The sequence below is a fragment of the Oncorhynchus mykiss genome, chromosome 27, assembly GCF_013265735.2.
Source record: "Oncorhynchus mykiss isolate Arlee chromosome 27, USDA_OmykA_1.1, whole genome shotgun sequence".
Taxonomy (NCBI): Eukaryota; Metazoa; Chordata; class Actinopteri; order Salmoniformes; family Salmonidae; genus Oncorhynchus; species Oncorhynchus mykiss.
The window spans coordinates 5,652,371-5,724,459 of NC_048591.1; the positions used below are offsets into that span (position 1 = coordinate 5,652,371).

At 43.0% G+C, this 72,089-nt stretch overlaps 2 protein-coding genes across 2 annotated transcripts in view; both read right to left on the reverse strand.

The window, feature by feature from the left end:
• Positions 1–27,355: 27,355 nt before the first annotated feature.
• Positions 27,356–57,719, reverse strand: LOC110507389 (ATP-binding cassette sub-family G member 4). The gene is made up of 17 exons (XM_021587361.2): positions 57,564–57,719; positions 57,329–57,401; positions 57,122–57,161; positions 52,082–52,364; positions 37,454–37,571; positions 36,648–36,780; positions 36,243–36,293; positions 34,377–34,522; positions 33,523–33,646; positions 32,756–32,870; positions 32,394–32,539; positions 32,176–32,274; positions 31,754–31,922; positions 31,184–31,284; positions 30,850–31,008; positions 30,479–30,597; positions 27,356–28,569 (listed from the first exon to the last, which is right to left on the reverse strand). The coding sequence occupies exons 4-17, from the start codon at positions 52,320–52,322 to the stop codon at positions 28,344–28,346; spliced, it is 1,947 nt and encodes a 648-aa protein (XP_021443036.1). The 5' UTR covers positions 52,323–52,364; positions 57,122–57,161; positions 57,329–57,401; positions 57,564–57,719; the 3' UTR covers positions 27,356–28,343.
• A 10,300-nt stretch (positions 57,720–68,019) lies between these two features.
• Positions 68,020–72,089, reverse strand: part of LOC110507390 (porphobilinogen deaminase) — a 13,976-nt gene continuing 9,906 nt past the window's right edge. The window contains exons 12-14 of the mRNA XM_021587362.2: positions 70,496–70,549; positions 70,302–70,388; positions 68,020–70,166 (exon numbers count right to left, since the gene is read on the reverse strand). Of these exons, the coding sequence (XP_021443037.2) occupies positions 69,993–70,166; positions 70,302–70,388; positions 70,496–70,549 (315 nt within the window). The 3' untranslated portion in view covers positions 68,020–69,992. The remainder of the gene's footprint in view (positions 70,167–70,301; positions 70,389–70,495; positions 70,550–72,089) is intronic.

Here is a 72,089-nt window from a genome sequence, read left to right on the forward strand (position 1 = left end):
CCTCCTCCCTCATATGGTACCCTTCCTGCAGGCTCATGCTGACATGACTCTCCAGCATGACAATGCCACCAGCCATACTGCTCGTTCTGTGCGTGATTTCCTGCAAGACAGGAATGTCAGTGTTCTGCCATGGCCAGCGAAGAGCCCGGATCTCATTTCCAATGAGCCCGTCAGGGACCTGTTGGATCGGAGGGTGAGGAATAGGGCCATTCCCCCCAGAAATGTCAGGGAACTTGCAGGTGCCTTGGTGGAAGAGTGGGGTAACATCTCACAGCAAGAACTGGCAAATCTGGCGCAGTCCATGAGGAGGAAATGCACTGCATAACTTAATGCAGCTGGTGGCCACACCAGATTCTGACTGTTACTTTTGATTTTGACTCCCCCCTTTGTTCAGGAACACATTATTCCATTTCTGTTAGTCATATGTCTGTGGAACTTGTTCAGTTTATGTCTCAGTTGTTGAATCGTGTTATGTTCATACAAATATTTGCACATGTTAAGTTTGCTGAAAATAAACGGAGTTGACAGTGAGAGGTCGTTTCTTTTTTTCTGAGTTTAGTTCGAACTGTAAATTTACTCGTGGCAGTACAGTAAATGTATTCTTGGCAGTACTCACAGTTCAAGTGTGGTTCATCTCATCAGAGTTAACAGTAATCTTTCTTTGATGAACGCGTGTGGGGCCTAGCCTAGCCTTCTTTCCCTCTTGTCGAGCCTTCTGTATAAGCGGCCACAGTTTCTCCCTGGCATTCTGATCCTGCGGTATCAGAGCCTTTTGATGCGGAGCTTCTTCTCGTCCAGAAACGTGTTCCCCTTGGCCATTTTCTAGATGTCCCTGTAGTGGTGCATAGTGCAGGATGACATTGCAAGGGGGTCCATCATATGTTTGTTTCCTAAGTTGATGTACCATGTCAATCACGTCTCTTAGCTTGTCTTTGATGCACAGAGTCACCTTTCCCATGATATTGATGACTGCTTCCCTAATGTACTCTACCTCTCTTACACCTTGTATTTTCAGATTCCACCTGTGAGAGTATCGTTGGAGTTCAGCTACATTCTCAAACAGCTCATTATTTTGGGATTGCAGTTTCTTCAGCTCGTTTTCCTTGTTCTCGCTCACAACTGTGTGAAGCTGACGGACAGTCTCTGACAAATGATCAATCTTCTTTGATGTTTCTTCGGTCGCCCGCTCTATGATGGACACTTTGGAGAACGTGGCGTCTTGTTTATTAGTCAGGGTCTGGATTGCAGAGAGAAGTTCAAACATGGAAATGTCCTCTCTCACTTTTTTCTCCGGTGGACATTTTATTGGGATCTGAGGTAGAGGTTGCAAGGATCTCGTCCTGGTCTGTCTTGTTCTTTCTCTTGCTTGAGTTTGCTGCATCTTGTGTATCCATGCGGCTCTGGCTCTTGACGTAGCTAGCTAGCATGCCTGCCGTCTTCTGTGAGGCTCGGATATTCTATCTTCTGTTGTCTTTCTGTTGTTCTTCCCTTTCAACTTGACAAAAACAAACTCTAAACTTGCCATATGTAGCTAAAACAAGTTATAGTTAGTTTCTTGCTGTAATATTAGACTGTTAACCACCTAACCTTCAAAGTTTCTTGGACAAGCAAGAAAACACACCCTCTCACACCGACGCCATCTTGGCCCCCAACAGGCTACATTGTTGCTCAATGAAAGAGATGTCCAGTGGCGAAATACACATATTCCATATAAAACACAAGGATAAAAAGAGCTCAGTCTACTGGTGACAGTGACAGAAAGTCCTGACTACGGTGTCTTTGGAGATACTTTTTTGTACGCATGCACGACAATTAAGAAAAATGTAACGAAATGAAGCATAGCCGTTGCCAAGTTTAAGGCATATCTACTTTTTGAACTTCTTAGGGATCAGCCCTATTTTTTAAATTTTTGCTTAAAATGACATACCCAAATCTAACTGCTTGAAGCAAGGATATGCATATTCTTGGTACCATTTGAAAGGAAACACTTTGAAGTTTGTGGAAATGTGAAATTAATGTAGGACAATATAGCACAATAGATCTGGTCGAAGAAAACATTTTATTGTATTTTTTAAATGAACCTTCATTTAACTAGGCAAGTAAGTACAAATTCTTATTTACAATGACGCCTATAACTGTGAGCCTCCCTATGGGACTCCCAATCACAGCCGGATGTGTTGCAGCCTGGATTCGAACCAGGTACTGCAGTGTGTTAGACGACTGTGCCAGTCGGGTGCCCAATATTGTATGTTGACTTTGACATGTTGTGGCTTTCAGATTTACAATATAAAAGAATATGAATATAAAGACTCGTATTTCACTTACCTAAGGTAACGTTAGCAGGTAACGTTAGCGTCCTCTGCTTTAGTTGCTGTCTATTAAATTTTTCTGCAAGAATATCGTCCAAAATCTGTATACTTGGACTTTGATTTAGCTTTTCCAGTATTAGTAGCCATATTGTAAGTTCAACATTTGCAAAACACTCAGTTTTCATAACTTCATAACTTATCTAGGGTAGGGGGCAGCATTTGGAATTTTGGATGAAAAGCATGCCCAAATTAAACTGCTTTCTACTCAGGGACAGAAGAAGAATTATATGACATGCATATAATTAGTAGTTTGGATAGAAAACACTCTAAAGTTTCCAAAACTGTTAAAATAATGTATGTGAGTATATCAGAACTGATTTGGCAGGCGAAAACCTGAGAAAAATCCATTCAAGGAGAAGGATTTTTTTGTGTGTGTAGTTTTCTATTCAATGCCATTACAGTATCCATTGACTTAGGACTCAAATTGCAGTTCCTATGCCTTCCACTAGATGTCAACAGTCTTTAGAAATTGTTTCAGGCTTGTATTCTGAAAAATGAGTGAGTAAGAACAGTCTGAATGAGTGGACCCTGCCATGTCACAGAGCTTTTTCATGCGCGCGTGACCAGAGAGAGTGCCTTTCTTGTTTACCTTTTATTTTGACAACGTTATTGTCCAGTTGAAATATTATCGATTATTTCGGCTAAAAACAACCTGAGGATTGAATATAAATATCGTTTGACATGTTTCTATGAACTTTACGGATACAATTAGGATTTTTTGTCTGCGTTTGAGCCTGTGGATTACTGAAGAAAAGGTGCGAACAAAACTAAGGTTTTCAGATATAAAGAGAGACTTTATCGAACAAAAGGAACATTTATTGAATAAATGAATGTCTTCTGTGTGCAAACATATGAAGATCATCAAAGGTAAGGGATTAATTTTATCTCTATTTCTGACTTGTGTAACTCTTCTACTTGGCCGGTTACTGTTTGTAATGATTTGTCTGCTGGCTATGTTCTCAAATAATTGTAAGGTATGCTTTCGCCGTAAAGTATTTTTTTTAAATCTGACACCGTGGTTGGATTCACAAGAAGTTAATCTTTAAACCAATGTAAAATAGTTGTATCTTTTCTGAATTTTTATAATGAGTATTTCTGTATTTGAATTTGGCGCTCTGCAATCTCACTGGATGTTGGCCAGGTGGGACGCTAGTCCCACATACCATAGAGAGGATAACTCACAGATATGCGTAACGTGCTTTGCCATATTCTTGCATGAATATCCAAAAAGAAGTAGCCTCCTGGCGCACAAGGTTAGCTGGACGATTGTGTGACGGATACGAGGTTTCCCCCACACTCCAAAGCCCAGCTCATTGGCTATCTCGCTAGCTTGGTTTGAACACGATTGGCGCTCATTTGACAAAGTTACAGTCAATCAAGTGAACACTGCCCGTGTCATCGGCGTGCCATGATGATGTCGCTCCCTTACTAAAATTGCTGTCCTATAGGATAACCTACATGCCAAACAACATAGTGAAGTCTGGTTACATTCTAGGGTGTCTGATGAATAAATACTAATGTAATTTGAATGGTTGAAACAACGTTTACCGTTAGATTTGACAGATATCTTTCTTTGCAAGTTGAACGAGTGGAAATACAAAATCGAAGGGATTTTATCTAACAAAACTACATATTATCTCTGGGACTGTTAGGATGGCAAATCAGAGCAAGATTTCAGAATGTAAGTACACGTTTCACCTTTAGATGGGAATGTATCAAACCTGTCGCGGTGAAAAAAAGTGTTTTGTTGTTTTGTGCTCTCCTCAAACAATAGCATGGCATTTTTCTCAGTAATAGTTACTGTAAATTGGACAATGCAGTTCGATTAACAATAATTTAAGCTTTCAGCCGATATAAGACACTTATATGTACCAACATTTTGTTGTTTCGCTACATGATTTACAACTGTCCCGTTGACGGGACACCGATCCTGAAGAAGTTTTTAAACGGTTACCAAAACATTCATGACTGAGTTGACAACGTTTAATATTTTAGTAGCCATTAGATAGCATTAGCAACTCTGAATATGTTACCTCTCTTTTCAGAAGTCAGGCATCACAACATACCCACATTACCAACCTTGCAGATGCCAAATGACTGAGATACTTTGTTGACTCGTCTATCCGGAATGATTTGAACGTTCAAAAACGCTTGTGCGCAAGAAGAAATTATGACCACAATCATTTTCATGTGGCGCAATGTAGGCCAGCCCACCGCCTCAGCTGAGCTGACTGTGGTTCTGGTTCTGTCAGTAAGTGTATGCCTGATGCCCATTACCCTTGTATGAGAAAGCATGACGTTGGTGAAACTTACTATATCTCCAATCTTAATTGCCGATAGCGATGCATTTCCGTAAGTGGATGAATTGGTCCAATATAATAATAATAGATTACAATTCTAGAGCACAGTCTCAAACTGCTTCAAAGTCTAAAAACAAACAAGGAATACATAATCCTGAGTAGCCTAACTATAGTTAGTTCAACTAATAGAGGCCAAGTTTTTGCGTGCATTCATCCTCCAAAGATGAAAGGGACAGGTTCATGGCTTGATCTGAGGAAGGTGGTCAGGGAGATGGTTGATGAAGAGTCTGGTGACGATCATGTAGAGGGCTACTCTGGTAAACAGCCTGAGTCGTGTAGCTACTGGACTTCTCCTCCTTCACAATGTATGACACCCACTTTGGTGATGCTTCAAAAGCTCTGGGTGCCAGAAAACTCACCACACACGGGGCTCAGAGTAGTAGCCAGTTGTCCTCACTACTAGGCTTGCATTTTTACTGCCTCTCACAGTTTTAGGTGACTCTTCAATTTATGTTTTCAAAAGACCAGGAACCACCAGCCAGATGAAACAAAAAAGCTGGTACAGTGTCCAATCGCATCATTCCAACAAAAACAATTTGCCAGATAGTTAACCAGTCCAAAAAGATTTGCCAGGCCATCTGCAAATCGGGACAAAACCACCAGAAATATGCAGTATGGCAAAGCCTGAACACTCGGGAAAAAAGTGAACAATGACCAGTGGCAATTTTAGCATGTAAATCTTGGTAGGGCTAACTCCACCAACATTTTTGTTGATGCCAGCAAAGCCAGTACACAACACAACACTAAACAATACATAAATTGCACTATAACAGTGACAAACAGTGCTCACAAACTGTTAATGATTACATAAAGCTGTCCCAGCAGCAGAGCTTTCCTTCATCACCACAGAGTGAATCCTTACCACTGCTACACCTGGCTATCAGCAGAGCCTTGTCTGGCAGTGATAACAGTTCATTCAGCCTCATCTACTGCCTTTTTAAAAAACATGGCTGATATGGCTGACTTGCTTAAACAAATGTGACTTCTACTGACAATTGAGATGTACAAGCTATGGAATAAGGGAAGGACTAGCGGATAAGAGGCAATCCGTAATTTTGATTGAGACATTAATGAGCGAGCTAGGGTGGATGAAGTCAATATAACTATTTGTTCAGCACTTTTGAAATGCACAGCAACAGAATTCAGAACATGGGCCGTTCTTACAGTATTCTCCTTGTACACCAAGTCAGATCTGTAGGATAAATAAAGGGGGCATATATGCAGACAATGAAAGCTCTTACAATATTCGAAGATTACATTTCTCTAAAGCAGGACATAGGCCACATGTGCACCACCAAGTCAGAATAGTAGGCTAAATTATGAGGAGGAAAGGGACCAAATTTTTAAGGTGAGGCACATGGGCTGCTAACAGCTTACTATACAACATACACTTAGTATTACTTTCTTAACTACTCTCTCCCTGGCATTTTACATAATTTATGCAGCAGCATACAATACATTTTTGGACTCACCTTGTTGTGCTGGGGCCACTTGAACAGGAAGGTGCCGCTGCGATCTTTGTCATGAAATTTTGTCATCAAAGTCTGGCATTCTCTGGATTTATGGTGCTTTCAAGACAACTGGGAACAGAGAAAAACAAGGTCGAATCATGGCATCAGTGACCTTCAGATCGGAGCTCTAGAAAGAGGCCAGAGTTCCCGACTTGGAATTCCGAGTTGGATGACCATTCAAAACTTATTTTCCCAGTCGGAGCTCGTTTTTTTCAGAGTTCCCTGTTGCCTTGAACTCACTGAAGTCTGAGATTTCCCAGTTTCCAGTTTCCAGTTGTTTTGAACGCAGCAGAAGTCATGCTGAACTGATAGCATGGCCATGTATTCAACCTTTTCTGGCCCATGGTGTGTTGCGAGTGAATGTTTATCCTTTTAATATTGGAAAATAGACCCTGAAACCCAGACTTGGACCACACACCCTCTCTGCTGACTAGCAGGCTAATGGTTGCTTTGCAAAGTTTGCAGTTAACCACTGATTCCTTCTGAACCACTCATTGTTACATTTGCGATTTCCAACATGCTGTGTAATGTTTATGTCCAATGGCCGTTGAGCACCAATACGTTTTATCTATAATTTCTCTTCATATGACAAGGATTGAAAAGGATTTCCCAGTAGATTGACAACTTGATTCATGATGATGACTGCTCGTCTGACTTGCTAGCTAAGATTTTGAAAGTATGATGTTGACATGATCAGTTCAATCAAAACTACGGTAGATATAACGTGATTTGACGTCATTTTATCTGTGGCCAATGACCTTGAGCCTTCTTGGATGGGCACCTCAAATGTAAATCTATGGCAGTTGACCAACTGACAAGGCATCCTCTTCTCAAAAGCAGTCAACCTGGCTTCAGTTGGGTCATTATAATTCAAAGCAAAGCATTCAGAAATAAATCACACGCTTGCCTTCGGTGAGTTTAGGCAAAGCAGCCACTAGAGAATTTGGTCAATATAATGGATCATCTGTGCGTTAGGTTAGGGGTTTAAAAACAGACTGCTGCAACCTGATTGGCTGAATGCAATACGCAACATCCGGGACTAGCATTTAGCCCTTCTAGTATGGTGGTGGAAATTGGTATTTCATAAAGAAAGAATGCTATATTTCCATCGTTTTGCCTTGTATCCATTATATCGAGTTAAGGTAGAAATCGAAGCCTTTGCAGCCAGAATGGAGAACGTTTTGATTACAAACCAGTTGCCAGTGGACAGGAGTGTATTACCGGCTGGACATATTAAATGAAAACTCCATCCATCCTTTGGGACAATGTCAATAATTAAACAAATACCAAAAGATCGTTTTTGGGTGGAATTTTCCTTCAAGCCCAGACATTCGGAGATCCATAGCACACACTAGTGGCTGCCCAGGCTAAGTACAGACTATAGTTTTTTTTTAATTAAGCTCCACTGCTTTCGAGTAGCTAGCAGTCGATACTCAATTTAAAAAAATTATTAAACCTTTACCGTGTACCTGTGTTTGTCCTCTGTTGTGGCTAACCTTTCTTTGTTTGCTGAAATCCATACTTTTTATGACCAAATGTCATACTTTTTAATATAAACATTAATCAAATACAACCACTGACTGTTTCCTCATTACTAACCTAATATAGACTCAGCAAAAAAAGAAACGTCCTCTCACTATCAACTCCGTTTATTTTCAGCAAACTTAACATGTGTAAATATTTGTATAAACATAACAAAATTCATCAACTGAGACATAAACTTAACAAGTTCCACAGACCTGTGACTAACAAAAATTAAATAATGTGTCCCTGAACAAAGGGGGGAGTCAAAATCAAAGGTAACAGTCCGTATCTGGTGTGGCCACCAGCTGCATTAAGTACTGCAGTGCATCTCCACCTCATGGATTGCACCAGATTTGCCAGTTTTTGCTGTGAGATGTTACCCCACTCTTCCACCAAGGCACCTGCAAGTTCCCAGACATTTCTGGGGGGAATGGCCCTAGCCTTCACCCTCCGATCCAACAGGTCCCAGACGGGCTCATTGGGATTGAGATCCGGGCTCTTCGCTGGCCATGACAGAACACTGACATTCCTGACTTATAGGAAATCACGCACAGAATGAGCAGTATAACTGGTAGCATTGTCATGCTGGGGGGTCATGTCAGCATGAGCCTGCAGGAAGGGTACCATATGAGGGAGGAGGATGTCTTCCCTGTAACGCACAGCGTTGAGATTGCCTGCAATGACAACAAGCTCAGTCTGATGATGCTGTGACACACCGCCCCAGACCATGACGGACCCTCCACCTCTAAATCGTTCCCGCTCCAGAGTACAGGCCTCGGTGTAACGCTTATTCCTTTTACGATAAACATGAATCCGACCATCACCCCTGGTGAGACAAAACCGCAACTCGTCAGTGAAGAGCACTTTTTGCCAGTCAATTCTGGTCCAGCGACGGTGGGTTTGTGCCCATAGGCAACGTTGTTGCCGGCGATGTCTGGTGAGGACCTGCCTTACAACAGGCCTACAAGCCCTCAGTCCAGCCTCTCTCAGCCTATTGCGGACAGTCTGAGCACTGTTGGAGGGATTGTGCGTTCCTGGTGTAACTCGGGCAGTTGTTGTTGCCATCCTGTACCTGTCCCGCAGGTGTAATGTTCGGATGTACCGATCATGTGCAGGTGTTGTTACACGTGGATTGCCACTGCGAGGACAATCAGCTGTCCGTCCTGTCTCCCTGTCTCCCTGCAATTTATTGCCCTGGTCACATCTGCAGTCCTCCAGTGCCTCCTTGCAGCATGCCTAAGGCACGTTCATACAGATGAGCAGGGACCCTGGGCATCTTTCTTTTGGTGTTTTTCAGAGTCAGTAGAAAGGCCTCTTTAGTGTCCTAAGGTTTCATAACTGTGACCTTAATTGCCTACCGTCTGTAAACTGTTAGTGTTTTAACGACCGTTCCACAGGTGCATGGTCATTAATTGTTTATGGTTCATTGAACAAGCATGGGAAACAGTGTTTAAACCCTTTACAATGAAGATCTGTGAATTATTTGGATTTTTACTAATTATCTTTGAAAGACAGGGTCCTGAAAAAGGGATGTTTCTTTTTTTGCTGAGTTTAGCAGGCGTAAAAAGACGTCTGAGGAGGGAGCACGGGATGTCGCGGAGCTGAGCAGATGTTAACAAACCGAGCTCTTCAAAGTTATCCTGTTGTTACCTAAATAACAACGTTGAAACAATATTCTAACATCGGCTGATAAACTGTTAAGTACTTAGCTTCCCAAAGAGCCATGGACCTCCAGCCGAGAGGCAAGAAGGATGACCAGAACTTTGTTGAATCCCAAGATAATGATACACCACAGCTAGCAAGATTAGCATTAGCCCTTAAATCTCAGACAGTTCCAGACTGTTGCTTTCAGCATTCTCTTTTGAGTCTTCCAGCATGCTTGCTACTCTCCTCTGGGAAATTCAAGATAGTAACAAAGGTCTTACACTGGAAATTGACAAGAAATTGTCTGAACTCCATTCTTCCATTGACGACCTAAAATCCTCCCTGAGTGATCTCCTTTTGAGAACGACTGAGGCTGAGTTGCGCATTAGCACAGTTGAAGATACCATCACTCGACATGACCAGGTTATGAAACAGCTGCAGAATGACAATGCCTATCTCAAAAACAAGGTAGATCAGATGGAGAACCAGAGCAGACGTAGCAAGGTGGACTGAAGGTGGACAGCGAGGGCCGTGTCCCGGTCCGTTTCTTCACTCAATGGATCCCTGAGGTCCTAGGCATAACCAACTTCACCAAGCCGCTGGAAATCGAACACACCCACAGAACCTCAACAACGAAACAGTTGCCAGATGAGCCCCCACGGGCCGTGCTGATCAGGTTCTTCCATTTCCAGGACAGGGAGAAGATACTGCAAATCACAAGAGGCAAAGGGGACATCACCATCAATGGAAAGGGGGTCAGCCTTTTCCTGAATCTGAGCGTGGATCTCGCCAGACATCGCAAGCAGTTCAAACCAGTCGTCAAAGCACTGAAGGAGAAGAACATCACCGGCTACTTCATTCACCCTGAGCGGATGAAAGTTCAGTACAAAGGCCAAATCCATCTCTTCGACACACCGGGAAAAGTGTTCACTTGTCTAAATGAACTGAACCGTGTTTGATTCACAAAGGTCTATCCATGAGATATGACTTGTTTTTTTCTTTGTGCTGTCCTGGGACTGTTATGCTGATGTCTACTTGGAATTTTGATCAGTTTACCCCGCGATTCGGTTGCTACAGTTGATTTGGACATTTTCAACTAGCAGTTTTTTTTACATTTACAGGAGAGTATATCTTGGTTTGGTCAATATCCACTGGGCGAATAAAATTAGTAGGCTTATATCCATTGCTTTTTCCCCATTTATGTTTCTTCTCCTCTCCTGAAAAGAGACTCAAGCAGCCCACATCCCTGGGTCGCTCCTCTTTTCAGTTTGCTGCAGCTAGTGACTGGAACGAGCTGCAACAAACACTAACTGGACAGTTTTATCTCAATCTCTTCATTCAAAGACTCAATCATGGACACTCTTACTGACAGTTGTGGCTGCTTTGTGTGATGTATTGTTGTCTCTACCTTCTTGCCCTTTGTGCTGTTGTCTGTGCCCAATAATGTTTGTACCATATTGTGCTGCTACCAAGTTGTGTTGCTACCATGCTGTGTTGTCATGTGTTGATGCCTTGCTATGTTGTTGTCTTAGGTGTCTCTTTATGTAGTGTTGCATTGTCTCTCTTGTTGTGATGTGTGTTTTGTCCTATATTTATATTGTATTTATTTTTAATCCCAGGCCCCGTGTCCGCAGGAGGCCTTTTGCCTTCTGTTTGGCTGTCATTGTAAATAAGAATTTGTTCTTAACTGACTTGCCTAGTTAAATACATGTTAAATAAAAAGCCCTTCTTGTTGCCAGTAATTATTCAGCAATAAGTGTCTATTCACAATGTTTTCAACATAGAGAGCAAGTAGGCTTTAGCTTACGCAAAGGTTTAGCTAGTAAGAGCAAGACTGAAATCGAGCAACACTCTACAAGTGTGTTCATTGTTGGGATTGTGGTTTTAGTCCGACAATCAGGGTGGGTGGGTTTTTTCTTCTTCTTTGTTTTCTATGTTTAATGTTGTTTCCTTCCTAAAGAGACACATAGGTCACTTCAGTGTTCAAACTAAAGTTGAAACATTTCCTGACTATTTACATATGAGGGATTACCATTCGGTTACATATTTGAAACCCAACCCATGCTTAATCCACTAAAATATGTCACATTCAACCTAAAATAACTTAAGAACAGCCCGATTAAGTGGAAAATAGTCTATACATACCTTAAGAAATTAAAGGCTGACATTGTGTTTTTACAAGAAACATCTTACAGCCAGTGAACACAAATTAAAGAGGGAATGGGAAGGACAAGTTTTTGCGTCCTCTTTTAACTCCAAAGCAAGAGGAACTGCAATTTTGATAAGTAGACACATCCCTTTCTGTGTCAGCAACACCATCTCTGATCCCTCAGGTAGGTTTGTTTTGGTGCAGGGGCATATGTTTTCAGAGTCAACAACACCATCTCTGATCCCTCAGGTAGGTTTGTTTTGGTGCAGGGGCATATGTTTTCAGAGTCAACAACACCATCTCTGATCCCTCGGGCAGGTTTGTTTTGGTGCAGGGGCATATGTTTTCAGAGTCAACAACACCATCTCTGATCCCTCAGGTAGGTTTGTTTTGGTGCAGGGGCATATGTTTTCAGAGTCAACAACACCATCTCTGATCCCTCGGGCAGGTTTGTTTTGGTGCAGGGGCATATGTTTTCAGAGTCAACAACACCATCTCTGATCCCTCAGGCAGGTTTGTTTTGGTGCAGGGGCATATGTTTTCAGAGTCAACAACACCATCTCTGATCCCTCGGGCAGGTTTGTTTTGGTGCAGGGGCATATGTTTTCAGAGTCAACAACACCATCTCTGATCCCTCGGGCAGGTTTGTTTTGGTGCAGGGGCATATGTTTTCAGAGTCAACAACACCATCTCTGATCCCTCGGGCAGGTTTGTTTTGGTGCAGGGGCATATGTTTTCAGAGTCAACAACACCATCTCTGATCCCTCGGGCAGGTTTGTTTTGGTGCAGGGGCATATGTTTTCAGAGTCAACAACACCATCTCTGATCCCTCGGGCAGGTTTGTTTTGGTGCAGGGGCATATGTTTTCAGAGTCAACAACACCATCTCTGATCCCTCAGGTAGGTTTGTTTTGGTGCAGGGGAATATGTTTTCAGAGTCAACAACACCATCTCTGATCCCTCGGGCAGGTTTGTTTTGGTGCAGGGGCATATGTTTTCAGAGTCAACAACACCATCTCTGATCCCTCGGGCAGGTTTGTTTTGGTGCAGGGGCATATGTTTTCAGAGTCAACAACACCATCTCTGATCCCTCAGGTAGGTTTGTTTTGGTGCAGGGGCATATGTTTTCAGAGTCAACAACACCATCTCTGATCCCTCGGGCAGGTTTGTTTTGGTGCAGGGGCATATGTTTTCAGAGTCAACAACACCATCTCTGATCCCTCGGGCAGGTTTGTTTTGGTGCAGGGGCATATGTTTTCAGAGTCAACAACACCATCTCTGATCCCTCGGGCAGGTTTGTTTTGGTGCAGGGGCATATGTTTTCAGAGTCAACAACACCATCTCTGATCCCTCGGGCAGGTTTGTTTTGGTGCAGGGGCATATGTTTTCAGAGTCAACAACACCATCTCTGATCCCTCAGGCAGGTTTGTTTTGGTGCAGGGGCATATGTTTTCAGAGTCAACAACACCATCTCTGATCCCTCTGGCAGGTTTGTTTTGGTGCAGGGGCATATGTTTTCAGAGTCAACAACACCATCTCTGATCCCTCAGGCAGGTTTGTTTTGGTGCAGGGGCATATGTTTTCAGAGTCAACAACACCATCTCTGATCCCTCAGGCAGGTTTGTTTTGGTGCAGGGGCATATGTTTTCAGAGTCAACAACACCATCTCTGATCCCTCAGGTAGGTTTGTTTTGGTGCAGGGGCATATGTTTTCAGAGTCAACAACACCATCTCTGATCCCTCAGGCAGGTTTGTTTTGGTGCAGGGGCATATGTTTTCAGAGTCAACAACACCATCTCTGATCCCTCAGGCAGGTTTGTTTTGGTGCAGGGGCATATGTTTTCAGAGTCTTGGACCCTATTGAATACTGTATTTATGCTTCTAACTACGATGACCATATGTTTACTCAGAATGTCTTCCTTCAGGTTGCTCAAGCACCACCAGGATCTCTAACTGGCTGGAGGAGATTTACATTTTTGTTTAGATACAGTTCTTAATAAACCTCTGATAAACCCTCACTTCTTACCAAAGCCACCAAGCTCACCATGTCATTCATGAAGGATCTCAATTTACTAGACATCTGGATGGGACTACTCATTTTATTCACACCCACAGAACACACACATGCATATATCACTTTTTGCTAGCAACCAAACTGTTTCATAGAGTGTTAGACACCGATTATCTCCCCAGATACCATTCTCCTCTGGTATTATCAATCTCCATTCCTACCAAGGTAAATGTAGATGGAGACTAAATTCTACACTCCTGAAGCAACCTGATTTTTATGCATTCATCAAAGAGCAGATCAATATTTTTTACTTTGACAAACAAATCCTCCACTCCAGCAACAGCTGGTGCACGAAATCTAACGAAGTCTCTAGATTTTGCTCGCCTGAAGTAGAGTATATTGTGATAAATTGCAGGATACTACTTGCCTAGAGAGTTCTCAGCTATACTTTTCGTGGCTGTTTATTTACCACCACAAATAGATTATGGCACTAAGACTGCACTCAGTAAGCTGTATAAGGAAATAAGCAAATAGGAAACCACTCACCCAGAGGTGGCGCTCCTAGTGGCCGGAGACTTTAATGCAGGGAAATTTAAATCAGTTCTACCAAATCTCTATCAACATGTAAAATGTGCAACCAGAGGGAAAAAAATTCTAGATCACCTGTACTCCACACACAGAGACGCGTACAAAGCTCTCCCTCGCCCTCCATTTGGTAAATCCGACCACAACTCTATCCTCCTGATTCCTGCTTAAAAGCTCAAATGAAATCAGGAAGCACCAGTGACTCGGTCTATAACAAAGTGGTCAGATGAAGCAGATGCTAAACTACAGGACTGTTTTGCTATCACAGACTGGAACATGTCCCGGGATTCTTACGATGACATTGAGGAATACACCACATCAGTCACTGGCTTTATCAATTAGTGCATTGAGGACGTCGTCCCCACAGTGACTATACATACATACCCCAACCAGAAGCCATGGATTACAGGCAACATTCGCCCTGAGCTAAAGGGTAGAGCTGTTGCTTTCAAGGTGCGGGACTCAAACCCGGAAGCTTACAAGAAATGCATGAGAGCATCAGCTGTTCCGGACGACTGTATGATCACGCTCTCCGTAGCCGACGTGAGTAAAACCTTTAAACAGGTCAACATACACAAGGCTGCGGGGCCAGACGGATAACCAGGACGTGTGCTCCGGGCATGTGCTGACCAACTGCCAGGTGTCTTCACTGACATTTTCAACATGTCCCTGATTGAGTCTGTAATACCAACATGTTTCAAGCAGACCACCATAGTTCCTGTGCCCAAAAACACAAAGGCAACCTGCCTAAATGACTACAGACCCTTAGCACTCATGTCCATAGCTATGATGTGCTTTGAAAGGCTGGTCATGGCTCACATCAACAGCATTATCCCAGACACCCTAGACCCACTCCAATTTGCATACCGCCCAAACAGATCCACAGATGATACAATCTCTATTGCACTCCACACTGCCCTTTCCCACCTGGACAAAAGGAACACCTATGTGAGAATGCTATTCATTGACTACAGCTCAGCGTTCAACACCATAGTGCCCACAAAGCTCATCACTAAGGTAAGGATCCTGGGACTAACCACCTTCCTCTGCAACTGGATCCTGGACTTGCTGACGGGCCGCCCCCAGGTGGTGAGGGTAGGTAGCAACACATCTGCCACGCTGATCCTCAACACTGGAGCTCCCCAGGGGTGCGTGCTCAGTCCCCTCCTGTACTCCCTGTTCACCCACGACTGCATCGCCAGGCACTACTCCAACACCATCATTAAGTTTGCAGACAACACAACAGTGGTAGGCCTGATCACCGACAACGACGTGACAGCCTGTAGGGAGGAGGTCAGAGACCTGGCCGGGTGGTGCCAGAACAACAACCTATCCCTCAATGTTACCAAGACTAAGGAGATGATTGTGGACTACAGGAAAAGGAGCACCGAGCACACCCCCATTCTCATCGACGGGGCTGTAGTGGAGCAGGTTGAGAGCTTCAAGTTCCTTGGTGTCCACATCAACAACAAACTAGAATGGTCCGAACACACCAAGACAGTCATGAAGAGGGCACGACAAAGCCTATTCCTCCTCAGGAAACTAAAAAGATTTTGCATGGGTCCTGAGATCCTCAAAAGGTTCTACAGCTGCAACATTGAGAGCATCCTGACCGGTTGCATCACTGCCTGGTATGGCAATTGCTCGGCCTCTGACCGCAAGGCACTTCAGAGGGTAGTGCGTATGGCCCAGTACATCACTGGGGCAAAGCTGCCTGCCATCCAGGACCTCTACACCAGGCGGTGTCAGAGGAAGGCCCTAAAAATTGTCAATGACCCCAGCCACCCCAGTCATAGACTGTTCTCTCTACTACCGCATGGCAAGCGGTACCGGAGTGCCAAATCTAGGACAAAAATGCTTCTCAACAGTTTTTACCCCCAAGCCATAAGGCTCCTGAACAAGTAACCAAATGGTTACCCGGACTATTTGCATTGTGTGCCACCCCAACCCCTCTTTTACTCTGCTGCTATTCTCTGTTTATCATATGTACATAGTCACGTTAACTATACATTCATGTACATACTACATCAATTGGCCCGACCAACCAATGATCCCGCACTTTGGCTAACCGGGCTATCTGCACTGTGTCCCACCACCCGCCAACCCCTCTTTTTACACTACTGCTACTCTCTGTTCATCATATATGCATAGTCACTTTAACCATACCGACATGTACATACTACCTCAATAAGCCTGATTAACCGGTGTCTGTATATAGCCTTGCTACTGTTATTTTCAAATGTCTTTTTACAGGACCCCAGGACTCCCCCCCACCCCCCCTGAATCTGAAATCTCTGAGCTTGAGAAAACCTACCAAAGAGGCCCAACTAAAGACCTATACAGGATTTTGGTGAATAAAAAACGGAAATATAATACTCTGAACACGTATCAAGCTGAGAGGGCCATGACTAAATCAAAACAGCGTTGCTACGAGCTTGTAGAGAAAGCACACAAAGTATTGGCATGGCAACTGAAAGCAGAGGACAAAGGACAATTAACGCTACAGAAACTCTTACTAATGCGAACTCTTTTGACCCCACTGAAATTAATGACACTTTTAAGAAATATTACGAGGCCTTATACTTCTCAATCAAGCGATGATCTATCAGAGATCGACTCTTTTATCTCCTCCCTCAACGTCCCATGCCTTTCAGGGGAAGACAGGGAGCGCCTCAGTGAACAGTTCTCAATCTCTGAATTGTTGGAGTCCATTAAATCCTTACCATCTAATAAATCTCCTGGGGAGGATGGCTGCCCTCCAGATTTCTGAAAATAATCTAAGGAGCTGTTCGTCAACCTACCTTATGGAGGTACTTAAAAAAGCCCTGGGAGGACAACTGCTTTCCAGAGTCTTTCTCACAAACTGTGAATACAGTAATTCACAGGAAAGGGAAAAATGTTAAAGTGCGCCTCCTATAGACCAATCTCTCTCCTTATTACAGATTGTAAACTGGTCACCGAGATGCTATCTAAGAGACTGGAGTCATGTCCCCCTGTTGGTCTAACCAGATCAGACTGGCTTCATAATTAATAGACTGTCCTCCAAGAATCTCCGAAGGATATTTGATATAATTCACCTTGCTAACAAAAACAAAAAACCTAGTGTCGCAGTCTCCCTCGACGCCAAAAAGTCCTTTGATATAGTCTAATGACCATATCTCTTTCGCGTCTTGGAAAATGTTGGTTTAGGCACTGTGTTTGTACATTTGATAAAAATCACTCTACAAATCTCCTATAGCTAGGATTGCTACCAATGGGATTACTTCCTCCTCTTTTCCATCTCTATAGGGGAACAGAAAAGGTTTCCCAATTAGCCCCCACCTCTTCGTCCTCGCCATCGAACCGTTGGCTGAGACCATTAGAACGTGCCCTGACATACATGGCTTTGAGGTGGGCCCCCATACCCATAAATTATCACTTTTTGCGGACAACCTTATCTTATTTCTAATGAACCCAGAACATTCCCTCTCTCACTTACAGAACCTATTAGAGTAGTATAGTTATTTCTCTGAATATATTGTTAAAGTCGGAAGATCACATACACCTTAGCCAAATACATTTAAGCTCAGTTTTAAACTTAGTTTTTCACAATTCCTGACATTTAATCTAGGTAAAAATAATCTGTTTTAAATCAGTTAGGATCATCCCTTTGTGTTTAATGTCAGAATAATAGTAGAGTGAATGATTTATTTCAGCTTCTATTTCTTTCATCACATTCCCAGTGGGTCAGAAGTTTACATACACTCAATTAGTATTTGGTAGCATTGCCTTTAAATTGTTTCACTTGGGTCAAACATTTCGGGTAGCCTTCCACAAGCTTCCCACAATAGGTTGGGTGAATTTTGGCCCTGTCCTCCTGGCAGAGCTGGTGTAACTGAGTCAGGTTTGTAGGCCTCCTTGCTCGCACACGCTTTTTTAGTTCTGCCCACACATTTTTTATAGGAGTGAGGTCAGAGCTTTGTGAAGGCCACTCCAATACCTTGATTTTGATGTCCTTAAGCCAATTTGCCACAACTTTGGAAGTATGCTTGGGGTCATTGTCCATTTGGAAGACCCATTTGCGACCAAGCTGTAACTTCCTGACTGATGTCTTGAGATGTTGCTTCAATATATCCACATAATTTTCCTGCCTCATGATGCCAACTATTTTGTGAAGTGCACCAGTCCCTCCTGCAGCAAAGCACCCCACAACATGATGCTGTCACTGCCGTGCTTCACGGTTGGGATGGTGTTCTTTGGCTTGCAAGCCTCCCCCTTTTCCTCTAAACATAACGATGGTCATTATGGTTAAAAAGCTCAATTTTTGTTTCATCAGCCCAGAGGACATTTCTCAGGAAAGTAGAATCTTTGTCCCCATGTGCAAACCGTAGTCAGTCTTTTTTATGGCAGTTATGGAGCAGTGACTTCTTCTTTTCTGAGTGGCCTTTCAGGTTATGTTGATATAGGACTCATTTTACTGTGGATATAGATACTTTTGTACCTGTTTCCTCCAGCATCTTCACAAGGTCCTTTGCTGTTGCTCTGGAATTGATTTGCACTTTTCGCACCAAAGTACGTTCATGTCTAGGAGACAGAACGTGTCTCCTTCCTGAGCGGTATGACGGCTGCGTGGTCCCATGGTGTTTATACTTGCGTACTATTGTTTGTACAGTTGAACATGGTACCTTCAGGCATTTGGAAGAAAAAGAAACACACACCTATTTAGGCGAGGTGCTGGCTAGCGGAGTAGAAAACTTGAAAATAAAAGAGAGCAGCACACTCTAGGAGCTCAGATGCAAAAATGTAATTACCAACGTCTTGACAGCCAAGCTGTCTTCATCGTGGTAGAATCACAAACACTGCAGAATAACTCATTTATAGTGTCAAAAGACACAGGTGTCTGTAATCATGGCCAAGAGTGGCCTAACATCATTGGTTAATTCTCAAATATTAAAATGGCATTCAAAGAACAGCATACAAACAACAAATGGATAGCATACGATCATAGATTCATTTTAGACTACACAAGCTTACAAACAATTACAATGGCAAAGTAACAATAATCACAAGAATGGCTTCAGATCTAAGTCTACGTTGAGACCGATGGGAGCAAGGGTCTTTAAGTTAAAGATCCAGGCAGCCTCTCATTTTAACAATAAATTATCAAGGTCACCCCCTCTCTTAGGGAGGGTGACATGTTCGATGCCAATATAGCAGAGACAAAATCGAGTGGCCTGCCTCCAAAAAGTGGGCCGCAACTGGGTAAGTCAAGTTTTTGCACCTAATAGTACTACGATGCTCTGAGACACGTACTTTTAATTCGCGCTTTGTTTTACCCACATCATTTTTACCACAAGGACAAGTTATAAGATAAATAACTGCCTTAGTGGAGAACATAATAACACCTTTGATTGGGATCGATTTCCCTGTTTGTGGGTGTTTGAAGGAAGTGCCATTGCATTGAGCACAGCCATTACACTTGTAATTTCAATCCAGTAGGGGCGCAAATAGACGTGCGAGAATATGACCACATTACCGAGACTATCATCGGATTTTAGAATGTGCCAATGTTTGTGAACGATGACCTTAATTTGTTCAGAACGCTTTGAATAGCGGGTAGTTAGAACACAAGAATGCGTCTTTTTTTGCGAGACTGACCTTGAAAAAGGTCATGTCTCGTTTTGTTTTGAATTTTCTCAATGGCAATATTAATCTGATCATTTTTGTAGCCCCTCTCCTTGAACTTTCTTTGCGTCTCAGCCATATTTCTGTCAAAATCGGACTGTTTTTTGCTAATTCTTTTGATTCGACAGAATTGGCTGTAGGACAAACTATTTTTCAAGGAAAGTGGGTGACAACTATCAGCCCTCAACAAACTGTTACGATCAGTAGGTTTCCTGTAAAGATCAGTGTATAGAAGATTATCTTCACACAAGATCAGAAGATCAAGAAAGAGTGTGCGGCTGTCTTTTATTTTCAAACCTTCAGGCGTTTGGAAATTGCTCCCAGGGATGAACCAGACTTGTGGAGGTCTACAATTGTTTTTATGAGGTCTTGGCTGATTTCTTTTGATTTTCCCATGATGTCAATTACAGAGGCACTGAGTTTGAAGGTAGGCCTTGAAATACATCCACAGGTACACCTCCAATTGATTCAAATGATGTCACTTAGCCTATCAGAAGCTTCTAAAGCCTTGACATTTCTGGAATTTTCCAAGCTGTTTAAAGGCACAGTCAATTTAGTGTATGTAAACTTCTGTCCCACTGGAATTGTGATACAGTGAATTATAAGTGAAATAATCTGTCTGTAAACAATTGTTGGAAAAATTACTTGTGTCATGCACAAAGTAGATGTCCTAACCGACTTGCCAAAACTCTAGTTTGTTAACAAGAAATTTGTGGAGTGGTTGAAAACCAAGTTTTAATGACTCCGACATAAATGTATGTAAACTTCCGACTTCAACTGTAAGGTCAATTTTGATAAAAGCAAAATATTACCGTTCTGTCTTTGACCATCATACCATCAAGCATAAGTTTCCTTTTAGATGGTTTCCTGTGGGCTTCACATATTTGGGAATAATGGTAGATGATAACCTGAACAACCTCTATTAACTCAATCTGGCCAGCTTGTTGAAAAAGGTGGAAGGTAACCTGTGTAAATGGATGGACGTGCCTCTCACTCTACTGGGTAAAATTTATGTAATTCAAATGAATGTCCTGCCCAGATTTCTATGTTTGTTTTAATCTCTCCCCATCTCCGTGCCCACAGCATTCTTTTCCTCTCTCGTCAAGCTGACCAGATGGTTTACCTGGCACGGCAAAGTCCCTAGGGTTAGCCCGGACAAACTGACCCTTGATTATGGTCAAGCATATTGGACTGTTAGCTGAATAGCTCCATCAGCCAATTTCTTGGGCCACTATACCTATTTTGCCAATTGGACTTGGACCCCTCTGCTACTCGGAACCCTGCTAATCCATCACGACTGGTCTATCGACGTCAACGCACGCGGAGGCTAAAACAGACTTTCCTCGGTTTGCTAGCCCCGGCCTGCTAGCTGTCTGAATCGCCGTGTCTCCAGCCAGCCCAACCACTCACTGGACCCCTATGATCACTCGGCTATGCATGCCTTTCCCTAATATCAATATGCCTTGTCCATTACTGTCCTGGTTAGTGATTATTGTCTTATTTCACTGTAGAGCCTCTAGCCCTACTCAATACGCCATAACCAACCATTTAGTTCCACCCACATATGCGGTGACATCACCTGGTTTAAACGTTTCTAGAGACAATATCTCTCTCATCATTACTCAATGCCTAGGTTTACCTCCAATGTACTCACATTCTACCATACCTTTGTCTGTACACTATGCCTTGAATCTATTCTATCGCACCCAGAAACCTGCTCCTTTTACTCTCTGTTTTGAACTTACTAGACGACCAGTTCTGTTAGCCTTTAGCCATACCCTTATCCTACTCTTCCTCTGTTCCTATGGTGATGTAGAGGTTAATCCAGGCCCTGCAGTGCCTAGCTCCACTCCTACTCCCCAGGTGCTCTCATTTGTTGACTTCGGTAACGGTAAAAGCCTTGGTTTCATGCATGTTAACATTAAAAGCCTCCTTCCTAAGTTTGTTTTATTCACTGCTTTAGCACACTCTGCCAACCCGGGTGTCCTAGCTGTGTCTGAATCCTGACTTAGGAAGACCTAAACCAAAAACCATGAAATTTCCATCCCTAACTATAACATTTTCCGACAAGATAGAACTGCCAAAGGGGGCGGTGTTGCAATCTACTGCAGAGATAACCTGCAGAGTTCTGTCTTACTATCCAGGTCTGTACCCAAACAATTCGAGCTTCTACTTTTAAAAATCCACCTTTCCAGAAACAAGTGTCTCACCGTTGCCGCTTGTTATAGACCCCCCTCGGCCAGTTGTGCCCTGGACACCATATGTGAATTGATCGCCCCCCATCTATCTTCAGAGTTTGTACTGTTAGGTGACCTAAACTGGGATATGTTTAACACCCCGGCCGTCCTACAATCTAAGCTAGATGCCCTCAATCTCACACAAATCATCAAGGAACCTACCAGGTACAACCCCAAATCCGTAACCATGGGCACCCTCTTAGATATCATCCGGACCAACCTGCCCTCTAAATACACCTCTGCTGTTTTCAACCAGAATCTCAGCGATCACTGCCTCATTGCCTGTGTGTGTACTGGGTCCGCGGTCAAACGACCACCCCTCATCACTGTCAAACACTCCCTAAAATACTTCAGCGAGCAGGCCTTTCTAATCGACCTGGCCCGGGTATCCATAAAGGATATTTACCACATCCCGTCAGTAGAGGATGCCTGGTTATTCTTTAAAAGTGCCTTCCTCACCATCTTAAATAGGCATGCCCCATTCATAAAATGTAGAACCAGGAACAGTTATAGCCCTTGGTTCTCTCCAGACCTGACTGACCTTGACCAGCACAAAAACATCCTGTGGCGTTCTGCATTAGCATCGAATAGCCCCCGTGATATGCAACTTCTCAGGGAATTTAGGAACCAATATACACAGGCAGTTAGGAAAGCAAAGGCTAGCTTTTTCAAGCAGAAATGTTCATCCTGTAGCACAAACTCAAAAAAGTTCTGGGAAACTGTATAGTTTCTGTATAGTCCAAGGAAGAGCACCTCCTCCCAGCTGCCCACTGCACTGAGGTTAGGAAACACTGTCACCACCAATAAATCCACTATAATTGAGAATTTCAATAAGCATTTTTCTACGGTTGGCCATGATTTCCACCTGGCTACCCCTACTCCTATCAACAGCCCTGCACCCCCCAAGCCTCCCCATTTTTCCTTCACCCAAATCCAGATAGCTGATGTTCTGAAAGAGCTGCAAAATCTGGACCGCTATATATCAGCCGGGCTAGACAGTCTGGACCCTTTCTTTCTAAAATTATCTGCTGAATTTGTTGCAACTCCTATTACTAGCCTGTTCAACGTCTCTTTCGTGTCGTCTGAGATTCCCAAAGATTGGAAAGCTGCCACGGTCATCCCCCTCTTCAAAGGGGGAGACACTCTAGACCCAAACTAATATAGACCTATATCTATCCTACCCTGCCTTTCTAAGGTCTTCGAAAGCCAAGTTAACAAACAGATTACAAACCATTTCGAATCCCACCGTACCTTCTCCGCTATGCAATCTGGTTTCAGAGCTGGTCATGGGTGCACCTCAGCCACGCTCAAGGTCCTAAACGATATCATAACCTCCATCGATAAGAGACATTACTGTTCAGCTGTATTCATTGACCTGCACAAGGCTTTTGACTCTGTCAATCACCACTGTTGAGTCGGCAGAAATCTCAAATTATTGCCTCGCCTGGTTCGCCAACTACTTCTCTGATAGAGTTCAGTGTGTCAAATCGGAGGGCCTGTTGTCCGGACCTCTGACCGTCTCTATGGGGGTGCCACAGGGTTCAATTCTCGGGCCGACTCTCTTCTCTGTATACATCAATGATGTCGCTCTTGCTGCTGGTGATTCTCTGATCCACATCTACGCAGATGACACCATTCTGTATACCTCTGGCCCTTCTTTGGACACTGTGTTAACTAACCTCCAGACGAGCTTCAATGTCATACAACTCTCCTTCGGTGGCCTCCAATTGCTCTTAAATGCAAGTAAAACTAAATGCATGCTATTCAACCGATCGCTGCCTGCACCTGCCCGCCCATCCAGCATCACTACTCTGGACGGTTCTGACTTATGAATATGTGCACAACTACAAATACCTAGGTGTCTGGTTAGACTGTAAACTCTCCTTCCAGACTCAAATTAAGCATCTAAAATCGGCTTCCTATTTCGCAACAAAGCATCCTTCACTCATGCTGCCAAACATACCGACCATCCTACCGATCCTCGACTTCGGCGATGTCATTTACAAAATAGCCTCCAACACTCTACTCAAGAAACAGTGCCATATGTTTTGTCACCAAAGCCCCATATACTATCCACCACTGCGACCTGTACGCTCTCGTTGGCTGGCCCTCGCTTCACACTCGCCACCAAACCCACTGGCTCCAGGTCATCTACAAGTCCTTGCTAGGTAAAGCTCTGCCTTATCGCAGCTCACTGGTCATCATGGCAACACCCACCCATAGCACGCACTCCAGCAGGTATATCACCCCTAAAGCCAATTCTTCCTTTGGCCGCCTTTCCTTCCAGTTCTTTGCTGCCAATGACTGGAACGAACTGCAAAAATTACGGAAGCTGGAGACTCACATCTCCCTCACTAGCTTTAAGCACCAGCTGTCAGAGCAGCTCACAGATCACTGCACCTGTACATAGCCCCTCTGTAAATAGCCCATCAAACTACCTCATCCCCATACTGTATTCATTTATCTTGCTCCTTTGCACCCCAGTATCTCTACTTGCACGTTCATCTTCTGCACATCTATCATTCCAGTGTTTAATTGCTATATTGTAATTACTTCGCCACCATGGCCTATTTATTGCCTTACCTCCCTTATCCTACCTCATTTGCACACACTGTATATAGACTTGTTCTACTGTATTATTGACTGTATGTGTGTTTATTCCATGTGTAACTCTGTGTTGTTGTATGTGTCGAACTGCTTTGCCTTATCTTGGCCAGGTCGTAGTTGTAAATGAGAACTTGTTCTCAGCTAGCCTACCTGGTTAAATAAAGGTGAAATAAACTAAAAAATAAAAGGGGGCTTAAACCTCCCCAATTTCAGAATGTATTACTGGGCTGCACAGTCTAGATTTCTGGCTCAGAGGTTTGATAATGGTCCTTATCCCTTATGGTTGAACATTGAAAAGTTTGAGATACATGAGGACACTGGGTTAGAATTGTTTTACAAATGGGACCCGAAATCTATTTAAAACTACCACAGACAGCCCTTTATTATACATTCTGTCCTGGCATGGTGTAGACTGCACAAGCTGTTCAGACAAGAGGGATTTCTAAAACCCCTCTATGGAACAATAGATTGATTCCTATGTTTTTCAGAATAGTCACTTTAGAGCATGGTTTGATAAGGGCATCACTCTTCTGGAACATTGTTATGAGGAGGGGATTCTCGTGTCCTTCAACAGCTGAAACAGAAGTACCATTTGTCTAACAACTACAAAGTTTTATTATGATGAATCTCAAGGGACAATGGAACCTACCTAAGATTGAACAACTCCATGCAGACCAACCACTGTTCAAGACCATTTCCTGTGTTTACGATGCTCTTATGTCAGGATTACCACTGCCGAGCTAGATAAACCCTGACTTAGATGGGGAAAATATCTGGGTATTAATCTTGATAAGGGACTATGATCCAGTTTAATTTCTTCCATCAGCATTATATCACCCCATCTAGATTGCACAAGTTCAACCCTGACATCTCCTCCCTATGTTTTAGATGTGGCTCAGATGAAGGAACATTCCACTTGGCAGTGTTCAAAACTACAAAGTTTCTGGCAAGGGGTAAGCGATACCATATGCTCAGTTCATTGGGCTGCATTCCCTTTAAACCTGTAGGTCTGTCTACTGGGTAACTTTACTAATTCCAATCTTAGGCAAAGCCATACTATAAAGCTAACAGAAATATTGCTAGCGATTGCTAAGAAATGTATTGCCTTGAAATGGAAATCGGATTCCCCCTGCCAGTTGCAGTGTGGCTGTCGGAAGTTAATAGTTGCATCCCACTGGAGAAAATCACTTACTGCTTGAGGAATAAGTTAAAGACATTTTACAGAATTTGGCAACCTTTTATTGATTATATGGAGAATCTCCCCTCACATCACATTGATTGCATCTCTATATAATCCTCACGTAATGTTTCACACTTAATGTATAATATGTAGCCTACGGCAGGTGACCATGTGATCCAATGTCTCATTCATTTTTTATTATTGTAGTTTTTTTTATATACTATATACTGTATTTTTTTTTATTGCATTTACATTATTGTCTGTTGTCTTGTAAGGTTATTTTCACTTTATTATATTGCTGTCTAATTTCTTCTCATTTTTATTTTGAATGTTCTTAACTGGAAAATGCAAAAATAAAATATATATATATATTTTTTTAAAGGCACCTGAGCAGAGTCCCAACATATGTTTTTCAGGGGAAACGGAAGTTAGGTTGAAAACCGGAAACATCTACTTTCTTCCGTCCCCGCAGAGAGTGCCTCATTGCTGTTGCTCTAAGATGGCAACTCAGTGCGAATGCTCATGTGCCAATTGAATCTCAAGGAAACAATCAATGATTGTATTTTGACTAACGTTTCATTAGAAAGCATGGGTCTTAACAAACAAAGAAAGGCATTCAACAACAGAAAACAAACATAGGCACACGGTGAGGGTTTAAGAATGTACATTTTTGATGTATCGACTGCTAGCGACCTGAAAGAGTCGGTGCTTAAATTCTTGGAGTTGAGATCTTGGCTATATATTCCCCATGATTCATGACAAACACATTGCAACACAATCATTATAAGTGAGTAAAATCTAAAGTCTTTATTGAAATACCAGCCATTTGCGATGCTGTACAGTGGAATTGAGAGAAATGATCAAGTTTGTCATATAGCATAGGCTTTCAACATAGGGACGGCTGGTGGGGTGTAAGAGGTCAAAATATGTGAGAGAATTAAAATATTTGAGGAATGTCACAGTTTATTGTAACTGAAAATTCAGAATCCAACTAAATTTTGCAACATAGCCTACTGTAACTCATTCTCTTGGCTTGTTTTCCTGAAAGCAGGGTATCCCAATTCCAACAACGGTCAAATATGCAACTCACACACACTCATAAGAATATCAAGCAAGTCCTACGAACTGAGACAGTGAATGCTTGTGCGCAAGGTGGCAGTTAGCCATGGATGACTAGACTGTAATGGTTTATATAAAACAGGCATTATATTATTAAAGGTCAAATACTGTCATTTATCTCAATATCAAATCATTTCTGGGTAACAATTAAGTACCTTTTACTGGGATTATTTTTTACCAAAGAGCAATTTCTCAAGTAAGAATTTTGCTAGGAATGTCTTGGAGTGATCTGAGTGGGGAGGGGAAAACAGAAAACTAGCTGTTATTGGCAGGAAGGTTTGGAACTCTCTTTCTTATTGGTCCATTAACTAATTTACCACCTGGTGATTTCCCCAGGCAGGCCAAAACTCCATCCCACCAAAACTGGCTGAAATTTCAAATGTTTTTTCCCCCCCAAACAGCTCTTACACTAAGAGGACTATCATAATTTTCACAATTTCACAGTATTATTCCAACATCATAGTGTGGAATTATATATAAAACACAGGAAGTAACGGTTTTGACTGCACTGGGCCTTTAAAGTCATCCATTGTTAAGTAGAAGTAAAGTTTGAATGTTGCATCTCTGGTTATACTATAAATATATACATTACTGTGGCAGTGGAGACAGGTTTAGGAATATGTTTGAGGATAATATTACCTCTTTAATCTATTACCCAAACTAAACTTGACAATGCTGCATACATACAGTACATCATGTAGGATGTGAACAGTTAATTGATTAGAGTTGATTAGAGAAACCAAAAACTATATAATTAGGAGAATCATCCATTTTAGAGAAAGGTACATTTTTCAGACAGTATAAAAACAAGTGAATGGCCTAATAATGTACAGATTTGTTTTTCATACATTGTTATCAGGTAAAATAAGTCATATTTATTTTTCTAGTTCTCAAAACTGTAACTAAACCGTAGATGAGAGTGAAAGATAGTCGGAAGAAAAGTGAATAGTTCCGTTCAGTTGAGGAAATTTAATCAACACTTGATTACAATACTGATTCATTCTGTCTTTAAAACCAGACACACTCCAGTGCAACAGTAGAATGTCCTCTGGCTATGCCAAGGCTAAATGATGTGTAAACATTCTCTGTTTTTGGTTGTTCCTGCAGGTCAGTCCTTTGAATAGTCTGTGTGCCCTCATCAGTACTACCCTACTGTACATAGAGATGCTTGTAGATGTTTGGAGTCCTACTTGCTGAGGTAAAACATTTATGTTTGTTAGATGTCTCTTCTCTGGTCCCATCATGACTTCAACAGAGAAAAGTGATATATTCCAGTTTTTCCAAGCAGCAATTTATGGTATTGATATATAAACTGGATGTTGGACCCACGTGTTACAGTACAATAGCTTTGCACAGAACAGGGTGGGGGCGTTGAGGGTGAGACCTATCGCTCTGACTTGACCTTGTACCGCAGCACTAGGTAGGTGGCAAATCGGAGAATCACGAAGAAGATCCCCAGAACGATGAAGTCCATGTAGAGCTTGGCGTCCTCCACGTCCAACAGTTGGAGGACCTCCTCAGGCTTCTGGAATTTACACACTTTCCCCGGACAATACAGATAGGTACGGTTCATCCCGTATATGGACAGGATCACCCCCTCAAAGCCGTACCTGGGAGGCAACACAGACTAATTGGTCTAAAATCTAGATTAAACCAGATGACAGGTACCTGCATTGTTATTATTTACAGGACAATTCAATGCAAAGATGAAAACAACCACAGTGTTCCTGTGCATTGCGACATTTTACCCCCTCTCTCTTTTCATATTTTATTGAGATAAGCAGGCATGAAGTGAGTAGTGGAGACACTTATAGGTACAGTGGCAAGAAAAAGTATGTGAACCCTTAGGCATTACATGGATATCTGCATAAATTTGACATAACATTTTATCTGATCTTCATCTAAATCACAACAATAGACAAACATAGTGTGATTAAACTAATAACACACAAATTATTGTATTTTTCTTTTCTATATTGAATACATCATCTAAACATTCACAGTTTAGGTTGGGAAAAGCATGTGAACCCCCTAGGCTAATAAGTCAGCTAACCAGGAGTCCAATCAATGATGAGATTGGAGATGTTGGTTAGAGCTGCCTTGCCCTATAAAAAAAACACTCACACAATTTGAGTTTGCTATTCACAAGAGGCATTGCCTGATGTGAACCATGCCTTGAACAAAATAGATCTCAGAAGACCTAAGATTAAGATTTTTTTGACTTACAGTATATAAAGCTGGAAAGGGTTAGAAAAGTATCTCTAAAGGCCTTGATGTTCATCAGTCCACAGTAAGACAAATTGTCTATAAACGGAGAAAGTTCAGCACTGTTGCTACTCTCCCTAGGAGTGGCTGTCCTGCAAAGATGACTGCAAGAGCACAGTGCAGAATTCTCAAAGGTTAAGAAGAATCGTAGAGTGTCAGCTAAAAACTTACAGACATTTCTGGAAGATGCTAACATCTCTGTTGAGTCTACAATATGTAAAACACTAAACAATAATGGTATTCATGGGAGGACACCATGGAAGAAGCCACTGCTGTCCAAAAAAAACATTGCTGCACGTCTGAAGTTCGCAAAAGAGCACCTGGATGTTCCACAGCGCTAAAAATATTCTGTTGACAGATGAAACTAAAGTTGTGTTGTTTGGAAGGAAAACACAACACTATGTGTGGAGAAAAAAAAGGCACAACACACCAACATCAAAACCTTATCCCAACTGTAAACTATGGTGGAGGGAGCATCATGGTTTGGGACTGCTTTGCTGCCTCAGCTTGCTATCATTGACCGAAAAATGAATTCCCAAGTTTATCAAGACAGAGAATGTAAGGCAAGAGAATGTAAGGCTATCTGTCTGCCAATTGAAGCTAAACAGAAGGTAGATAATGCAACAGGACACCAACCCATTAGACAGAAGTAAATCAACAACAGAATGGCTCGAACAGAAGAAAATACTCCTTCTGAAGTGGCCCAGTCAGAGTCCTGACCTCAACCCGATTGAGATGCTGTGGCACGACCTCAAGAGAGCGGTTCACACCAGACATCCCAAGAATATTGTGGAACTGAAACAGTTTTGTAAAGAGGAATGGTCCAAAATTCCTCCTGACCATTGTGCAGGTCTGATCTGCAACTATAGAAAACGTTTGTTTGAGGTTATTGCTGACAAAGGAGGGTCAACCTGTTATTAAATCCAAGGGTTCACATACTTTTCCCACCCTGCACTGTGGATTTTTACACGGTGTGTTCAATAAAGAATTATAATTCTTTGTGTGTTATTAGTTTAAACAAACTGTGTTTGTCTATTGTTGTGACTTAGACGATGATCAGATCAAATTTGATGACCAATTTATGCAGAAATCCAGGTAATTCCAAAAGGGTTCACATACTTTTCCTTCCCACTGTAGAAGACGTAAAGCGTTGGACTCTGGGGGTCAAACCTCCACCGCTAGTGGTCATGTTATGTGTAGTTCAAGGTCAGCAGGGTTACCACTAGACCCGGCTACAGCACGAGTGGGACATACCTGACATAGGACACATAGGAGCTCCATTGCAGGTACTTGGGAATGGTGTCAAAGTTGACAAAGAAGCCCGAGAAGAGAAGAACAGGAATGGCAGTGACGGGGCCGACAAAAGTGGCCACCTGTGGAAAGACAGACAGGTAGAGGGGCTAATGGTCTGCACACGTTGCAAGTGACAAGACATTTAAATGGTGCTCCTGGACAAAAGTAGATCTGGTTGTTCATGCAGAGGTTGCGCTAGGGTAGTACAGACTAGGAGACACATACCCATGAAGGCTACATGTGCCAATGCAAAGTGTTAAGAAAATTAGCTAGATGGTGAAACATTAGCATTAGTTAGCATTTAGATCCAGCATTTAGATCCATCCAGGTACCTGGAGGTTGGTGGAGGCAGCACCAACCAGGAGCCCTAGTGACTGGGCTACCAGGGCCGTGCAGATCGACAGGGCCAGGAAGAGCAGGAAGCGGGTGGCCTCCGGAGGCTGATCTGTCATCCAGTACACTATACTGCAGTACATGACGGGGCAGAGGACCTGGGGAAGAGCGGGCCGTACTGTACATAAACACTGGGTGGCACTGCTGTATCTATGTTGTATTATGCTGTTGGGGTTCTCTGAGACACAAACGCACACACTTTCTCTTTCCCACTTGCACGCACACACACACACATTTTGCTGTGTGCCTGCTTTGTTTGGATGACCAACTCACCTGGAATGGAATGTCAGCCATAGTCTTAGCCAGATAGTAAGCCTTCAGGCTGTACCAATAGTTTAGATGTTCCCTCAGAAAAATGGACATCTCCAGAGGAACTGCAGGTCAGACATTACGAAACGGCAAACAATAATTAAAACAGCCTGCCTTCTTTAACATACTTAACAATGTCATGGATCCTAGGGGGTCCCTGGGAAACAATGACATTCGTTGCTGAATGGACTATCCAATGTACTACGCTGACTAAATAAATCAAGGTGAATTGACATTGGTTTTAGTTAGCCTAGCAGAGTTAACAAATGCTTATGTGACCCTTCAGAGTAAGCTAGCTTGTTTAAACCCAGGGTTAATGATATCCCTCGGGCCTAGGCTAAGAACATGCATTGTGAAAAGACTTACAGAGACAGAAAACTTTGGTTGCATCCCAAATGGCTTTATTATATTCTATTCTCTATTTAGTGCACTACTTTTGACCAGGGAATAGGGTGCCATTTAAGGACGAAACCATTGACTGCAAAGTTCCTCCTGGTGAACAAACAAGTCCCCCCCACAATTCGGTCAACTCACATGTGAGCACGGTGGGCATCAGAGCTCCGAACATGAGGAAGAGCATGGAGAAGAAGAGGAAGCCGGTGTTGTTGAAGACCTTGCTGGCGTCGTTGCCAATGTTCAAGTAGAGCAAGCCGATCAGTACTCCTATGGAGATGTGTGACATCAGCCTTAGGTGTGTCAACACCTGAAACAGAAACGCTCACAATGACTCATGCCCCCCTCTCTTATACAATTCACTCATCCTCATGTCACTGATGGATGTATGGGGCGGATTTATAAGCATGCTCAATGGAGGATCTCACTTAAAAAGTGACTTGTCCACTAATCCATGGCTTGGCTTAAGACTAGCCCAAAAAAGTTGATGTATACATGCGTGCTATTGCTACCTGTTAGCGACCCAGCTACCCGAGGAACCCCTTGTAACTCTACTCACATACCTGGTCTCGACATATTGTCATCAACGTTCTATTGAAGAGAATGCAAAACTGTGTCCAAGTGCTTGTAGCAAATGAATGGCTCTCAATGGCTCCTGAGTCCTGTGAAAAGAGGCAGACAGGGGGCATGTTAAGTCAAAACAGAGTGCGCGCGAGTGGGCGTGCGCGTGCGTGTCAGTGAACGGGGCTTTATTCCTTAGCGATGTAGCATTAGTACTCACCTTGAGGCACTTTGTTGGACAAACAGCGGATGTGTCATTTTTGTCACATGACTTCTCCTTCTCCTCTATGGCACACATTCCACCCTGGGCCGCCTCAAACAGAACAGGATTCCAGTCTCCATACTCCCCCGATGCCACTTCAATGACTGGGACAGAGAAAATCCTGTTAACACTTTCTATGAATACCCTGTTACTAAAACACATTATGCATAGCTAGTAGGGCAATATAACTGTATTTTTAAGGCATTATGAAGAGGGTATTAACGCAACCCGGCAGAGGTCTGCAATGTGGGGCAAAAGAGAAAGATATTTAACGGATATTAAGTGTGTGTGCTCTGTTCTGCTCTGTTCATTGAACTCACTGAAATCTGCCGGGTTGTGGTAGGTGGGGCAGTGGAGCCCCAGGTTCTTCAGATAGGGGATGAGGTATGGGACGGTGCCTTTGTATATGCACTGGCCCTGACTCAGGATGTACAGCTGTGGAAGGACGAGACAACACATCAGGTGGAGAGAAAGACACAGCTGGACCGTGGGTGGGGACCTGGGTTTTTCCTGATCACGTGATGTAAGGGAGTGCGAAACTGGCGGCAGGGAAAGTCAGGCGCAGGAGAGCAAAACTGGGTAATCAACGGAGCAGTTTTATTCATAAAACCACCGGAAACCAGAACAAACAAATGGGTACAAAACCCGTCGCGCACCAGAGAAAACGTGCATATGCACTTGCAATAAACAATTCCGCACAAAGACATGGGGGGAACAGAGGGTTAAATACACAACATGTAATGAGGGAATTGAGACCAGGTGTGTGGGAAGACAAGACAAAACAAAAGGAAAATGAAGTGGATCGATGATGGCTAGAAGACCAGCGACGCCGACCGCGAGCGCCGCCCGAACAAGGAGAGGAACCGACTTCGGCGGAAGTCGTGACACGTGACCCTACCAGAAAAAAATGCAGGGCTTTTATACAACTAGGGGGGCCTGGAAATGTTGTGGTCTGGTCAGGTTACAGGGTTAGGAAAAACTCCTCCCTACAACCAGGGGACAACTGCCACAGCTCTGTATGGTCTCTCAGTGTTCATGTGTTGTCTAATCCTTTGATGGAAGTGGACAGAGAGAGGCCTGTTTGTACCTTATCAAACATCTCAAAGAGTTTGGCGCTGGGCTGGTGGATGGTGCAGATGATGGTGCGTCCCCCCAGGGCTAGAGATTTCATAAGAGAAACCACTTGGTAACAGGAGGCACTGTCCAGTCCACTGGAAACAACAGACATAGACAGGGAGAGAGTTAGGGAAGCAGGACCAGCAGGATTACGGTAGTTGACAAACAACCTCTATGTCAAATGAATATGGAATGTACAGTATAACACTACGGGGTTATATGTCAAATTTACTCCGTTCCCAAAACCCAGGCTACTGATGGCTAAATAATTCAATTTAATTCAATTCCAGACAACTTTATTAATCCCTGAGGGGGCAGATAGAAATGCACTTTCAGTGCATGGCTACATTTCACATATTCTGAGGGGGAAGGGAGATTTAATCCGTGGTGGAGGTGGAGGTCATGTTACATCATCAGTAGTGTCATAACTACTACCGCTGCCCCTCTCCATCGCTCGACATCGCCGGTCTACTAACCAGCGGTCCTGGCGCCATCATTACGCACACCTGGACCTCATCATCGTCTTGATTACTCTCCCTTTATTTAGCCCTCAGTAGCCTCAGTCATTAGGCAGTGCTGGTTTCGTTCACGTTCAGTACCCTTCTCCTGTTTTGTTTATCTCCCTTCTCTTATCATTAAAACGTACCTTCTGCACCTGCTTCCTGACTCCAAGCGCATACGTTACAAGTAGAACCAGGAGTTTTTCCTCCAGGCCTTAGATCAAGTAACACTGCCACACTACACCAACAACAAGAATGTACAAGGGCTTATCTTGTCCACCTGATCCATCAATTATGGGACATGGTGACATAGTGAGCCTCTTACCTGGTTGGCTCATCAAAGAACATGACTGGGGGATTGTTGACTAGCTCAAGGGCGATTGCTAGCCGTTTACACTGCCCCCCAGATAGGGAGCTGGTGCGAGTGTGAGCACACTCCTGGAGCCCTAGAGCAGTCAGGATCTCATTCACCTACACACACACACACACACACACGCAAGCACACGCACCCACACACACACAGTCTACCATTAGTAGGTAAACACAAATTACAGTCGTACAGTGGGGAGAACGAGTATTTGATACACTGCTGATTTTGCAGGTTTTCCTACTTACAAAGCATGTAGAGGTCTGTAATTTTTATCATAGGTACACTTCAACAGACGGAAAATCACATTGTATGATTTTTTTAAGTAATTAATTTGCATTTTATTGCATGACATAAGTATTTGATACATCAGAAAAGCAGAACTTCATATTTGGTACAGAAACCTGTTTGCAATTACAGAGATCATACATTTCCTGTAGTTCTTGACCAGGTTTGCACACACTGCAGCAGGGATTTTGGCCCACTCCTCAATACAGACCTTCTCCAGATCCTTCAGGCTTCGGGGCTGTCGCTGGGCAATACGGACTTTCAGCTCCCTCCAAAGATTTTCTATTGGGTTCAGGTCTGGAGACTGGCTAGGCCACTCCAGGACCTTGAGATGCTTCTTACGGAGCCACTCCTTAGTTGCCCTGGCTGTGTGTTTCGGGTCATCGTCATGCTGGAAGACCCAGCCACGACCCATCTTCAAAGCTCAAAGCTGAGGGAAGGAGGTTGTTGGCCAAGATCTTACGATACATGGCCCCATCCATCCTCCCCTCAATACGGTGCAGTCGTCTTGTCCCCTTTGCAGAAAATAATCCCCAAATAATGATGTTTCCACATCCATGCTTCACGGTTGGGATGGTGTTCTTGGGGTTGTACTCATCCTTCTTCTTCCTCCAAACACGGCAAGTGGAGTTTAGACCAAAAAGCTCTATTTTTGTCTCATCAGACCACATGACCTTCTCCCATTCCTCCTCTGGATCATCCAGATGGTCATTGGCAAACTTCAGACGGGCCTGGATATGCACTGGTTTGAGCAGGGGGACCTTGCGTGCGCTGCAGGATTTTAATCCATGACGGCGTAGAGTGTTACTAATGGTTTTCTTTGAGACTGTGGTCCCAGCTCTCTTCAGGTCATTGACCAGGTCCTGCCGTGTAGTTCTGGGCGGATCCCTCACCTTCCTCATGATCACTGATGCCCCACGAGGTGAGATCTTGCATGGAGCCCCAGCCCGAGGGTGATTGACCGTCATCTTGAACTTCTTCCATTTTCTAATAATTGCGCCAACAATTGTTGCCTTCTCACCAAGCTGCTTGCCTATTGTCCTGTAGCCCATCCCAGCCTTGTGCAGGTCTACAATTTTATCCCTGATGTCCTTACACAGCTCTCTGGTCTTGGCCATTGTGAAGAGGTTGGAGTCTGTTTGATTGAGTGTGTGGACAGGTGTCTTTTATACAGGTAACGATTTCAAACAGGTGCAGTTAATACAGGTAATGAGTGGAGAACAGGAGGGCTTCTTAAAGAAAAACTAACAGGTCTGTGAGAGCCGGAATTCTTACTGGTTGGTAGGTGATCAAATACTTATGTCATGCAATAAAATGCAAATGAATTACTTAAAAATCATAAAATGTAATTTTCTGGATTTTTGTTTTAGATTCGGTCTCTCATAGTTGAAATGTACCTATGATAAAAAATTACAGACCTCTACATGCTTTGTAAGTAGAAAAACCTGCAAAATCGGCAGTGTATCAAATACTTGTTCTCCCCACTGTATTTATAATTTCACAAATCTACAAGTTGTTCATTTCTGTCCAACTCACCAGTTCCTTTTTCACTTCCATAGTTTCACTGAGCTTCAAGTTGGCTGAAACCTGAAACAACATCAAATCCATAGAATACAGTCATTTAGTTTTAGCCATGAAAATGTACGATATCCACTGAAAATGTACGATATCCACTTTTCACCCTGCAGTACATCAAGTGGATGGCAACAGTTATCTACACCTCACATTAGTCCATAATTTCTGCATAATAACAAACCACAAACATACAACCTATTCTCCCAATAAGAACATGTGTCTGGGTCATGGTCATTAGGCCCCAAACGGAAGAAAACGGACTGAAACAGGGAGACTTGTCCAATAATAATTTTTAGTTTTAAGGTGCAACACGTTTAAAAATGTTTTCAACTGTGTGCCCTAATGAACACGACCCTGTGCTCTCACCATCATGGCTTCCCGGACAGTGAGGTGCAGCAGCAGCATGTCATCCTGCATGATATAACAGGACATCTTACGAAACGTGCGGAGATCTCTGGGTTTCCCATTCACCAAGATCTTCCCTTTCATGCCTGTTTCCCTAAGGAGGAGACACAGGAGTGGAAAATGGACGAATACAAATGTTTTAATTTGACTACTCCTGGTGCATGATGATTGATAATAAACACACATGGGTTTATTTCCATCAAACCCACATTATCTGTGGCTCTTTTCCCATGGTCAAACACATCCCACAATTGTTTAAAACACCCCCCGAAATGTTTTTGGGTACTGTGAAAACCTAATACTAGGTACTAGACCTTCCTCACAGTTACTTTAGATGCTTCCAGTTTTTACAATAATAATGTTATGTGTGCAGGCAGACAAGACAATGGGTTAACATTCCAATCACAGTGGAATGAAACAGAGCGGGAAGACTTTTGGGGAAATTGAAGTCAGACAAGAGGTGTTCGTTGAAAATGGGGATGAATACTTGAATAAGCAAAAATAAGTGCTTGCAGGTAGTATAAGCTATGCAAAAGCAGTGCAGAGCCTTTGCTGAGCGGTAACGTTACCCGCTCATATGCAGATGTCGGACCCCTAGAGACCAGGATTAAATTCCTGCCTCAACCCTTTACCCTGTTACACCTATCTCCCTCTCGTGTTCTGATATATCTGAATAAAACATAAAAAATATATATGTATGGTAGACTGGTGTTCCATTCTCCTTTAAAACAAAAAACTATGCAAAAGAATGATAACAGCCCTCTCACCTGTAGCCAGCCAGGATGTTCATCAGAGTGGACTTGCCGGCCCCAGAGGGCCCCATGATTCCGATCAGCTCTCGGCTGCAGAACCTCCCCGACAGGCACTTAAGTAAGGCTTTAAAACCTGGAAAAAGACCAGACACTTAGAAAATCCCTCAGAGAGATCAGTGAGATTGTATTGTGTAAGGAATAGGTCCATCTATGCAGTGGTGTAAAGTACTTAAGTAAAAATACTTTAAAGTACTACTTAAGTAGTTTTTTGTGGTATCTGTACTTTACTATTTATATTTTTGACAACTTTTACTTTATTACATTCCTAAAGAAAGTTATGTACTTTTTACTCCATACATTTTCCCTAACACCCAAAAGTACTCATCACATTTTGAATGCTTAGCAGGACATGAAAATGGTCACATTCACACACTAATCAAGAGAACATCCCTGGCCATCCCTACTGCCTCTGATCTGGTACTCACGGACTCACAAAACACAAATGCTTAATTTGTAAATTATGTCTGAGTGTTGGAGTGTGCCCCTGGCTATTATGTAAATAAAAAATATTTGCTTAATATTAAGAATTTGAAATGATTTATAATTTTATTTTTACTTTTGATACTTAAATATATTTCAAACCAAATACTTTTAGACTTTTACTCAAGTAGTATTTTACTGTGTGACTCACTTTTACTTGAGTTATTTTCTATTAATGTATCTTTACTTTTACTCATGTATGACAATTGGGTACTTTTTCCACCACACAAATCACAAATGGTATGAGTGATTGCACTGACAAGCTGATTAATTTCAGTAATAACTCAAATCAAATTATATTAGTCACATGCGCCGAATACAACAGGTGTAAAACTTACAGGGAAATGCTTGCTTACGATCCCCTATCCAACAATGCAGTTTAAAAAATATGGATAAGAATAAGATGTAAAAGTAACAGTAATTAAAGAGCAGCAGTGAAATAACAATAGTGAGACTATATACAGGGGGGTACCGGTACATAGTCAATGTGCAGGGGCACCGGTTAGTTGAGGTAATATGTAGGTAGAGTTATTAAAGTGACTATGCATAGATGATAACAACAGAGAATAGCAGCGGTGTAAAATAGGGGGAGAGGGTAATGCAAATAGTCTAGGTAGCCATTTGATTAGAATATCAGGAGTCTTATGGCTTGGGGGTAGAAGATGTTTAGAAGCCTCTTGGACCTAGACTTGGCGCTCCGGTACCACTTGCCGTGCGGTAGGAGAGAGAACAGTCTATGAATAGGGTGGCTGGAGTCTTTGACAATTTTTATGACCTTCCTCTGACACCGCCTGGTATAGAGGTCCTGGATGGCAGAAAGCTTGGCCCCAGTGATGTACTGGGCCATTCGCAGTACTCTCTGTCGTGCCTTGCGGTCGGAGGCCGAGCAGTTGCCATACCAGGCAGTGATGCAACCCATCAGGATGCTCTTGATGGTGCAGCTGTAGAACCTTTTGAGGATCTGAGGACCTACAGTTGAAGTCGGAAGTTTACATCTTAGCCAAATACATTTGAACTCAGTTTTTCACAATTCCTGACATTCAATCCTCATAAAAATTCCCTGTCTTAGGTCAGTTAGGATCACCACTTTATTTTAAGAATGTGAAATGTCAGAATAATAGTAAAGAGAATTATTTATTTAATATTTTATTTCTTTCATCACATTCCCAGTGGGTCAGAAGTTTACATACACTCAATTAGTATTTGGTAGCATTGCCTTTAAATTGTTTAACTTAGGTCAATCTTTTTGGGTAGCCGTCCACAAGCTTCCCACAATAAATTGGGTGAATTTTGGCCCATTACTCCTGGCAGAGCTGGTGTAACTGAGTCAGGTTTGTAGGCCTCCTTGCTCGCACACGCCTTTTCAGTTCTGCCCACACATTTTCTATAGGAGTGAGGTCAGGGCTTTTTCAAGGTACTCCAGTACCTTGACTTTGTTGTACCTAAGCCATTTTCCAACAACTTCGGAAGTATGCTTGAGGTCATTGTCCATTTGGAAGACTCATTTGCGACCAAGCTTTAACTGATGTCTTGAGATGTTGCCTCAATATATCCACATAATTTTCCTCCCTCATGATGCCATCTGTTTTGTAAAGTGCACCAGTTCCTCCTGCAGCAAAGCACACCACGCTGCGATCACCATGCTGCGCTTTGGTCCAAAGCTTCTTCCTTTGTCACGAACCGGCTCGAAGTTTGTAACAAAAAGGGAGACCATGTGGAGATAAGGAATAACAAAATATATTTGTTAACTGAGGTAAACTAAATACAATTAACAATGGTGTGTGTGGTCAGTAATCAGTAGTGTAAGTGAGTGTTTGCGTGCATAAATGTGATAATGAGGGGTGTTGAAAGGTGCCAAAGCAAACAAACGGCCGCAAAAATGCCACAACCAAAATCTATAAGTGTGTCTGCATGGAGAGAGTCTCCTCAATGAATGGGGAAGAGGTGTATTTATCCCATGTCACTGACGACCCTCCCGGCTCCGCCGACCGGCATCCTATTAAGGAAAACAAGAACAAAGAGAAAGAATATGGCAGACAAAGTGGGAGGGTCGTCACACTTGCTGAGCGGCCTTTCAGGTTATGTCGATATAGGACTCGTTTTACTCTGGATTTAGATACTTTTGTACCTGTTTCGCACCAAAGTACGTTCATCTCTAGGAGACAGAACGCGTCACCTTCCTGAGTGGTATGACGGCTGCGTTGTCCCATGGTGTTTATACTTGCGTACTATTGCTTGTACAGATGAACGTGGTACCTTCAGGCGTTTGGCAATTGCTCCCAAGGGTGAACCAGACTTGTGGAGGTCTACAATTTTTTTCTGAGGTCTTGGCTGATTTATTTTGATTTTCCCATGATGTCAAGCAAAGAGACACTGATGTTGAAGGTAGGCTTTGAAATACATCCACAGGAACACCTCCAATTGACTCAAATGATGTCAATTAGCCTATCATAAGCTTCTAAAGCCATGACATCATTTTCCAGGATTTTCCAAGCTGTTTAAAGGCACAGTCAACTTCTTATCGGCAGACTCAACAGCCTTTCTCAAATGACTGCCTCACCTGGTTCACCAACTACTTCTCAGACAGAGTTCAGTGTGTCAAATTGGAGGGCCTGTTGTCCGGACCTCTGGGGGTGCCACGGGGTTCAATTCTCAGGCCGACACTTTTCTTTGCATACATTTTTTTTCTCACCTTTATTTAACCAGGTAGAACAAGTTCTCATTTACAACTGTGACCTGGCCAAGATAAAGCAAAGCAGTTCGACACATATAACAACACAGAGTTACACATGGAGTAAAACAAATATACAGTAGAAAAATAAGTCCATGTACAATGTGAACAAATGAGGTGAGTTAAGGGAGGTAATGGCAATAAATAGGCCATGGTGGCGAAGTAAATACAATATAGCAATTAAAACACTGGAATGGTAGATTTGACAGTAGATGAGTGTACTGGGGTACAAAGGAGCAAAATAAATAAATACAGTAGGGGAAGAGGTAGTTGTTTGGGCTATTTATAGATGGGCTATGTACAGGTGCAGTGATCTGTGAGCTGCTCTGACAGCTGGTGCTTTGGGGATGAGAAGTGAGATATACGTGCTGGAACGCGTGCTACGGGTGAGTGCAGCTATGGTGACCAGCGAGCGGAGATAAGGTGGGACTTTACCTAGCAGGGTCTTGTAGATGACCTGGAGCCAGTGGGTTTGGTGACGAATATGAAGCGAGGGCCAGCCAACGAGAGCGTACAGGTCGCAGTGGTGGGTAGTATATGGGGCTTTGGTGACAAAACGGATGGCACTGTGATAGACTGCATCCAATTTGTTGAGTAGGGTGTTGGAGGCTATTTTGTAAATGACATCGCCAAAGTTGAGGATCGGTAAGATGGTCCGTTTTACGAGAGTATGCTTGGCAGCATGAGTGAAGGATGCTTTGTTTGAAAATAGGAAGCCAATTCTACATTTAACTTTGGATTGGAGATGTTTTATGTGAGTCTGAAAGGAAAGTTTACAGACACCTAGGTATTTGTAGTTGTCCACATATTCTAAGTCAGAACCGTCCAGAGTAGTGATGCTGGATGGGCGGGCAGGTGCAGGCAGCGATCGGTTGAAGAGCATGCATTTAGTTTTACTTGTATTTAAGAGCAGTTGGAGGCCAAGGAAGGAGAGTTGTATGGCATTGAAGCTCGTCTGGAGGGTTGTTAACACAGTGTCCAAAGTAGGGCCAGAAGTATACAGAATGGTGTCGTCTGCGTAGTGGTGGATCAGAGACTCACCAGCAGCAAGAGCGACATCATTGATATATACAGAGAAGAGAGTCGGCCCAAGAATTGAACTCTGTGGCACCCTCATAGAGACTGCCAGAGGCCCGGACAACAGGCCCTCAGATTTGACACACTGAGAAATAGTTGGTGAACCAGGCGATCATTTGAGAAAACAAGGCTGTTGAGTCTGCCGATGAGGATTGACAGAGTCGAAAGCCTTGGCCAGATCAATGAATACGGCTGCACAGTATTTTTTCTTATCGATGCCGGTTAAGATATCGTTTAAAACCTTGAGCGTGGCTGAGGTGCACCCATGACCAGCTCTGAAACCAGATTGCATAGCGGAGAAGGTACGGTGGGATTCGAAATGGTCGGTGATCTGTTTGTTAACTTGGCTTTCGAAGACCTTAGAAAGGCAGGGTAGGATAGATATAGGTCTGTAGCAGTTTGGGTCAAGAGTGTCCTCCCTTTGAAGAGGGGGATGACCACAGCTGCTTTCCAATCTTTGGGAATCTCAGATGACACGAAAGAGAAGTTGAACAGGCGAGTAATAGGGGTTGCAACAATTTTGGCAGATCATTTTAGAAAAAAAGGGTCCAGATTGTCTAGCCCAGGTGATTTGTGGGGGTACAGATTTTGCAGCACTTTCAGAACATCAGCTGACTGGATTTGGGAGAAGGAGAAATGGGGAAGGCTTGGGCGAGTTGCTGTGGGGGGTGCAGTGCTGTTTGCCAGGGAAGGTGTGGCCAGGTGGAAAGCATGGCCAGTCGTAGGAAAATGCTTATTGAAATTCTCAATTATGGTGGATTTATCTGTGGTGACAGAGTTTCCTATCCTCAGTGCAGTGGGCAGCTGAGAGGAGGTGCTCTTATTCTCCATGGACTTTACAATGTCCCAAAACTTTTTGAGTTTGTGTTGCAGGAAGCAAATTTCTGGTTGAAAAAGCTAGCCTTGGCTTTTCTAACTGCCTGTGTATATTGGTTTCTATCTTCCCTAAAAAGTTGCATTTCACGGGGGCTGTTCAATGCTAATGCAGAATGCCACAGGATGTTTTTGTGTTGGTTAAGGGCAGTCAGGTCTGGAGAGAACCAAGGGATATATCTGTTCCTGGTTCTACATTTCTTGAATGGGGCATGCTTATTTAAGATGGTGAGGAATGTCACGCCCTGACCTTAGAGAGCCGTTTTATTTCTCTATTTGGTTAGGTCAGGGTGTGATGTGGGGTGGGCCTTCTATGTTCAATTTTCTATGTTTTGTATTTCTTTGTTTTGGCCGGGTATGGTTCTCAATCAGGGACAGCTGTCTATCGTTGTCTCTGATTGGGAACCATACTTAGACAGCCCTTTTTCCCACCTGTCTTTGTGGGTTGTTCACTTTGTTTGTGGCACTATAGCCCTTAAGCTTCACGGCCGTTTCGTATGGTTTATTGTTTTGTTGGCGTCAAGGAAAATAAAGGAGAAATGTACGATCACCACGCTGCGCTTTGGTCCAGTTCTTTCGAAGGCCATGACAAGGAAGGCATTTAAAAAAATAACCAGGCATCCTCTACTGACGGGATTAGGTCGATATCCTTCCAGGATACCCGGGCCAAGTCGATTAGAAAGGCCTGCTCGCTGAAGTTTCAGGGAGCGTTTGATAGTGATGAGTGGAGGTCGTTTGACCGCTGACCCATTACGGATGCAGGAAATCAAGCTTAGATTGTAGGATGGCCGGGGTGTTAAGCTTGTCACAGTTTAGGTCACCTAGCAGCACGAGCTCTGAAGATAGATGGGAGGCAATCAGTTCACATATGGTATCCAGAGCACAGCTGGGGGCAGAGGGTGGTTTATAGCAGGCGGCAACGGTAAGAGACTTGTTTTTAGAGAGGTGGATTTTTAAAAGTAGAAGTTCAAATTGTTTGGGTACAGACCTGGATAGTAGGACAGAACTCTGCAGGCTAACACCACCCCCTTTGGCCATTCTATCTTGTCTGAAAATGTTGGAGTTAGGGATGGAGATTTCAGAGTTATTGGTGGTCTTCCTAAGCCAGGATTCAGACACGGCTAAGACATCCGGGTTGGCAGAGTGTGCTAAAGCAGGGAATAAAAAAAACTTGGAGGAGGCTTCTAATGTTAACATGCATGAAACCAAGGCTTTTACGGTTACAGAAGTCATCAAAAGAGAGCGCCTGGGGAATAGGAGTGGAGCCAGGCACTGCAGGGCCTGGATTCACCTCTACATCGCCAGAGGAACAGAGGAGGAGTAGGATAAGGGTACGGCTAAAAGCCATGAGAATTGAACGTCTAGGACATACATACGTGAATATGATCCACCTCTACGCAGACGACACCATTCTGTGTACTTCTGGCCCTTCTGTGGACACTGTGTTAACTAACCTCCAGACAAGCTTCAATGCCATACAACTCTCCTTACGTGTCCTCCAACTGCTCTTAAATGCAAGTAAAACTAAATGCATGCTATTCAACCGATCGCTGCTCGCTCCTGCCCGCCCATCCAGCATCACTACTCTGAACGGTTCTGACTTAGAATATGTGGACAACTACAAATACCTAGGTGTCTGGTTAGACTGTAAACTCTCCTTCTAGATTCACATTAAGCATCTCCAATCCAAAATGAAATCTAGAATTGGCTTCCTATTTCGCAACAAAGCATCCTTCACTCATGATGCCACACATGCCCTTGTAAAACTGACTATCCTGCCAATCCTTGACTTCGGCGATGTCATTTACAAAATAGCCTCCAACACTTGTCACGAACCGGCTCAAAGCCCGTAACAAAGGGAGACAACGTGGAGATAAGGCTTAACAAAATATATATTTATTAACTAAAGCAACTAAGGAAAATATACAATGGTGTGTGTAATCAGTAATCAGTAGTGTAAGTGAGTGTTTTGCATGCATGAATGTGATAATGCAGGGTGTTGAAAGGTGCCAAAGCAAACAAACGGCCACCAAGAACCACAACACAATCTAAAAGGTGTCTGCATGGAGAGAGTCTCCTCCATGAATGTGGAAGAGGTCCATTTATCCTGGGAGACACCTGGCCCAGGTGTTTCCCATGTAGCTGACGACCCTCCCAACTCCGCCCACTGGCATCCTAATAAGGAAACAAGAACAAAGACAGAATACGGCAGACAGAGTGGGAGGGTCGTCACACACTCTCCTCAGCAAATTGGATGCAGTCTATCACAATGCCATCCGTTTTGTCACCAAAGCCCCATATACTACCCACCACTGAGACCTGTATGCTCTCGTTGGCTGGCCGTCGCTTCATACTCGTCGCCAAACCCACTGGCTCCAGGTCATCTACAAGTCTTTGCTAGGTAAAGCCCGCCTTATCTCAGCTCACTGGTCACCATAGCAGCACCCACCCGTAGCACGTGCTCCAGCAGGTACTGTATATTTCACTGGTCACCACCAAAGCCAATTCCTCCTTTGGCCGCCTTTCCTTCCAGTTCTCTACTGCCAATGAATGGAACGAATTGAAAAAAAATCACTGAAGCTGGAGACCCATATCTCACTAACTTTAAACACCAGCTGTCAGAGCAGCTCACAGATCACTGCACCTCTGCACCTGTACATAGCCCATCTGTAACAGCCCATCCAACTACCTCATCCCCATACTGTTATTTATTTTTTTGCTCCATTGCACCCCAGTATCTCTACTTGTACTTCTGCATCTTGTATCTTCTGCACATCTATCACTCCAGTGTTTAATTGCTAAATTGTTATTATTTAACCACAACGGCTTATTTATTGCCTTACCTCCCTTATCTTACCTAATTTGCACACACTGTATATATGCTTTTCTATTGTGTTATTGACTGTATGTTTGTTTATTCCATGTTTAACTCTGTGTTGTTTGTGTCACACTGCTTTGCTTTATCGCAGTTGTAAATGAGAACTTGTTCTCAACTAGCCTACCTGGTTTTATAAAGGTGAAATCAAAAAAATTCTAAAATAAAATTTGGGCCTGTCATGGCAAGCATTTAGACATGCAAGTAAGTGTCTCTTCATCTTGTACGATTTCTGTATCGTATTAATGTGGTTTCTGAGACTCTAAACACGTTTTCAGACATGTAGTACACACCTTCTTATGTGTTCAGACTTTCAAATTCAGGCGAAAGAGCACGACCTGGGCTATGGGTTCAGCTAAAAGCCCTACGGTACTAGGGGCTCAATTACAGAGCAGCACTGCAAACTCTTAGTGATCTCTCCAAGAGCTTGGACAAAATGTCAAAGGGCTCGGAGCAGCAACCACCAATCACGGGGCGACGTTTCCTTTTCGTTCTGGTCACAGCAAGTGATTACAGTCCACATCATCATCACCATCAGAATCACCTAGATTTGGTTTTTCTCAGCTTGGAAAGCTGATCCAGAACACAGAGAAGGATTCCCTAGCCTAGAGAAGTATTGCATTTTATTAATGACCAGGAAAAAAATGGTATAAAGGGCTATAGGCACATTGTTTGGAAGTTGATGCGTGGTCAATAATGGTCTTTAAACACGGCTGACATAGCATCCCAAAGCTATCCCAAAGGATAAGGGGAAATTCAAAGGATAAAGTTATTGTTGATGAATTGTGAGGGTAAAATGTGAGTGTTGAGTTGAGCATCCTGCAGCGACCAAAGTATTTACTTTCTACATTCAGCTGGACGTTTTTTGCCGTTGTTGTTGTTGCATCCAGTCAACTCCCGTACAGACAACCCAACCAAGCCGCACTGCTTCTTAACACAGCGCGCATCCAGCCCGGAAGCCAGCCGCACCAATGTGTCGGAGGAAATACCGTGCACCTGGCGACCTGGTTAGCATGCACTTCGCCCGGCCCGCCACAGGAGTCGCTAGTGCGTGATGAGACAAGGATATCCCTACCGGCCAAACCCTCCCTAACCCGGACGACGCTAGGCCAATTGTGCATCGTCCCATGGACCTCCCGGTTGAGGCCGGCTGTGACAGAGCCTGGGCTCGAACCCAGAGTCTCTGGTGGCACAGCTAGCATTGCGATGCAGTGCCCTAGACCACTGTGCCACCCAAGAGGCTAATAAATCCTTCTACTTAATGAAAAAAATAACACTTGCAAAACAAACTACAGCCCCCAGGAGAAAAACGGTTGTGATCTCAGCAGGCAACTATGGCGGGAATATTTATTCTCCTCCTGTGCAGCAGCCCCACTAGTGACCTCATCAGGTTAATACTCCTTACAGTTGCCATAAGGTGTTCTTAAGGTGTTCATAAGGTGTGTGTAAAGGTGTTCTTCTATCCTCAGTGTTAAGAGAAACTCACTCTACATGCCTTAATAGATTGGATGTGGAGGGGAAGTACACTACCTGACCAAAAGTATCCTCGTCGAACATCTCATTCCAAAGTCATGGGCATTAGTATGGAGATGGTCCCCTCTTTGCTGTTATAACAGCCTCCACTCTTCTGGGAAGGCTTTGGAACATTGCTATGAATGACTGGCTTCCATTCAGCCACAAGAGCATTAGTGAGGTTGGGCACTGATGTTGGCCGATTAGGACTGGCTCGCAGTCGGCATTCCAATTCATCCCAAAGGTGTTCGATGGAGTTGAGGTCAGGGCTCTGTGCAGTTCAGTCAAGTTCTTCCACACCGATCTCGAAAAAACATTTCTGTATGGACTTCGCTTTGTGCACGGGGGCATTGTCATGCTGAAACAGGAAAGTGCCTTCCCCAAACTGTTCACACAAAGTTGGAAGCACAGAATCATCTAGAATGTCATTGTATGCTGTAGCGTTAAGATTTCCCTTTACTGGAACTAATGGGCCTAGCCCAAACTATGAAAAACAGTCCCAGACCATTATTTCTCCTCCGCCAAACTTTACAGTTGGCACTATGCATTAGTGCAGGTAGCGTTTTCCTGGCACCCGCCAAACCCAGATTTGTCCGTAGGACTGCCAGGTAATGAAGCGTTATTCATCACTCCATAGAACGTGTTTCCACTGCTCCAGAGTCCAATAACGGCAAGCTTTACACCACTCCAGCCGACGCTTGGCATTGCACATGGAGATCTTATGCTTGTGTGCTGCTGCTCGGCCATGGAAACCCATTTCATAAAGCTCCCGATTAACAGTTTTTGTGCTGACATTGCTTCCAGAGGCACTTTGGAACTCGGTAGTGAGTGTTGCAACCTAAGACAGACGTTTTTACGCGCTACAATGTACGTGCTTCAGCACTCTTCGGTTCCGTTCTGTAAGCTTGCGTGGCCTACTACTTTGCGGCCCAGCTGTTGTTGCTCCTAGACGTTTCCACTTCACAATAACAGCACTTACAGTTGACAGGACAGCTCTAGCAGGGCAGAAATTTGCCGAACTGACTTGTTGGAAAGGTGGCATCCTATGACAGTGCCACGTTGAAAGTCACTGAGCTCTTCGGTAAGGCCATTCTACTGCCAATGTTTGTCTATGGCAATTGCATGGCTGTGTGCTCGATTTTATACACCCGTCAGCAACGGGTGTGGCTGAAATAGCTGAATCCACTCATTTGAAGGGGTGTCCACATACTTTTGTATATATAGCGTATGTATATTTATAGTGTATTTTCAATAAGCTAGTTCCACCTTGTCCTTGATCTCTGTCATGTGAGGTGATGACAGCATGTGATGTCATGTGAAGTGATCACAATACTAGGGCAGGGTCAAAATGAATGAAACACATGCACATGCATGCACACACACAGCTATGTTTACGTTACTTGTCAAGACTTTTTGGTGAGTAAAAATGTATTCTCATTCAAAATCCTATTTTCCCAAATCCCTAAACATAACCCTAACCGTAAACCTAACCTTAACCCCAAACCCATAACCCTAACCCTAAAACTAACCCCTAACCTTAAACCTAACCCTTAAACCTAAAGTAGCATTTTCACTTTTCAGGACATGCAAAATGTCCAGATATTTCATAAATGTTCTTGTTTTCCTATCATGTCAGGACATTCTGGTCCTGACAAGAAAGGACAACAAGTCCACACACACACACACACACACACACACACACACACACACACACACACAGAGAGAGAGAGAGAAAGAGGCTGGAGGTCTACATCTTAGTATTTGCTTTGGAGAACAGTTTAAAGGAAACTGGAACACTAGCAGTGTAAGACATTGTTGCATGCCAAAATATAATGTTGCTATTATGCAGGAAAACAGGTACTTTTCCTGTCTCAGTTAGCTCCCCACGGCTTAAGACCTCTTTAAATTCCAGGAAGCACACTGTTCTATTAACCCTCCACGGTATATCCTCACACAGCACAGCAGCTTAGCTGTCTATTTTAAGGAACACCTTTGAGGCAGGATTTCAGCTAGATTTCAGTATGCTACTTATTCACATGTCTTTGTTTAGAAAAGGGCTTATCAGCAGCTAGCTGCACCACATCAATCAGTGTCTCACTGAGAGTGCAGTGGATGGATGGATGGATAGATGGATGGTGTGCGTGCGTGCGTGCGTGTGTGTGTGTGTGCACGCGTGCATGCGTGGGTGGGTGTGTGTGCATGTGTGTGCATGTGTCTGTGTGCATGTGAACCAGACTGAAATATGCATTATGTGCTCCGTGGATTTGATCGAATTGGAATCTGCCACTTACTCTCGAGTGCTCTCTCCAAAGTCTGATTCAGACTGCAATGCTAAATAAGGCAATGACATTTTCAAACAACCTTCAACGCAGCTGACATTCCATTATGTGATATCAGACAGCCTGTGTAGAATGATAGAACCAGCCTATATGACACAGACTGGTCCGGCACTGCATTTATCTAGGCAGTGATGCTGCTGGACCGAGGGTAAATGACAAAACACTGACAATGGAAAGTGTTTTATTCAAGGTTTGCTCGTGGCTTTTGGGAAGGTGCCCAGTTAGTAAGGGGAGTGGAAGAGTATTTTTTTTGGTCAAATATCAGGGCTTTGCCAGCTCTGAGCTACAGGTCTACTAGTCCCGGAGAGCTAGCGTGAGATTTGATCATGGCTTTGAAAATTCAGATCTTCAGGTCTGCCGTTCATTGTTGTGCAACTAGGGCCAGGTCATCTGGTTAGGAAAAACTCCTGGAAAAACTCCTGGGTCTAATTGTGACTGGGTGATGATGGTCAATCCATGGGTTTCATAACAGATGACTAGTATGTCTGTGTGCTAGCTGGCATACCTCTGTGTCAGTCATCTGTGTTTACCTTGAACCTAATGCTCCACTAAACCTTCACCGTGTACAGCGGTGCATGCAGTACATAAACACAGTACAACATCTACACTCAGTCAATTAGTGTAATTCTCTGACCCAGGTATCTATTATCAAACGATTAGCTGTACTTAAATTCCGTGGCTGTCACACAGCCAAATTCATGTGACTTGTTGGGCAAGAATCAACTGATTTGTTGCTTTTTCCTTGATGATGGGGGACATAAAACAGTTACTATATTGATCTATCCCTGTCTGCCAGCAATGTACATGCAGCCCCAGAGTGAGATGTGGATTAGGGGGGACATAGCCATTCAAAGCAACTGACAACTGTTTGCAAACCTGTCAAACTCCTAGGCTAGGCCAGGGGATACTTACACACTCAGTGTGTGGCACCATGGCACTCTTAATGACTATGTCTGATTCCCAAATGGCACCCTATTCCCTATATAGTGCACTACTTTTGACCAGAGCCCTGGTCAAAAGTAGTGCCTTCTGGTCAAAAGTAGTGCACTATATAGGGAATAGGGTGCCATTTGGGATGCAGACCTGTGTATATGGGTGTGTAAAGCCACAAGTCCCTTCCCCCGGTAATGATGATGTCCCCCAAAATTAAACATATAGGAGCTGTGATCTGTGTTCCTGGATTTCAGAGACATCAAAGGCTGAATGAGACAGCTGTGTGTATTAGCATAGGGGCTGGCTGAGCTGGCTGAGCTGGCTGAAGGGGATAGTTTCTCGACCACTATACTGCATGGCTTGTGAATGTGAGGAACAGTGAGAAGGTAGAGAGAGAGAGAGAGAGATAATGAAAAAGAGAGAGACAGCCCACTGGGCACAGACTTCAATTGAATGTCTATTCCATGTTGGTTCAACGTAACTTCATTGAAAAAAACGTGGAAATAACGTTGATTCAACCAGTGTGTGCCCAGTGGCGGGGAGAGAGAGAAGGAGAGGGAGAGAGAGAAAGAAAGAGAGGGAGAGAGAGAAAGAGAGGGAGAGAGAGCATGCAAGGGAGATAGAGAATAAAAAGAGTAAAGAGAAAGAGGTAAAGAGAGAGTGTGCAGACAGTTCATTTTTAGCTTATCTTGCACACCTGAGATAATTAAGATGTTACCCGCTTTGGATGTGGATTTCTTGCCATGTGAGAGATTTATAGAGAAAATGTCACGTGACTTTTCTAAATCCGAAATCCTGAGTCAATAGTCAATGGTTCATTTTGACATGGCACTTGTGATGGAATATCATTTTCTTGACCATAAAGCATAAACCGCTCAAACACAGCCCATTTCCTGCAGAGCATTCTGAGGGCCCACAGCTTAGTGTAATGGTGTTGAATTATTTACTGCAATTGCTTCGACAGAAGAGCACAGGCAGAACAGGAAAATTCTGCCACTTTTTAACTTCCTATTCATCATCTCCAGCACCACACCAGTGTCTACATGTTTTTAAAGATAAAGAAGAAAGTTCCTAAAAAGAAATCATACTCTGTGACATCACAGGGTAGGATTAAAAGAAGGGAGGAAAAATGCAACAAGTTTCTAGCCAGAGGGAGTGTAATTGGTTTCTCCCCATGTCACCACATATCTCAAAGTGTTTGAAAATCACTGTTTTTGGGTAGAACATTTGTTCTTTTCTACTTTTCTACAAAACATAGAAGTGTGCAGTTTTCACCTATGTAGGTGGTATTGTGGAGATATTGAAAATGAGGTTGAAAAGTGGTGGAGTTGCCCTTTTAAGGTCACAGCCCTAGCACATGAGTTATCCTCTCATTAGTGTTACAGCACACTGGTAAGTGGAGAGCTCATCTGCTCACAGTCATTGCTTTTGTCAACATACATCTATTTAATCATGCAATGCAAATCTAGACACTGAGGTATCTCTAATTCGCACCTATTCTGACAGCTATCACCAAGAAACAAATAGTCAATCCAGCAGCCTACTACAAATTGGTCCTAAACGATTCAGGAAGCCTCAACTGGGGCAAGGAGCTTTTACTGACAACAAGAACTGACTAGGAAAAGACTCAGGGCCCTAGTTCCAGGCCATAACCAAAGTCCAGAGTTTTTCCTGGTCACGGCATGTGGCCAGGAAGATCTCCTGCCCCATACATCTGTTCGTTTGAGGATCGTCGACAGACAATGTGGTGTATGTTACTGTACCTCTCTTTCTCCAGCACGGCCCTTCCCGGATGGTGTAGGAGAGCTCTGTGAATTCCAGGTCCACCGCTGAACGCTTGGGGAGATGGGAGAAACGCTGGGCCTCTGTGATGTGGTTCTCCACCTTCTTCAGATTTGTCAACAGAGAAGGCTCCTGTGTTCCCCCATTACAGATGGTTTCCTCCATCGGGATGCTGACTGATTCAGGTTCAGGAGGCTTGACGGCCGTTCCACTATCAGCCATACCACCGTTCTGCAACGGGGGTGTAGGGGTGTGTTTGAGGCACTACAGGAGGGAGGAAGAAAAATATTTCCCATTTTTTCCCATACATGTTTATATTTATTTTTATTTGCATTGCCTCTGTTTTGTATTGTGTGTCGTGTATTCATCCTGCCTACAAACCAAATCTCCATATGGAATAATAAAGATTACCTTTAACCACATGGCGGTGCAATTCCGATAGGATATGGTGATCCAAATGTGCCACTCACACACACTCCGGCAATTGTGCAGCTGGTAAGAACATCATCCGACAAAATGTATTCTTCCTTCCTTCCTATCCATAAAGTACAGGTCTGTAAGGTGGAGCTGGTCTAGATGTTGGTGCTCTGGCAAGAAGCACATACTGTATCTGGTTGCAGTCTAAAGGGGCTGTGCTGATGCATAGACATCACTGAGTAGCAGCAAGTCCCAGGAGGTTGTTTTGAGGAGAGGAAACACCACTGGCTAACTGCAGAGGCAATGAACAAACATGTTTGTCTGTCTGTCTGTCTACCCAATCCTCAGAGTCAAACACCATGGATTCGGTTCTGCTCAAGCTGTCAGGGGGATATGTGCTTGTGATAAGAGCTAGCTGTAGTTTCACTTTGATAAGAATTGTAGGATTGTATAACGTTCCCTGGGAACTTCGGGAATTACATGTAGGGGTAACTGTATTCCTAGGACTTCCACTGTCTCGGGAGATGACGAGCGCCTGAGAAATGCAATATTCTCCGTGATCATAACGTGATGAATCGGTTATTATAAAGATGATGGAAATAGAGATATGTAATCTGGATTTTGTTCCGAGTAGAGTCCACTGTAAAGTTCCCAGACGAAGGTGGTATAGTAATTTGTCCTTTTTTTCTGAAGACAGAAGTCACATTTAATCACTCATGGGTTCCTAATCCGTCGAGGATTAACATTAACTTTCTTTTACCCTTGATCTGGGAGGGCTGGGAGCTGATGCTGGGAGCTAAGGCCTGGAGCCTTGGGAAAGTTGCAGCCGTTACAGGTACGCTGCCAAGCACGGGCATTCCAATAATGTATGGGAATGGTGTGATCCTCGACTTGCCCTTATTACAAATCTCGGCGCACACATTCTACTGACGGAGGGGAGAGAGGAAACCCTATTGGCCTCAAGGGACCCAGATTTGACAAAAGATACAGCCATGTTACGTGGGCCTAATATGTCACGAGTCATGACAGCCAAACTAGCAACTACGATACTCTAGGCTAATCCATGCCTGTCCTCTTCTGAACTGACCTCACTTACCAGGCCTTAGATCATTCAACCCAGACATCCCATAGCAGGCCTACAGTACAGTACATACCTTATGATACCGACATATGGATTACATAACACCTATATCTATTAACGTTCATACATTTTTGTTCAGGAAGATATTAACATTTGACCTGTTATATTTGAATGCCAGGATAATTGTGTCTCATTTCACAAGTATTTAAATCAGGACCGTTTTTTGGGGGTCAGATGTGCATTTCCATCTACACTTAAAAAAAAAGGTTCTAAATGGTTCTTCAGCTTGTCTCTGTAGAAGACCATGTAATGGTCCCAGGTAGAACCCCTAGAACCTTCTCGGGTGACAAAGGTTTCATGTAGAACCCTTGTCCCTGTGTAGAGAGGAACTGTTGGAGCCTTTTTTTCTAATAGTGCCAGACTGTGTGTAAACGTTGGTTAGTTCAGGAAATCAAGAAGGGTTCAATTAAGTTACTACTTTTACAACATACCCTAAAGACAGAGCTGGCGAACACAATGGGGTGGAGAAATGGATCTACGGGTCTAACCTCTACTGTTGTCATATGAACCATATCCTATCACATATCCTTTCACATCACATCAATCTGACTACATTTATGCATTTGTTTGATCACTATGTTATGACAGGAAGGAGAGCAAAAGATGACCATATTTCAACTAAGAGCTGAGGAAGGCAAGCTTTTTGATAAGTAATGTAGAACCTCTGCCTGAAGAATAATGAGATCAACAGGGAAGTGGGCTTGGTCTCTTATGACTTACTGTGTAGTCTTCTAGTAAGACCTAAATTCGTAGAAGAGTCTTTGGAGAAAGGCTCACATTCTAACTGTCTGTACAGCACAGTCGTGTGTGTCCCCCCCCCCCCCACACCACCACCACCACATATAGAACACGCTGATTTGCCACGTTAAAACAGTGGAGTTGAAAGGAGTCGGTTAACCCATGTCATCGTGTCCAAATCCATGGAAGTAAAACAAATACTGGCATGACACACCAGGCTAATCAATGCATCCCACTGATGTTATGATATCTTATAAACAGGTCCCTGATTGGCTCCATTTATCACAATTAGACCCTATCTATATGAATTAACCAGTCAAAATAGCTATATCTACACCGTAAAGGGGTTAGCATGAATCTGACAGTATTTTACAGGCAGCTCGGGGCAAGTAAAAATCTGTATTTAATATTACAGTACACCTACTGTGATATAAAAACAGTATCAAAGCAAGTACTGTGTCATGACACATAGTACAATACCGTAGAATGTACTGTATTTTACTGTAAAAAGTCAATGCTACTGTAATTGGAATTAATTCATGGATGGATGAATGAATGAATGGATACATTAACTAAATTCAGTGAGGGGAGAGGTTTGTATTTCACAGTATTTTACTGTAATTACAAGGGATTGATGCAAGCAGGTTGGCTGCTAGATAAAGTGTTTACACATTACAGCATATTAATGACTTCTAGACGCCTTAACAAAGGCTTCCAAACTGGCAGCGACTACAGGGCAAAACAGGCCAAAAGGACCAAAATGCTCAACCATTTAAGGTTTAAGACAAAGATAAAGCTCTGTTTTGTAGGAATGTTCATACTATCATCCCGTGCCCAAGAAAGGGACAGTAACTGAACTGAATGACTACCGACCAGCAGCATTCACATCCGTCATCCTGAAGTGCTTCGAGAGGCTAGTCAAAGACCACATAACCTCCTCCCTCCGCGACACTCGACCGTCTCCAAATCGCCTACCATCCCGACAGATCCACAAATGACGTAATCGCCATTGCACTGCACACTGCCCTCACCCAACTGGACAAAACCAATGCATATGTGAGGATGCTGTTCGTCGACTACAGCTCGGCCTTAAATACCATAGTGCCTTCTAAGCTCACCACAAAAGCACAAGGCCCTGGGACTGAGCTATCTCCCTATGCAACTGGGTCCTAGACTTTGTGATGGACCGCCCCAGGTGGGGAAAGTAGGCAACTACCTCTTCCACACTGATCCTCAACATGGGGGGCCCCGCAAGGGTGCGTCCTCAGTCCCCTTCTGTACTCTCTGTATACCCACCACTGCATCTAACTCCATCATAAAGTTTGCTGATGACACGACAGTAGTAGGCCTGATTACCAACAACGACGCGACGGCCTACAGGGAGGAGGTAGGCACTCTGACGGAGTGGAGCAAGGTAAACAACCTCTCCCTCAACATCAGCAAAACAAAGGAACTGATTGTGGACTTCAGGAGGAACCAGGCTGGCCATCCTCATCAACGGGGCCGCCGTGGAGACGGTCAAAAACTTTAAGTTCCTCGGTGTACACATCTCCGGAGGAGCTGAAATGGTCAAACTACACAGACACGGTGGTGAAAAAGGCACAACAGTGACTTTTCAACCTCAGGAAGCTGAAAAAATGTGACCTGTCCCTGAGGGACCTCGCAGTGTTCTACAGGGGCACCATAGAGAGCATACTGTTGGGCTGCATCACAGCTTGGTACGGCAACTTGGTATCACTGCCGACCACAAGGCGCTACAGAGGGTGCACACTGCCTGCCCTCCAGGACACCTACAACACCAGGTGTCGCAGGAAGGCCAGGAAGATCATCAGGGACCCCAGCCATCCGAGCCACGGACTGTTCTCTCTGCTTCCATCACTCAGACGCAGGCAGTATAGGATCATCATGGAAAAAAACCTGAAAGAATGGCCAATAGCTTCTACACCCAGACCATCAGGCTGCCTAATAGCCACCACTAATCAGATACCTGCTCTGCCTGTCCCCCTACTGCACCCCTGGGCTCCTCCCCTGTTGCTCCCCCTGTGGAGATCTCCCCCCAACAGACATTTACCCTGCCCTCACCCCAATGATAATTTACCATGTTACAATTGTAAATATGTATATATTATTACTTTTATTTTTTATTGTTCATTTACTTCCCTTTGATCTGCACTGTTGCAGATCAGAGTTTAAGATTTTCTCTGTACCCTGCATTTACATCTGCAACCGTGTGATTGTGATTAATAAACTCTCTAAATCTTTACATTTTAAATTGATGGGGCACTATAATCAGATAGGGTGTTAAATTGGTACAGTATTCCTCCCCTCATGGATGCAACAAATATAGCCTTATACAAGGCACACCTCAAAATAAATTCATGAGCCAGAAACAACAATACCATGCAACCACTAGAGGTCAAAAGGTTTTTGGTGCTCCAAAGATATGGTACAGTACTGTATTCTGTGGAGTGGAATTACAGTACCATTTTAAAAGGAGCAATTTTCTCACAATGCACCATATTATACCATAACTTTTCCCACAAAGCACCATAACGTTTCAGTTTTTTTTATTTATTTACTGTTGATAATACCTAAAATTACCATTTCAATGACCGTTTTCTGTTAGTGTTAATGTAGTAAATCCATCTGATTAACTTTGCTACAATGACAAATGTCATAATACTTCATAATAATAATTTTTAAAAATCGTTATAAAATAACTCACCTGAAGTTAACTCAGGATAAGAGGAATGTATTCTGTTCCTCTATCATGTGAATTAAGACAAGACAGGATTAATTTAACAGCTCTTGTATATATAAAAAAAAAAGATTGAATCATACAAAATAACAGAAATGACAGGTGACGTTCGATGTCAAGTAGCACATTCGGATCACAATAACGTCTGGTCCATGTTGATGCGTCCTTCCTTACGATTAGGATGTGAAGGTGGCAGTTCGCTCTCTTCTTCTAAATCCTTAGGTGCACTAGAACTGGCAGATCTGTCCTGAAATAGAAAGATCCGCTCTCATTTCCCAAGATGTGACGACTATCCGTCATTCAGAGTCCCATTTCGGAAAGAGAATGAATGGATAGCCCAACCTGGGGTTCTGTGACAAAATGCAACGTTCAACTCAATTAAAAAATGACAACTGATACAATGACAGACCTTACATTCGCGGCTTCCCAATAAGTTTGCTTTTTCTGGCGGTATTCAGCCTATCTTCACACTGCGTACCGCAACATAGGCTGCTAGGCTACACGGTCGGCGGTATTGCCAGCTTCTAGCATGCAGCGCTCTCTGCCTGTGTCGCTAAGGCGTTCCTAGCGGGCGTTCTGGGTGTGGATCAGGGGTCCGTTGTGAGGCGAGATGTTAAAGCGTCAATCAGTAGTTGTAACAATATCAAAGCATCCCCGCCACTGTTTAGCTAAAAAGTTGAGGGATGGGACTGAAGAAATGTAACCACTCTCAAATTCAATTACAGAGATATGGATGCTAGGACTATTTTCACATGGGGGAAAAAAAATCGAGGCCATGCTGCCTGCTACATTGTTCTTGGGAATACAGATCCATTCATCTTAATTCAGGATGACCGGGGAAGTGATGTAAACTGTATACTACATCAATGGATTATCTACAGAATAGTCTTATAGTAATAGTTTCTAATATCTTAGAAATGTATATTTAATGTAGCTATGCAGGGCCTATTTATATCTATTTTTTGCCATTTTATAATCTATATTATGTAGGCCTATGTATAGCCTACATCAGTTGTATCAGACCAGTCTTGTCCCCCTTTCTCTGAAACGTAGGCCCACTGTCTGTTAGCCTACATCTCAAAACTATTGCAAACTATGAGGGCTGACAAGTGCGTGTGTGTATGTGTTTTATATCTTCAAGCAATGTTCATAATATTGTTGTTCCTTTAGGTTGTTGGAGACAACATCGAATTCCACGGATAAATGCAGGGGGCTGCATTTCTAAGAGACAGTCTCAGCACTCTGAACACTGCATGGCAAGTTGAGGCTTGAACACCTGAAAATGCACAAACGTCCACTGTTGCATTGATTCGTTGTCATTTCGTGTCCCTCCACAGCTACAGGGCAGGAATTTGTCTGCATTGACTCCTGGCGTGTGGGGTGTGGGGAAGATGTACGCTATAATTCAATCAATTGCAGATGAAGAAAAACCACACTCCGGGTTCCCTCAGAACATACATGCTTTATTCTGAGGACTTGTTGGTTTATGTCCACATCCAATGCCCCTTTAGCCGGCACCTGTTCCATTGATGCTGATGCTGCAGAGTCTAGGTTACTTTGGGTGAGGCTTGAGGTTACTAGAGTTCAGATGACTTCTCAAGTGTATACACCAACACACTATCTAACAATAAAGCATGATCAGATCTACTATAGCTTCATAAGTGTGTACATAATGTAATGTAGGTTCATATTGAGATAAGATACAGTACGTACAGTGTATTCGGAAAGTATTCAGACCCCTTGACTTTTTCTACTTGTTGTTACTTTACAGCCTTATTCTAAAATGGATTAAATCCTTGTTTTACTCATCAATCCACAGTACCCCATGATGACAAAGCAAAAATAGGTTTAACATTAAAAAAAAAAATACTAATAATAAAATTACTGAAATATATTTACATAAGTATTAAGAACCTCTACTCAGTAATTTGTTGATGCACCTTTGGCAGCGATTACAGCCTCGGGTCTTCTTGAGTATGACGCTACAAGCTTGGAACACCTGCATTTGGGGAGTTTCTCCCATTCTTCTCTGCAGATCTCCTCAAGCTCAGTCAGGTTGGATGGGGAGGCGTCGCTGCACAGCTATTTTCAGGTCTTACCAGAGATGTTTGATCGGGTTCAAGTCCGGGCTCTGGCTGGGCCACTCAAGGACATTCAGAGACTTGTCCCGACACCACGCCTGCGTTGTCTTGGCTGTGTGCCAAACTTCTTCCATTTAACAATGATGGAGGCCAATGTGTTCTTGGGGACCTTCAATGCTGCATAAATGTTTTGGTACCCTTCCCCAGATTGGTGCCTCAACACAATCCTGTATCGGAGCTATACAGACAATTATTTCAACCTTTTCTCTGACATGCACTGTCAGCTGTGGGACCTCATAAAGACAGCTGTGTGCCTTTCCAAATCATGTCCAATCAATTGAATTTACCGCAGGTTGTAGAAACATTTCAAGGATGGTCATTGGAAACATGATGCGCCTGTGCTCAATTTCGAGTCTCATAGCAAAGGGTCTGAATACTTATGTTCAGGTATTTCTGTTTTCTATTTTTAATAGATTTTCAAACATTTCTAAAAACCTGTTTTTGCTTTGTCATTGTATGGTATTGTGTGTAGATTGATGAGGGGGAAAATATATTTTATGAATTTTCAATTAAGGCTGTAACATAACAAAATGTTATGCTTTCAGAATGCACTGTATATTGCAAAAGGCTGTATGGTTGGAAATGATTATTATATCTAACAAATCAACATGCTCAATTTCATAATAAAAAAAATCTTTATTGAGCTAACTTTGAATGATTTGGAAGCATGCCTGTATTCTTTATCGAAATTGTTGTGGGCCTCCATTTACATACAGTTGTTACATACTGGAAGGGTGACCCCTGGTGGAGAAGCAAAGTTAACTTAAAGAGCCCACTATAGATTTATTTACAATAATATTTGATGTAGGGGCATACTTGTAGACGCAATGGTACATTGGGGATTAGGCGCAGGACCAAAACCATTGAATTAGGAATTAGAACTCTGGGGTCCTCATTCTGGAGCATCATAAGATATATTCAAAGGCAGAGCAGAGAGAGAGCAGGATAAAGATTTGCGAGCTGCGGGATGGGGGGGGGGGGGGGGGGGGGGGGGGGGGGGATTGATCCGCAGAAGAATCAAAAACAATAAACAGCCTGGATAACTTCACATAACAGATAGTTCACGCAAATGAACCTTCTGTATATGAACTCTGTTTCCTTAACCAGACTATTCTGTGTGAGACTTAGATCCCTATACTCCACATAGCCAGAGCTCTAGGAATATAGTAATAGTAAAGTACAATACAATACAGGTACCTCTATGGCCATAGCCAGTAATCACTAACATTAGCTTGTGTACATAACCAGAGACACTATTCCGTTTACATAAAAATGGACCTAAGGTACCATGCTCTTGTTTGGATGGATCAACCACCTCAAAGTATTGATGCTGTTCGATAGAAATGAATTGACTGATTACAGCCCTTACCTCATTAAAAGGAAGTAGGCTGGAAGGAGGAGCACTGACACACGCGCACACACACACACACACAGACACACACAAGGCATGCAAAGGCAAAGTGGTTATTTATTGGTAATTTGTTTAATACGGTCTTAGATTTAGCACTCCTACCACCAGGTCATGCATGGTTGGTGGTAGGAGTGCTCCTCTGCTTCCAATGTCAGAATGGAAGGTGTTCTTTGGATGAAAGGCTCTTCTGGGCATAATGAAGTAAACAAGTTAAATGCCACTGTGTAATTCTAAAAAGCCCTCATTAAATTGGTTCATCTTTATTGAAAAAAGATGCGTGTAGATTCAAGAATTCTGTCACGCCCTGATCTGTTTCACCTGTCCTTGTGCTTGTCTCCAACCCCTCCAGGTGTCGCCCATCTTCCCCATTATCCCCTGTGTATTTGTACCTGTGATTTCTGTCTGTCTGTTGCCAGTTCGTCTCGTTTGTTCAAGCCTACCGGCGGTTTGTCTCAACTCCTGGTTTTCCCTAGTCTCCCCCCCCCCCCCCCCCCCCCCCCCCCCCCCCCCCCCCTTTGCCTGTCCTGACCCTGTACCTGCTGGCCTGTCTCTGACCCTAAGCCTGCCTGCCGTCCTGTACCTTGGCCTCTGCTCTGGATTATCACCCCCTGCCTGCCGTGACCTGTCGTTTACCTGCCCATGTGGTTACAATAAACATTGTTACTTCACACTGTCTGCACTAGGGTCTTACCTTGATTCCTGATGAATTCACTAATAAGGCTTACCTGCAGTGCTTCTCGAAAGTTTTGTGATCTATTGTGTGAATTCTCAATAAGAATAATGAACTGGTAATTAACATGCAATTATGTTCTTTAAACAACCGACAAACAATATAAAACACCCTTTTTAGTAGGGTTCACAATATAGAGTGATTGTGATTTTTGTTTACATCAACATAACTTTTTATTTGCACTGTCCCTTTAAGATCGTTCCACTGATGTTGTTGCTGTAGCTTCTAGTTACTTTGCCCAGGTGAGACTTCTCTAGTGAGACTTACTAGAGTTCCTATCCCTTCTCAAGTGTACGCAACAGAACAACACACTATCTAACAATAAACTATTATCCGATCGACCGTATTGTCATACGTGTATGACTAACATAAGTTCATATGGAGATATTGTAAAAAATACATCATTCATTATTCATATACAGTATTGAATTCATTCAACATGCACAATTTCAAAAAAGGGAAACATATTATTGAGCATATCTCGATTGATTTGTAAGCATGTCCACTGAATGCAAATATAAAAGCAATATGTAAGGTGTTGGTCCCATGTTTCATGAGCTGAAATAAAAGATCCCAGAAATGTTCCATATGCACAAAAAAACGTATTTCTCTTATATCTGTTACTTGGCATTTTTCCTTTGCCAAGATAATCCATCCACAGGTGTGGCATATCAAGAAGCTGATTAAACAGCATGATCGTTACACAGGTGCACCTAGCTGTATTCCCATTCATGTGAAATCCATAGATTAGGTCCTAATGAATTTATTTGAATTGACTGATTTCCTTACACGAACTAAAAATGTTGCATGTTGAGTTTATGTTTTTTTGTTCAATATGCTTGACCTTGATTGTTGTGGCCCTCATTCTAAGTAATTGCTGAATGGTGACCCCCAGTGGAGAAAGGGAAGCTAAAGCGCCCAGTCTATTGGCATCTAAAAATTGAATATTTGGCATGGCAATGTGTGACAAGGAGTTGGGATGATAGCACTTGTAAACCGATTGGCACTCACGCCACATGCCAGTTCAAAACATACATTACACATACATTGCACGATAGCATCAGACAAAGGGAAGAGGAAGTACATCTTATTATTTTCTGTCCTTGCCATTCAACAGAAAAATGTAGTACTGTACACTTCCAACCGGACCTGAATACATGATGAGTATGAGGACCGTTGCACCTGTTCTCTCCACAGCTCTGCTGTTGCTGGTTCCTGGGATCCTGACTGAAAGTAATGTCAAATATACTTACTTACTACTGCTTAGTAAAGTAATCTCTATAACCTATACACTACAGTATAGTTGACTTTGTAAATTACAATTTCAACAGTCTTCCGTTGAGCTGGTCGTAGTCAACAGCATCTTAAACACACCCAATGGGACCTACAGTACTGATGTCGCATTCAGAGGGATCCTTAGCGGTGCCATGAGAAGACTGCAGGAGACCAATGCAGGATTCAAGTTAGTAGATTACTAGGTTAGATTGTCTCATTGTTAGATGCTGTATTGTTAGATTCTTAGCAGTTGATGTGTCAGTGATTGTATTGTATGTCAGATGTCATTGGTGAACACAGTTGTTTTTGCAGTTTCACCTACACAGAGGACTGCAACTATGGTCCCTTCTTTTGGGGGGTGGGAGGGGGGGGGGGGGGTTGCTTAGGGACAAGTCACCTGATGTAAATAATGGAAAAAGCATGCATGTTATTTACAATGACGGTCATAAAATATAACAACACCTCTGTCACACAAATGCTGCACATACTGGATAACTACTCACACATTGACCTATTTGGACATTATTTCTGCAGGTATTGGCTGTTATATCCCAGAACCAAGTGACCTCATCATCCTGAGATTTACAGTGGTCATCTCAGGCTCTCGCTCTGTGAGTGGCAACCGTTAGAATCCTGGATACCTGGCAGCAAGAAGTAATGTAGAAAATGTAATGTTCTGTAGTGCAAGGTGACATTCGTTGCATTGCATGGCATGGAGTGATACTGCGTTTTGCACGTGTCTTCAATGTCAAAGATAGTTGTGGTATTCTGGCATTTCACAACGTCTCAAATAAAAATGAAACGCGTTGTTTTTGCCGTTTCACACAGAGGACACCAAACTACGGTCCCTTCCTGGTGAGTGTGAATGGTGTGGCTGGGAACAAAACTGAGAAAGCTTTCTGGGAGCTCCTTGTTCAGACTTTCAGGGCTACACTCAGATCTAATGTGGGTGAGTAATGGTGGAATGTTTTTTCGGTCGGTTAATACAATCGGTTGGACCATCTGTCTGTTTGCATCTTTCTCTCTCTGTAAAGCTATACATATACAGTAAGGAAAATACAGTAAGGAAAATACAGTAAGGAAAAAAGCATGGATGACTTATTTTCCAGTCATTCCTCAATCATTCATTAAATATATCAGATGTCACAAACATTTTGTACATGCTGTATAACTACTCACACCATGACCTTTTGGACATTATTTCTGCAAGTATTGGTTGTTATATCCCAGAACAAAATTACTGCATTGTCCAGAAAATTACAATGTACACCCCGAGCTTGCAATCCGCGAGTGGCAGAAGTACGAATCCGGGCGTGTTGTTGTTTCTGATGTGTTCGTTTTTTTGTTTTCTAATCTAAGCCTTGCCTCAGTCCCTACCATGCATAACCCTAAAATACTAACCCCATGCCGGAACCTTAGTCACTACCATACCACACCCTAAGTCACTAACTAACCCCATACTCAACCCTAAGTCACTTACTAACCCCATACTCAACCCTAAGTCACTAACTAACCCCATACTCAACCCGAAGTCACTAACTAACCCCATACTCAACCCTAAGTCACTAACTAACCCCATACTCAACCGTAAGTCACTTACTAACCCCATACTCAACTCTAAGTCACTAACTAACCCCATACTCAACCCTAAGTCACTTACTAACCCCATACTCAACCCTAAGTCACTTACTAATCCCATACTCAACCCTAAGTCACTAACTAACCCCATACTCAAGCCTAAGTCACTAACTAACCCCATACTCAACCCTAAGTCACTAACTAACCCTATACTCAACCCTAAGTCACTAACTAACCCCATACTCAACTCCAAGTCACTAACTAACCCCATACTCAACCCTAAGTCCCTTACTAACCCCATACTCAACCCTAAGTTACTAACTAACCCCATACTCAACCCTAAGTCACTAACTAACCCCATACTCAACCCTAAGTCACTAACTAACCCCATACTCAACCCTAAGTCACTAACTAACCCCATACTCAACCCTAAGTCACTAACTAACACCTAAATCATTAGCAGGGTGGTTCACTCGCTTAACACATCTTAATCGGCAGATCAATATTGGCTGGTTTCTGTGACAGTGATTTTCAACCCGTGTAAAAGTTATTTTGTGTGATCATGTTGGAACAGACAGTAGCTTCTGATCAATACTGTATTGTGATTTGAAAACGTGCCACAGTTTGTGCTACAATTGATGTAAAAACATTTTTTAAACATGGTTATGAAATAATTCTCTAATTGTTTGAATTCCATTTAATTTTATGATGAACATTTACCCTGACATCATAGTAAATACGGAGCCAAGGCATGGGTTCCTTGTTCTTTCTTGGTAAAGACCAAGAAGAATGAAGATTGAAGATGAGGACGAAGAAAATGAAAATACCTCTTTGAAGACTGTTAAAGAAATGATGAATGAAGAACTAACTATATTTAATTAGACACACAATTAATGAATGTAGATAGCAAAAGCTAAGGTTTCCCAACTCGGCGGAGATACGATCTTCGGCAAAAATATTATTTGAAGGTGACGTCTGTGTCCGTCAAGGAGTCTCCTTTTCTTTTGGGGATTGGTTCTCCATGCTTACGCTCTGACATGTGTTGGTGTTGTTTGTATTGGTGATATTGGTCGATACATTTCTCTAGCCTCATAATGTGTTTTGTGTTGTTATCCAGATTGAAGGTTATTGCCCACGAGTATGTGGAGTGAAGTGCTAATATTTAGTCAAACTTACAGATATTGAATATTACATTTTTATCTTGAGGCGTTCTGCACCGCTGTCTTCAGTCTGCCATGGGGGTGATGGTGTTGAGTTAGTGTGTTCTTGTGTTGCAGGGGACGTCTTGCAGTCATGCAGCTGCAATACCATGGAAGGTAGCGCGCTAGCTAGCTTTTTGTTTATCATCACTTGCCCTTTCTATAACTGCTAAGTTTGTTGTTAGCTAGTTACTTCGCTAATTGTGATGATATCATATCACTGACCAGAACTGACAACGTTAACTATGGCTGGCAAGCAAATAACTAGCTTGCTAGCTAGCTAGCTGCAACTTTTGGCTATTGATTAATGTATCAAGCTGGAAAAAAAAGATGATGTGGGCCTCAGGTGGAATCACAAAAGTTGCAAACACTGGTGCAAAATCTGATCATGGAAATGTGAGAGTGCTTTGTTGACCTTTGGTGGCACTCATATCCACATTCCTGCTGGTACTGCTGCCTGGTAGGCACCTTGTCTACAATGTAATGAAGGCTACAATATAGTCACTATTTTAACATTAATTCCCATTTGAATGTCATCACGATGCTTCAGTATGGTTGGCTACTTGTAGCCCTGTGTGGATCAGTCGGAGCACAGCACTTAATTGCACCGCCATGGATCATGGGCTAGATTCATGCTGGGTCCAACAACATGAAAAATGTACCTGTTGCGCACAGATATTGTCTATCGTCGTTGGCAACACTCACTACAGAGTTCCAAAACTGCATCTGGAAGCAACATCAGTACAATAACTATTTGTCGCGAGCTTCATGAAATGGGTATACATGGCCGCACACAAGCCTAAGATCACCATGTGCAATGCCAAGCGTCGGCTGGAGTGGTGTAAAGCTCGCTGCCATTGGACTCTGGAGCAGTGGAATCACGTTCTCTGGAGTGATGAATCATGCTTCACCATCTGGCAGTCCAACGGACAAATCTGGGCTTGGAGGATGCCAGGAGAATGCTACCTTCCCCAATGCATAGTGCCAACTGGGGCTGTTGTGTCCGACCTCACTAATGCTCTTGTGGCTGAATGGAAGCAAGTCCTCGGGGGCAATGTTTCAACATCTAGTGGAAAGCCTTCCCAGAAGAGTGGAGGATGTTATATCAGCAAAGGGGGGGGGGGGGGGGGGGCCAAATAGCTGATTTAGATGTCCCATCAAGCTGATGGTGAGGAACTGCATGTCATATTACCGACATTGCCGCCAGCCTATACGACCGGAAAAAGGTATCTGACAAGGAGCCATGTGGAAACTGCAGGGAGTAACTTAAAGTCAGTAGACAATTAAGCCTTGTTCATACTGCAGGCCTTAATGCTCAAATCAGTTTTGTTTCTCAAATCCATTTTGGAATACTGACTGTCCAAATAGCAAGTTTCAAGTGACAATATCGGATTTGTGTGTGTTCAGACAGCAGTCAATTGCTTACTTGGCTATGCTAGTTGTTATAGCAACTAAGGGTGTGTGCTCAGTGGTGTAGGCTGATTGGTGGTGGCGCTCGTGCTTCCTATCACTCAGAAGTTATGTTGCAAGCTAATGTGATAACAATGCCTGCCATGGACGTTTACCAGTTGCTTTGAATGTTGAAAAGCATAGTGTAAGAACACCTTGAAAGCCTCAAAGGATAAGATTATCCAAGTTTCAAAACGAGTACTTTTTGGCCATCCACAGCAGTGAACTAGCTAGCCACAGCAGTCAACTAGCTAGCTGGTTAGCGGTTTAGCTTTCTAGCACATTCACTAATTTGTTTGTAAACAATTAACAAGCTAGTTAGCTGCCACATGTTCTTGTCAAACTGTCAACAGATTTGAATCGGACATGCAAGAAAATATGATTTGAGTCACTTCAAACTGCCAATGTGAACAAGGCGTTTCCATTGTCTGATGAACCTGCTGTGGTAGCCCCCACCACTTCTGTTGATTTTTAGCTTCGGTGGCCAAAGTTATCTTAAGTTTGTAGTGGCTATTTAAAGAAAACATGGATTAGCTTCTCCTAGGCCAGATCACTTTCAGGGTGAGGAAATTTGTAAAATAGTGAACTTTCCCTTTAAAGCTACAATCAGCAGTTGAAACAATAAAAATGTGTTTTCCCATGCCTGTTTTGGTAAAAAGCTGAGGGATAGGGTTGTAACCACTCTCAAATTCACAGACAGAGCTATGGATGCAAAGACTGACCATCCATGATATTACAATTATGGTTTTACCCATATTTTGAGGCATGTTTGTTTATATTTACTTTGTTAACAAACATTGGAGTGAAAAAAAGCTTATATTTTGGTTTCTAATGGGGTACGACAGTTGAACTAAGCTTGTGAGACATTTCTAAGTTATATTCTTCAAGAATCAATGGGTACATTTAATTAACTCAGAAGTCCCAAAATGGTTGAAGCGCTTGCAGATTGCTCCTTTAAGACCCGAGAAGAACGAAGAGGATTAAGAAAATTAAAACGCTTACTTGAAAACTCTGCTGCTCTACCAAACATTGGTTGAATAATAAACGACGAATCAAATGAAATACTTTCAATGTACAAGCTAGAGAGTAACAAGTGGCTTTAACTGAGGCGGCCTCCTTTTAATGACACAGAATTAACGAAGATTGCAAGACATTTCCACATTCTGTCATATCATGCTGAATGCTGCAATATTCAATGACTAGATGGTATGGCAAGTATCATTTGACCAGCGTCTCCTTAAAATGTCTGAGCACTACAGCGGAAAGCAGAAAGCTGCAAAAACAGAAATATGGCACAACCACCCTCTCTACGCCTTCCGAGTATCGATAGTCAGACAACATAACGCCACTTAATATAACATGATGCAACATAATTGAATTCTGCAAAAATATAAGTTAGAGGGCTCACAATGGGGCGACACCCAGGAAAACCTGTGCAGGCTCAAGGGGTACAAGGGAAAAGGCCTATTTGTAGTTCAAGGTAATAATGTTGTAAGCAAAGCTGTACACGCAGCAGCCATATAGACAGAAACTAAAGTAAGGCACAAAACTATGCTATCTGACAGCATAAGGTTTGTTAACAAATGCCACAACATATCTAAAAGGTAGCCTACAACTATAGTATGTTCAATTAATTTCTCGATTTTCTTCATAACACACACACACACATAGTTACCATATGAGCAATATCTAGTGGGATGGTTATGGAATTCTTGTTCAATTCTGAAGTCGTGGAGTGGTAGGCTGGATCAAGTACACACAGTGAACATACCACACCTGATCTAGGATCAGATTTGAACATCATGAATAAGACCACATGGCCGGGGAGTACCTGGTCAGCTCTCCTACTCTGAGACGCTTCATGAATACAGGCCCTGTTTTTAAGAATGCAGAGGACGTTTGTTGGGTGTCCTTTTACGCTGCTTTTACGTTCTTCAAATTGGTATAGCAAAACAAGTAAGCAATAAAAATCCTCCCAGGATCAAAACACATGAAACTTATGTGAACACGCTGAAAGGAAAATGCCACAGGTATCCAACATTTAGTTTTTGTACGGCATCCAGTGTTTAGCGTTTGTTTATAGGCAGCGCTTTCCTAATTGTCTTGACATAGTATTCCATCGATCAAGGGAAATCAAATAAAAAATATATATAGACACGTAATAATACTAGTGGCGCTGGTGTTGTAGACAGGTGGCCTTGGGCTTGGTCTGATAGTACTCATAAGCTAGAGTTTGTCACTGTAGCTTGCATGTTCTGGGTCTGGTAAACAGACATCACTAATATGTCACACACGTCATTCACCAAACAAGATTATCAGAGCTCTGTTGATGAAAGAGGTAGCATGATCCCAACAACAGTTAGAAATGGAGTCCCTCAACGTGTGTACAGGTAACTGCCAAAATAAAGGAAACACAAAGTGTTTCGAGAGGGCGTTGGGCCACCACGAGCCAGAACAGCTTCAATGCACCTCTATTAGCAGGAGGCGACAACCTTCTTCCACGATAAATTCCATCATTTGGTGTTTTGTTGATGGTGGTGGAAAACACTCTCAGGCGCTGCTTCAGAACCTCCCATGTGTTCAATTGGGTTGAGATCTGGTGACTGAGATAGCCATGGCATACGACTTACATTGTTTTCATGCTCATCAAACCATTCAGCGACCATTCGTGCCCTGTGGATGAGGGCATTGTGATCCTATGGCCTGCCCAGTATTTTTATACATGACCCCTAAGCATGATGGGATCCTAATTACTTAATTAACTCAGGACACAAACATCTGTGGAAGCACCTGTTTTTAATACTAATATACACTGTAGCCGTCATTTACTCAAGTGTTCCCATTATTTTGGCAGTCACCTGTACATTAATGTTCTGGCGCAGAAAGCAGGCTAAATCAAACTCTAAATGAAAACACATACTATTCGAACCCAGGTCTAGTGGTGCTATTCTATATCATGAGTCCTCAGTCAGCCATGTGTGAGCTTTAATATTAGTATGGACTACCGGTAAGTGCAGGTTACACCTCCAGACCCAGCTGGGGGCACAGAGTGAGTTTATTGCGCATCGTTGAGCTCCCTGGCCACGGTGAGGATCTCCTTAGCCCCTTTACTCAGCAGTAGATTGGCCAGGTCTAGACCTAGCTTCTCAGATGCATCCTGTGCCGGGCCTGGCATGTTGTTCGCTGTGACGCCAACTCGCTGGACCCACTCATCCACTCGCTCTTCCACCTACCACAGAGGAAAGACGGCTTAAATAAACCAAATAAATATGCCCTGAGAAGGGAGCCCCTTGGTGAGCTGACACGTTTAATGAGAAGAGGTTCATTTGTGTTCTGACTGGGAGTGAGACATCAGTAGTCGGACCTTATTGTCTGAAGCAATGCTGGTCTGCATGGTCTCCTTGAGACTGTCTGAGCCATCCAGGCTGTACACTGCACCCGTCAGGTAGAGCTGGGGTAAATAGAAAACAACAGTTGCAAAAGGCACACACGCAAGAACGCAACCATGGATATGCGATGACACACGCGTACACGTTAGCAAATGTCATAAGCCCTCACCTGAGAGGCCTTGACTTCAGTGTGGACAGCAACTGGTACACTGCAACCCCCCTCCTACAACAAGCGAAAGTGATTACACTGGAGTGTAGACAGTAAAATATAATGGGACATACAAGAAAATATTGACATTTGGTTATAGGGGGTAATCTGCAGTTGCTGCATAAATTATTTTAAATGAAGAAATGAATGAAATAAAATGAAATTGTATTTGTAACATGCTTCGTAAACAATAGGTGTAGACTAACAGTGAAATGCTTGATTACGACCCCTTCCCAGCAACGCAGAGACAAATAAAATAGAGAAATAATAGAAAAGTTACAACAAGTAATAATAAATACACAATGAGTAATGATAACTTTGCTATATATATACAACGGGTTACCAGTACCGAGTCGATGTGCAGGGGTATGAGGTAATTGAGCTAGATATGTACATACGGTATAACTAGGAATAAAGTGATTATTCAACGGGACAGATAATAAACAGTAGCATCGGTGTATGTGATGAGACAAAAAAATGGTCAGATCGTTAAATAGTTAACCTGAACTAACTATACTGAACATAAATATAAACGTAACATGCAACAATTGCAAAGATTTTACTGAGTTATTGTTCATATAAGGAAATCAGTCAATTGAAATAAACTCGTTAGGCCCTAATGTGTGAATTTTACATAACTTGCAGGACATAGGCCCACCCACTGGGGAGTCAGGCCCAGCCAATCAGAAAGAGTTTTCCCCCACAAAAGGGCTTTATATTACAGACAGAAATACACCTCAGTATTTTTGTTCAGTTTATTGAGCAGTCTTATGGCTTGGGGGTAGAAGCTGTTCAGGGTCCTGTTGGTTCCAGACTTGGTGCATCGGTACCATTTGCCGTGTGGTAGCAATGAGACCAGTTTATGACTTGGGTGACTTAGGGCCTTCCTCTGACACCGCCTGAATGGCAGGGTGTTCGGCCCAGTGATGTACTGGTATACTGATGCACTGTAATGATTTATACCCATTTATTCTTGAGGAATATAATTTAGAAATGTCACGTTCTGACCTTTATTTCTGTTTTGTATTTATTTAGTATGGTCAGGGCGTGAGTTGGGTGGGCAGTCTATGTTTGTTTTTCTATGTTTTGGGGCAGTTCTATGTTTTCGGCCTAGTATGGTTCTCAATCAGAGGCAGGTGTCATTAGTTGTCTCTGATTGAGAATCATACTTAGGTAGCCTGGGTTGCACTGTTTGTTTGTGGGTGATTGTCTATGTTGATGGCTTGTTTCAGCACAGGTCTCATTTTGTAGCTTCACGGTCGAATTTGGTTTATTGTTTTTGTTACTCGTTTGTATAGTGTTCAGTCTTTCTTGATTAAAGATTTGCCATGGACACTTACCACGCCGCGTATTGGTCCTCAGATCCATCTCGTCTCTCCTCTTCAGATGAAGAGGAGGACGGCCGTGACAAGAAATGCCTCATGAGCTTAGTTCAACTGTCGTACCCAATCAGAACACAAAATGTAACCTTGTTCTACTCCAATGTTTGGAAACATTGTAAATATATATATTTTTTAAAACACTGTATTGCCTCCAAACATGTTTAAAACTATAT

Excerpts from the sequence above, each read along its gene's own strand:
- LOC110507389 (XM_021587361.2), bottom strand. The coding sequence starts at position 52,322 with ATGGCTGATAGTGGAACGGCCGTCAAGCCTCCTGAACCTGAATCAGTC. Across the intron at positions 33,647-34,376 it reads TTCTTTGATGAGCCAACCAG|TGGACTGGACAGTGCCTCCT; the intron begins GTAAGAGGCTCA and ends TGTTGTTTCCAG. Across the intron at positions 32,871-33,522 it reads TCTTTGAGATGTTTGATAAG|CTGTACATCCTGAGTCAGGG; the intron begins GTACAAACAGGC and ends GTCCTTCCACAG.